Genomic DNA, 72,089 nt, shown 5'->3' with positions numbered 1-72,089 from the left:
TGACCTCTTCCTTGTATACTTCATTTTTTAGATAGCCCCAAAAAAAGAAGTCAAGAGCACTCAAATCCGGAGAACGAGCTGGCCATTGAATAATGGGGCTGTGGGTTCCAAACCAGTTGTTCCCATATATTTTATTTAAATATTTTCGTACAGAAAACGTATTATGTGCTGGTGCACCATCTTGCTGCCAAATCAATTTCAAACGATGTTGAAGCGGAATATTTTCCAACAGGATCGGTAAATCGTTTTTCAAAAAATCAAGATATTTATTGCCATTAAGATTTCCATCAAAGAAATATGGATCAATCAAATACTCATCAGTAATTCCACGCCAAACATGTATAGGTACCCCAACGAACTTGTCTATTGGTTTCATTCATCCAGTGGGGATTTAAATCACTCCAATAGTGATTGTTGTGGTGGTTCACTTGTCCATTATTATGGAATTTTGCCTCATCAGTCCAAAGAACCCTCTTTAAAAATTCAGTATCATCGTCTATTTTTACCTGTTCAAGCCGCCGCCTTTTCCTCGAACCGGTCCGCGTGAGCGCGTGGCGGACGAGGAATATTCGAGAACTTTGCCCTATCGCTCGTTGTCACGCATTGTTCGTTAATCGTTATCACCGGCCGGCTTTTGCTGGTTATACCTGTGTTCGTGACGAGTCTGTCTGCCGTAAGCTGTTGTGGTTTCTATAGTTTTTGTGTCGCGCGTCGTACTACGTCGCTGAAACCCATAACAGCACTACGAAACCACATGTTTCTTTTACACGGCGCGTTCGGTCGGGTTGACGTTGCATCCGTCGCCGGACGCATCATACCGTTGTGGTGAATTACACATTTCTACGATCCGTATTACTCGAGTACGCGAGTGATACCTATTCCAAGTAGTCTGCGTTGGATCCGTCGCGCTCGAACGTGGGTGGTTTGGCAGTCCATAGTTTTGTGTGCGTCGTCGTGTGCGATTTTTGTGAGCGGTTCGTCGGGTGCGACTAGGTGCGTACGTGAGTTGGAGGTGTGCATACGCCAGCGTCCACACCGCCACGCTCCGTCGTTACATTCGCCATTTTCGGCACCGCTACTCTCCGCCAGTGAATAGGCCGTCGTCGTACCGCCACGCTCCGCCGTTGCATTCGCCGTCTTCGGCACCGCTACTCTCCGCCAGTGCATAGGCCGTCGTTGCACCGCCACTCTCCGCCAGTGATAAGGTCATCGTCGACACCACCACCCTACGTTGCCACCAGGATCACTCGTTGCCGCATCGGACGTCGTACTCGTTTATAAATACGGCGAATATAGGTCAACGGCCGCTCCGTCAGCTGTCCACGAGGGGTTGCCGTGTTTACTTCGAACATTAAAAGTTACGACCTTCTGCTACACCGAATTTCTATTATCATACAATTATTACGAATATCAGCTGCTACGAATAAACACATTCCACGATTTAATGTTACATCGAATTTATAAAATAATGAAATTTATGAACTATTACCACGATATGTGAATACCACTATATCATTTTACTACGTGAACAAATTCACTTTAGCTACCAAGCTTTTTTTTTTACATTTTTTATTTAAAACATGTATTTCAACAAGTTAAAAACGATAGTGCAAAAACAAATTTGCGGAAATCATTATTTTGGAATTTATTTTGGAGGCTACGATTTTAAACTTACCAACTTCAAGATCATGAATAATGTAGGCTTATAACATCTCAATCAAGTATCCACAAGTTCAGTAAAATAATTCCTTTTAGACGTTATTAACATGTAAAGAGGAATTTGTGGAGTCCAATGTCCAAATTAATAAACCATTCACACCTCATCGTGAAGGCGTGAAACGTGATAATTTATAATTTGTCTTTTCGTCTTTTTTTTTCGGTAGGAACTAAATTCAATTTGAACCACTAACAGTAACCTACTGGCTACTATGAAGTATGAACATACTGAACACAGTACACACTATACACGCTCATGGCCCAGGGGGTAGTAGGAACCATGACTAAATAAATTTAGTTAGTCATGGTAGGAACTAGGATTGAGATTGAACCAATTGAACTCAACTATGTGGTATCCGCGGTATAAATAAGGAATAACTAATGGTTAACCATTAGTTAACTACATGGTTCAACCACAGAATATATGAAATTTAATATAAATTTAAATTTAATTTTAATATAAAATTTAATCTATTCTGTGGTTCAACCAACCACAGTTCTAGAATATTTCACGGTGAGCCGATTTTGTAATAGGTAAACGGTATACCTATTACCTAACCATAAATCTTAATTTATTAAAACTAGTAAACATTGATTTGCATAATGTAACAATATTTTTATGATTGTCTATTTATTTTTATTTTTTTGAGATTTTACTTTGTAAATGCTTATTTAGAGTTAAAATTAATTGTTGGTTTTTACATAAGTACCTACAAAACAAAAACCTTTGAATGAATAAAAAAAAATGAATTTTTTTTACATTTTCTCAAACAAAAACATTGACACAAGAATTTTATTAAATTAACGACTAAATAATTAGTATTTTAGGTATGTATTATATTTAATATGTTTTTGAACCTCTGGTATGAGGTTTCTTTGTAAGTTCAAAACTGCCTAATATGTTTAAGATGATGAACTACCAGAACTACTGATAAATCATTAATCATTATGTCCATTTTCTATTAAAAATGGTGTTGAAATTATTAGTCATCTATGTACTAAGCATAAATAAAATATCTACCTACTAAGATAAGTATAATTTGCTAAATTTCTGTATTAAAGAAAAGTTAATGATAAATTATAAAAAATATAATTATTCATAAATAGGTTTTTGTCAGGAAATCTGTCTTAAAATTAATAAACTAAAATTGTAATATTCCAGTTTTATTTGATCGTAAATTTTTTCTACATTTTTATATTTATTCATATACTTATTTTATTTTATAATACTTAAATATTGAATACTTATATAATACTTATATATACTAATACTAAATATTATATTATACCTACTTATTTTTATATTGTTGACCAAATTACCATCACACTAATAAATATAGGTATTTTAAAATAGTAAACGAAAAGTAATGATTTTAGTTAGAGAATAATGTTTATTATAAAAAAAAAAAAAAAACTACTAATAGGTAAATGGCTCAATGAAGTCGAAAAAAAATACAAACTTATATATTATTATAAATTGATCAGCAATCAGCTTATGAACATTTGTGCAACACCATCCACAGTATCATCACATACTTCACAATTGTATGGAAGTGAGATTGTACAATCCATGCACCTCCATCCATGTCCACAATATAGGTACACATACCTTGAGCCATTTTGGGCGTCCCTATAAGCCCTCCCACAACAAATGCAGTTACTGCCTGTCGGGTCTAAAAGGCTGTTAATGTTGCGTATCCATGAGTCTATTGCAAAAAGTAAATATATTTTTATATTAACCGTTAAAAGTCAAAACATACCAATATATACCGTTATTAAAACTTGTCAACATAATATTTATATTTAGGGTTCTTGGATATTCTGCCCTGCAGACGGGACATTTGGACAATCGCCGAGCACACACATCACAACACCACCCGTGTCCACATGGCAGAACAATATTTATACCTACAACGACAGCTCTGCGTTGCCAACAAACAAAACAACGATCATATTCCTCGCCTGCTTAAGTATAAAATAAGTTATAGTTAATGTAATATTTTTATTTTTTATATTATTACTTAATTAGTATTAATAATAGTTAATAATATTTTGTTTAAACTAATAACAATTTTTACATTAGGAATATAATGTACATAAGACGTGTAACCTAGTATTTGTGGTAATGTCTGATCCTCCAAATTGATGATGTTCAATTCTTCAGCATCTGTTCCAACCACCACGATCTCAAAATTTTCATCCTCTTAGAATACAAGTATTTTCATATTAATATTGATTTAAACAATAAATATTTTGTCTTACCTAAATGTTCATTTTCAGCTGTAAGTGCTTCAACTACTTCAAAATGCACAACTACAGAAAAAGATAAATATTAAATCTGCTTCATTATAATTTATATTATTTGTAAACATTAATATAATTTGTACCTTCGATTTCTGGTTCCGGTAGAACTTCCATTATGTTGTCTATAAACAAATTTAACATTTTAAACATATCTATAAAATTGTTTAATTTATCTTAAAATTTCAGCCATACAAACCTTCCATTGCTTCTTCATTTAATCTCTGATGAGGAGGGAGCCTTCTGCTAGTATTGGGACGTCCTCGGCGTCTCTGGCCTCTTGCTGCATGTAAAACAGGGGGTCGAACAGCAGATTGTACCCGGGCTTGATGTTTGCCCCTTCCAGCACCACGCATTATACGTCCTGACTGGCATTGTGGTGGTTGAAGAGGTCTAAGTACCAATGCATTTGGTGGTTGAAGAGGTCTAAGTACCAATGCATTTGGTGGTTGATCATTTAATTGCTCATCTATTTTTTATTATTTATAATTGTTTAGTAAAAATTAAATTAATAAAAACAAGATAAATTTACCCGTTGGTAAATGGCCAATTTGTTGATCCCAGTAACCACTTGCAGAGTGAGCAACTCGTCGAAGGAATGCTGAAATGTCGTATCGGCCATTTCTGACATTTTGAAGTGCAGCAGTTAGTAATTGGTTATTGGTGTCTCTACTTGTTAATATTGCTCTCCGAACCTACAATAACATTGGAAATAACTACATTGGTAGTCTTAGTAAGTAGTATCCTAAAGAACTATAATGCTTAAAACAACTAAGAATTAAGTTTTGTTTTTATTCTTTTCAATATAAACAAAAGTAACTTAACGTATAGTATATTAGATATTTTATCATAAATAAACAATATTATTATTATTTTTAAAACTATAATAATTATAATATAATTTTGGTATGTATTGTGTGTGCAATTATACTTTAAAAATAGCAGCAAGAATGCAAATTGTAATTATTTATTAAAATAACATCCATCTTATGACTAAATAGATTTATATCTACTTAGTTATGATGTAACTTTTGTTATTTTATTGAGTAAAAAAATAAACATCAATTTATATTTTATATTATAATCAAATATAATTTATAAAGCACAACAACTATATATATTATAAATACATAATATTTGCTTAAAGATGTTCCTTTTTTAAATTTTCCATTGAGTAAAATAATCATTTTAAATTCTTTTATTTTGCTTTATACACTTTATTAAATAATAAAAAATATACTTAATTTTCATTATAATATAATAATTTGGAAAAAAAATATGGAAATAGTTCCTATTTTTTTAATGACGTAAATTAAAATCTGTTATGTAATTTGACAGAAAAAATGCATCTTTTATGTAGGTATATTAAATATTTATTACCTAGTGTTTATATTTATATTTACCTGGTGGCCATTTATAATCTGCTGTGTTTCTCTCCTTACTCTCCTTTCTACCAATCGTAATCGATCTATAAGTAATGAATTCAGAATTGTTAACCTAATATTTTATACATAAATTAATTAACTAATTATGTTGCAATTTCTATATACATTGACGATTTTTAAACATGTGTAGGAACTAACAAGTTCAAATGGTAGTATAGGTGCTTATTTATTCAAACGTTCGATAGCGTTAATAGTATACTATAATTGTACACTGTAGTAGTGTAGTTAATAATAATTAAATATTATTATAACCAATATAACCAGAAATATTATTAGGTATATAATACAAATATATAATAATATTATTTTAAATATATATAATATTTAATATTATATTTTTCACGGCCCGCTTGTGGGCCGCGGCCCAAAGGTTGGGAACCGCTGGGCCCTATACTATATATAACCACAAATTTGAAACGGCTATTAGTTCTAAAATAATGGTTTCTGTAAAACGGTTTTCATACCATCGTTTTAAGCATAAAAACAAATCGTTTTATAAAAAATAAAAAATCGTGAGCTGTACGGGAGAGTACATTTTTAAATTTTAGTTAAACTTCTTCAAACTATTCTACAACATAACATATAAATATTAATAGAATATTGACTTCTTCACTTCAATTATATTAACACAAAACTATTTAATTTTTACTTTTATTAAACATAATTTATTTCAATGATTTCCATATATTATATTCTGTACATTTGTAAGTACAGTTTTTTTTTTAAACTTTTTTTACTTACAATCTATACATACGTACGTGGGGTGACATAAAATAACATTAATTACGGAATAGGAAGGCTCCCAGCAGGGCCACCTGATCAGAAGTAAAATACAGTTAAACAAAAAAATATAAAAATATAAAACTAATTGTTTTAAACAATGATAATAGGTGCCTATATAGGTATAAAAATTAATATTAATAACAAAAGGCCAAAAGGGTTATATAATAAGGATTTAATACAAATTATTATAGTTTAAGCTAAACAGTTAAATAATACACAAATGTTGTATTGTTGTTTCATGCATAGAAATTCAAACATATGTAACACGTCACGTAGGTATATATAGGTAACTAGTGTATACACTATACCTATCAATCAAAATAACATAATACTAGTGCAATATCTATTATAAATATTATATTATTATAACCTTATAAAATATAAAGGTAGGAAGGTATAAAAAAAAAATGAAATAAACAGAATAATAAATTAATAACTAATAAAATGGTTTTTCAGAAATCTTTCGTGAAGTGAAATCTAGAATTTTTATCCACCCACCCACCAAAACTTTACAGCCATCGAATATGGTTTAAAAACACACACAACTTTTTTTGTTAATATTATTTTATTTGAGTTTCTACATGATTCTCACTTATACCCACCCATTAAGAATTGAAGCGATCGCTTCACATGATATATGAGTTCGGTGCCACTGATTCAAGTAATTGTATCAAGTAATACTATCATTGATTATAAATTAGTATTTAAACTAGTATTTATAATCAATGATACTATTTAAGAAATGTCCTGTGGTAATACAGACTTCTGTTTTTAAAATGAAAACTGTGTAAACCCCCCCCCTTTTACTGTAAATTATTTAGTGGATATTTTTTTTAGGTACCTATACCAAATTAAAAATTCGAATGAGTAGTTTCTGAGTGGTTATTAAAATATTTGTACTGAGGATAATAATATAGTCCTAAATCAAAGTCACCAGGTTTTTATCTTACCTATAAAAATAATTTTATTCGACTAAACGGTTTAAATGATAATTACCCACACAGACTATTTTTTTTTTTTTTTTATCAAAATAATTACCTTCGCCCAAACGACCACCGCCAAATAATATTGGGCTTACATAGCCCGTAAATAAATAATCAATAATAATTTTATAAATAATAATAATATAATCTAAGATTTATTCTAGGCCATAGGTACGTTACATACCAATTATTTATTTATTCACCTAATACAGGTTAACTTCAATAATTAACATATTATGTTTATTTAAAATTGCATATTCTTAGGACTTAAGAGCAACTAAACTTAGGTAGGTACTAAACTGCTAAATAATAAAATATGTTAATAGTCAATAAATTTAATGTTAATATAACGTAAGTACCTATATGTTCAAGAATAAAAAAATAATCAAATTTAAAATAAACAGTAAAGTAGGTACTTATGGCTATTTTAGAAGAAACAAGAAAACACTTAAAATATATTATGTAAATAGGTTATGACGTTATGCGTATGAAAATTGATAATATATATTATTATCATGGATGTATATTGTATATCCATAGGTGCCATTTCTTTTTTTGACTTTGAGGTGCTTTACATATTTAAATGAATCAGACCATTGGGGGGGGGGGGGGGGGGGCTCTGTCGCTGTTCAAATGGGGAATGGTAAACTCCTACAAATGTAGTGTTAACTCCTACAAAAGATAGTGTTAACTACTACAAAATACAGTGTTAACTCCTACAAAAAATTAATACCGCTCGTATTGCTAAAAAAATAACATTCAGGTAGGTATGGTACATATTATTGTTATTATATTATATTATTTATATTAGAATTGTAACCGTCGAACTGCAAATTTATAAAAAAATCACTATTGTGTATTGGCTATATTATTGTAAAAAAATTTAAATATTATCAGTAGCCAGTAGGTTACCTGGTTACCTAATGTATTGTGATTAGTAGGCAATTCATAATTTGTAAAACTATATTACTATTATTAAACCTACTTTATGCTTGGTGGCCTGTGAGTGAATCCGATATCTAATCACGTGAATAATGAATCATTGTTTTAACTTAAGAAAATAATTTCTAAAAAATCGTTTTTTGGATTATGCAGATTAGATACCTAACTAATGAAGGATTTAATACTTCAATAATCAATTCAAATACAAGTTTTGGAGAGGCTAAGGCCCTCCAAGTCACCCCCCAAATTGCGCCTATGTGCATATCTAAAACCGTGGTTATTATTTCGTAGTTGTATATTTTCGGAACAACTGATATTCGTAGCAATATTTTCGGAGTAATATCATTATCGGAATTATGATTGTTCGTGGTATCATCATTTTCAGCAGCCATATTCGGAGTAACTGATATTCGTAGTAATTTATTCGGAGTAGTACTATATTCGGAGTAATCACTTTTCGTGGCTATGGTGTTAGCCCGTCCACGAGCACGTTCCGGTACAATTGGGCGCAGTGATAAGTCCTATATTCTTCATTATTTGTCGTATGTTATATTATTATATTTTTGAATATTTTGTATTACCATTTGATTATTATTAGCAGGAGACGTCCTCATAAATTTTATTTTGTATTATTATTATTATTAGCACGACCAATAGTCGTGTTGTGCAGCAACAATCACGTATAATATTAATGTTCTTGTTTATTTATTAATATTATTAATGGTAATAACCATTGTACGGTGCGAGTTGTCGGGTCAACTACTCGCAAGAGCTCGACAGCGTAACATTACCATACAATGAGCAATAAAATTAAGCCGCCTTTCATAATCATTTGCTTGAAGTTGCTGAACAGGATGGGCCAGGTATGCGTGATATTTGTGTTTTTTAGCAATTTTCTGAACTGCAGAATATGTCATATTTAATTCATCTGGAATTTTAAACTCAGAATAAACTTTAATTTTTAATTTTTATTTATTAGGAATACCTGCTACAGTTCTTAAAGATATTTGTGGATTTTCAATCAATTTGGCCAATACGGAAAAAGAATTGCTGCCATTCGTTACAATTGAAACTCTAATTTTTGGTTTTGTAAAGCTCTCAAGTTCTTCAAGATTTTTATATAAATAATAAAATATTGAATGTGCTGGACAAGAACGATCAGGATACCGATTTTTGTATAATCTATATTTTATATAACATTAGATGTATACAATTATTCGTATTTATTAGTTTTTTTGGTATCAGTACATCTTATTTGTTTTTTGTAGATCACTTTGAGTGTTATCTTTTTCTTCACTAAGATATATGTATAATATGCATTTTTATTATTTACAAAATAATTTCAAACCTTTCTGCAGCTCTAGTAATCATTATCATTTTAGTATAGCATTTTACCATATCAATTTTTTCTTTATTTGAGTACATATTTAAAAATGTTAGATAGATAAAACTAAACAAAATCTAGTTTAGTTGAATAACTAAACAACTTTCACAATATTACAATGGATAGGTATTTAAAATAATACACAAACTTTAAAAAAAAAAGTTGTGTATAAAGAATAAAAACAATTAAAAATAAAAAATAAATTGTATTATTAATAACATAAGTACATTCAACTATGTATACAAGTATATGTATTTGTACAGAGAAAAAAAATGTTAACATTTATGAAAATAGTGAACTTAGATAAAATTTGGGTTTTTCCTAACCATGATTAAAATGGTATATTTTACAACATTACATTTTACAACATTCATCTTATGCTCATCAGTCTACTGTCTGTTGTTCAGTATACCTTATATTATTTGAAAATTTTATTTTATTATTTGAAAATTATTTAAAAATGAACAACTATCCAAAATCTTTGGAAACCCTACAACTCAAATATGAGACAATTCACACAGAGGGTGAACATTTAAAACAAAAAGATGTTGAATTGGTAAGATAAACATAACTAAGTCTAAAATATTAAAACTAATAGTAATAATACAACAAATATTTTACAACAGAAAAAGGACAAAGAAGAAATGGTAACTATAAACCAAATTGATGAACTGTTGAACACAAAACTGGCAAAACTGGAAAATAATATTTTAAAACAACTTGAATCCCATGTTTCTGTGTCTAAGAAGTTTCCCGAGGTAAATTCAACAAACCTCGTAAATGACGAAAAAATCCAGTGATCGTCCAAAAACCAACGGAAAAAACATTTAAAGTTGAATGTATGGAGTTAGTCAAACAGGTAAATTGTTTACATTAAATAAATATTAAAACACAATTATTACACTGTTCTGTAAGTTGTCCTTAGCCTATTAAAAAAAAAAAATAATTAATACCTATGTAGTAAAAATTTATTATTTAAAAAGCATACTTACATAATATTTTACTACAGTGCACAGAATGGTGGTGTCCAGTCCACTCTGATTTTAAGGCATTGGTAAAATTAGCTAAATCAACATCATACGAAGATGATTTAATTATTAAGCGGGCAAAATCAAGATTTGCCTACTGGCCAAGAGGAAACACAGCAATATTAGTTGGAGTATATTTTTAAACTCAATATTAAACATACATTTATTGAATAATTTTCCATAACAGGTTCGATGTTGTACTTCTGAGCCCCAAAAATGTTTGATTTACCATCATGCTGGCCCACATCCATGCCTGGAGACATACAAAAATTGACGGATAATTTTAATAATTTAAATTGTTAACTATTATACGTCATACATACTTAGTAATAAAACCTATAATATAATATACTTACTTGATATATACACGGTATCTCATATACACGGTAGGTACCTTTTTAAAAACTAAATTCACAGTTGTCTCTAATAATTCAATATTATCTATTGGCAATGCCTTGATGTTATTAATTTGTATTAATACCAACTCATTACAAACAGTAGTTTCCAAATGTTTACTTATCAAATATAAAAAACTTGGCCATTGCGATACTATTAGGTATTATATCGTTGTAAGGTACACCGTTTTCGTGCTGTTCGACAGGATATGTCAGTAACATTAATTGGTTATATTTGGTTAAATGCGCATTGTTTGATATTACGTAATATTATCTATTGGCAATGCCTTGAAACGGTGAGTTTAGTGAAGACAAATTATCAGGTGATATACGATGTTATTAATTTGTATTAATACCAATTCATTGGGTTTGAATTTTGTGTAGTTTCTCATACTCATGTGGTTTAAACTAGGTAGGGTAAAACAGTGGATTATGGCTCATGGCGATCACCACTTAAAAAAAAACGCACCATGTGCAATGGCCCCTTGGGCGGTGTAGAACGATTGCAAAAATCTTGTTATGGTTATAAGGTAAAAGTCAATAGTCCGATAGTGATACTTACCTTTACTTGTTCTTATTACAGTGGTGCTGAAGTCGAGCTGTTGGTGGTGCAGGATTACACTTATATTGAAGACGTCTTAATTGAAGCTCAATAAGCTTATCAATTATCAGCGTCCCCGTTACATCTTATACATTTTTCGTTAAAACTATTATTCCTGCTTCGCATGTTTGTGGTAATTTATCCGAATTTCTTAATAATGAAATTTCGCAAGACTGATTTTATGATTGTATTGTATAGGTTGAAATTCTGGACAAATTGTAAATATTTCTGTTTCTGTGCAGTGAAGTAATTGTGTTTCGGTGAACGTTGTGTATTGTCTACGGTTTTTAGTTATGCCTACGTTTTGGTATTCTGGTTTTAAGATAACACTATGTTTGTTGCCTATAGATCCATTTTTTCTTGTTCTGACCTGATGTGGTATAGGTAAAATTTTATATAAAGTTAATTCTAATTCTGTAATTAATGGAATTCTTATTAAAAATACGATTTGGTTTCCACTATAAAATACGGCCATTTTTGTAATTTTTTTTAATTCATATATTTCGCTTGAGTTGGTTGTAAATTTAAATTTATTGGTAATTTTAGTTTAATTTGTGTTCAATGTTTTGCGAGTTCGCGCGGCGTGAGTATGCTCGAGTGGATTCCTCCCCCCCCCCCCCCTTTGCGGCTTCGATAATCGTAATTAATGAACTGGTTTCGAAAGCAAACTGACTTAAAAGTGCTGTAAAAATGTTATGTACCCTGTTTGATAAGTTTAAGGTTTCTATTGTGTATGTGTTATTAGCTAGCTCTTTTTAGCGTGTCGCAAATATTTCTTTGTCGGTGGCGGCACCGTCTATACTTTGTACTGCCGTTTTTACTACTGCCCAAGTAACACCAATTGTTCTAGTATTAATCCTTAAATGTTCCATTCCTTCTTTGATTATTCTGGATGTTCAAAAGGTAATTTATTCTGAAGAGTTTTTATTATTTCATGAATATTCTTAATAATTTATTATAATCACAATCAATTAAAAAATAATATCAATCCATTCTTATTATATTCTTATGAAATATTATATTTATACATTATATTATATTAAGAATATTCAATTCATAATATCAACGATTATTCCATATGAATAATCTTTTATTGACATATTATTGTGATTACCTACTTAATATTATCAACAACTATTTATAAACTAATAATAATTTATATGCCACCGCGCGCGACTATAGATGACCACAGTCATTACGTAATTCCATTTTCCAGTCATAACCAACCGGCTATTGAGTATTGACTTTAACCTTAAAATTAAGTGATTTGCAATTTACAAATATTTTGAAATCAAAGTATCAAACGTGTTTTCAATAATTAGACATATATTATGCACTTTTCCTTCTGTACCAAACATATTAATTAGTACCAATAGGTACATGAATATAATAATATATAATACTGCAGTATTCAAACGTGAAACGGTTTTGTACTTCGATACCATAATATAGTAAGTACCTATTTAATATGTTAAATGTATACACATGAATATACTTATATAAGTGAATAAAATGAGTACCTATGTAAAAATTATATAAGTATATAATAGGTATATGTAACCTGTAACTACAATTAATACAACATGAATAAGAAACTAGGAACTAAATGGAAACTTAATAGGGCCATTCAAAATTAATTGAATAATTTAACAATATTAAGAACTAGTAATAATAATGCTACTAATTATAATTCTAATTTAGCAAATAATAATAATATAGTTGTTAATAACATTACACAGCCAGTTAATCCCGAACTAGAAAACTTAAACCATACTGTAGAACTTCCATGTGAACCAACTGAATTAAACACTATATATTATGATAATTTTATTAATAAAACTACAACAGAGCATCAAAATACATAAACTAACTTTATTAATACAGAAAATAATGACGAGCCTAGAAATAAATTATTTGACAATTTGTCATTAACTGAACAAGTTATACAGCACCTTAAACTTTGGGCTGTAAAAAACAGAATCACCCATTTAGCACTAAAATAATTGCTACAAATTATATGTTTGGTGCCTGAATTAAAAAATATTCCCAAGGATCCTAGAACATTTTAAAACACACCGCGAACAACGATTACGCGTCATGTTAATCCTGGGTCATATTTTCATTTGGGGATAACGAATGGTTTGAATAGTATGTTTAAACATATTGATTTAATAAATATTCCTAATATTATTGAAGTAAGTATAAACATTGATGGTTTACCACTTTTCAAATCTTCCTCTAGCCAGTTTTACCCTATTTTGTGTATAGTTAAAAATGTGAAAATTCAACCCAACATTTTTCCAATTGGTATTTATCATGGTTCAGAAAAACCTAACGATTTCAATGATATGTTAAGTGATTTTGTCAATGAATCTTTAAAATTAACCACTGATGGTTTAATTATTAAAAATAAACATACAAAGCTTAAAATTACTATGTTTTTATTTGATGCTGTGGCAAAGGCTAGTATTCTTTTTATCAAAGGACATTCTGGATACTCCTCATGTACTAAATGTTCCCAAGAAGGGGAATATTTTTGTGGCAGAGTATGTTTTCCTGAACTAAATTTTACTAAAAAAACTGATTTTCTAGCAAAAATTCACTCTAATCATCACACAGGTACATCCATTTTAGAAAAAATTCCTGGTTTTCGTCTAGTTACTGATGTATCTTTGGACTACATGCATTTAATATGTCTTGGAGTTGTGAAGATATTTGTAGTTAACACTTGGTGTTTTGGTCGGCCCCCTCATAAGCTTGCTGCAAGAGAAATTAACATAATGAGTGATACATTAATTTCATTTACTAAGTTTGTACCTGTAGAATTTGCAAGGGTTCCAAGATCGTTAAAAGAAAGCAAACGCTGGAAAGCAACTGAATTTCGACAATTCCTTCTCTATACCGGGCCAATTGTGCTAAAAAGAGTTCTGCATAACACTAAATATGATCACTTTATAAGTTTGCATATAGCTTCTATTATATTACTATCTGAAAAATACCAACTTTACACTGATTATGCAGAAGAATTATTAACCCACTTTGTACTATCTACCAAGCATTTATATGGTCCAGAATTTCTAACACATAATATTCATAACTTGTTGCATATAACTTCGGATGTAAAAGAATTTGGAAATATGAATTTGTTTAGTAATTTCCCTGCAGAAAACTACATACAAAAGTTAAAAAAGTTGGTTAGAAATTGACATCATGTTTTACCGCAAGTCATAAGAAGGTTATCAGAAGAAAACGCTCAACAAACATATTTAATTAATGATAACGAGCAGACATTAAATAGTTATAAGTTAGTAACAGAAAATATAAACAATGATGGTATACTAATCTCTGGTACAAATAATCCTCAATTTAAGATGGCAATATTTTCAAATTTTAAGTTAACACTAAACAAAAAAAATTCGTGTTGCAAGTTATTTTGTAATTAATCGTAGAAATTTACAATTTTGCATTCAGTCCTTTTCTAAATAAAAATGTAATAATTGGAAAATAATATAATATTGCAGTTGACTTTTATGAAAAGCCATGTAAAATATCATTGTTTGGTATTTATTATGTAGATAATTTAAATGATGAATTTACTTATTGGCCTATGTAGTGATAAAAAACTTAAGCAAAGTTAAAATTTCTTGTAATTGGATAGCTTATTGGGCTATTCCTAGGCGTCAGAGGATATTCGATTATGTCGATTGCTCTAGGTGCGGTGGCTAAGCTTTGGTTTTCTTCATTTTGGTCGATGTCGTCCGTGCTCGTTTTTTTTGTAGAATTGTAATTTTTTACATTTTGATAAGTATATTATTACAATTGCCATAAAAATAATACTCGTAATTACGTAAAGTACGTAATCATTTAGTTGTTGTGTATTTTTTAGTTCGTCGATCTTGTAGTCGACCTTGCGTTGTTTTTCAAGTTGTTTCTTCGAACCTGACACTGTATGTAGGTCGTCCATGTTGTTTGTTTTAACATGGTAATCTTCCATTAAGTTGTTATTGTCGGTGTACGGCATATCCATGACTCGTTCTATGGTTGACTTTGGGTTGAAATCCATGTAGTCGGATTTGTAGTCAACTTTCCCAGGTATGAGTACGTCTCTGCTGGCGTATCCTTTGCAAGTTTCGTTGAGGCGTAAAATGCCTACTCCCTTTAGTGTGTGTTTGGTTGATTCTTTGTCTTCGTCACATGTAATAAATACTACGTCGTAGTTAGTAACGTATATCCATTCGTTCTTGAATCGTTTTTTATGGAAGATGGAGGTTCCGATTTGAACGTGCATGATCTCGCAGCTTGTTGGAACTTTCATTGGTTCTTGTAGAAGTTGTACTTCACATATTGGTCTACTCGTACGTGGATGTAAAGGATTACCTTCAGGACATAAAAGGAAGTCTCTAGCGTGCTTACAATGGGTATAGTAAAATTCATCATACATGGCGTAGTGCTCGTTATTTTTACTTATAGCTAAATACTTATTACTAGGTTTTGTATAAACACAATCGTTTTCGGTGCACACTGGCACAGGTATTAAATTATATAAGATAAAATTATTTTGATAAATTAACGGTAAAGAAATTATAAACACTAAGTTGTCATTTGCATAAAATATAGTAAGGTCTGAGAGCTTTACTAATTCATAAATGTTTTGTTGTCTAAGTCCGTATTATATAAATAACCCATTCCTATGTATATAAGATAAATAATAATAATAATAATCTTGTCCCCATTAATAATAAAAAGAAATACGAATAATCAACCCGATTAATATATATATAATAATAATAATAATATTAATAATAATTATAATGTAATAATAACCCGTCTCCAAAATAAAATGAATATAATTGTATGACTTAATGTATCCTACAAATAAATGAAATTGTACTATTTTTTTTTTTATTTGCTGTCGTTATCGTCGTAATAACGTTTTACGTTATTTTTATGTATACGATACTCGCGATTTCCTTTTTGGATTGTAATATTTTCGTTATCGTGTACTAATAGTACCTCAAAAGGTCCTTGCCAATTTAAGCTAAGCGCATTTTTCTTATTGTGCTCTCTAATGAGTACTTTATCTCCTACGTGTAATTTGACGACATTTAAAGTGCGGTCATAGTAAGTTTTATTAGATTCTTTTTTCTTGATTAGGTTATCCCTCGCTATTCTGTGTGCTTCCTGCATAAGGCGTTTAAGGTCGAAAACATAGTTATCATAATTATACTGTGGTTCGGGATTTTTGTTAAACGCGGAAGGAATGTTCGGTTTTCTTCCGAATACTAGTTCATAGGGTGTAAAATTAGTCGAGGTATGAACTGTGGTGTTATAACAGAAAGTTGCGAAGCATAATAGTTTATCCCAATTACTGTCTTTGTCAACAAAACTCCGTAAATAGGTTTTTAATGTTTTGTGCGAACGTTCTAGAAAAGCATTTCCTTGTGGATGCCAAGGCGTAGTTTTCGATTTCTTTATGTCTAAAAGTTTGCAAATGCTTTTGAATACGTCGGATAGAAAATTTGTTCCGCAATCCGTCAAAATCGATTCGGGGATACCGTATATACACACGAAACATTCTACGAAAGCTTGTGCTACCGTTTGCGCGTCCGTGGCGGATAACGCTACGGCTAGTGAAAAACGACTTAATTCGTCTTGCAAGGTGAGTATATACATGTTCCCTGCTAATGTTTTTGGTAAAGGTCCTACTATATCTAGGCAGACTCTTTCGAAAGGTTTTACTACTGTGCTAGTAATTAACATAGGTTGTTTGGTTTTAACATGTGATTTGTTTTTCTGACATAATTCGCAATGTTTAATATAATGTTTGACGTCTTTTTTCATGAGGCGCCAATTATAATTAAGTTTTAATCTTTTTACCGTGCGCGATACACCTGCATGTCCCCCTAACGGTGAGTTATGGTGCTCGTAAATTATTAATTTCTTTTCGTCTTCGGTTAATTGCTGACCCGTGTAAATTTTTACTACAATGTCGGTTGCTTTAAAAATATGCCGAAACATTGTTCGAATACGTAAGTAACTGGTGAGTGAGGTAGGCCCGTCTAATTTATTTGTAGAAAACGAGTTAATTTTATTTGTTATGCAAAAGGTTTTTAAATTGTTTGTGGCTTGGTAAATGACCTCGGCTTCGAGTGGTGTTGTATACGTAGGCTTAAAGCCATAAATTATTAATAAATTCGGGTCTCTTTGGATAGTATAAAACTTGTTTTCATCGGAAAACTGTATTTGACCTACGTCAATGTTTTTTATTACTTCACGCACTGCCGGGTTGGTTATGATTTTGTCTTCCGAAACTAGTATTATAACGTTCTCTGTCTCTACGGCCCTGATTAAATCATTGTCGATTTCGATAATTTTTGAATTGAAGATGGGTTTGCTTTCCGCGGATTTGAATTCATTGAACCCGTTAATTGCGTTGGCCGGACCGGTTTGTATCATTCGAATTCGTGATAAACAGTCGGCGTTCGAGTGCTCGGGACCGGCCCGGTACGTAATGTCATAATCGTAATCGGCCAGTTGTAATCGCCAGCGCATTAACTGCGATGACGCGTCTTTAATGCCGAATAAATATGTTAAAGGTCGATGGTCGGTTATAATGTTGAAATGACGACCGTATAAATATGGTCTGAAATATTTCACGGCCCAGACGATGGCTAATAATTCCTTTTGAATAACGCTATAGTTACACTCTGCTTTATTTAATGTTCTACTGGAGTACGCGATAGGTTGGTCTTTAGGGACTTCCCCCTGAGATAAAACGGCTCCTATTGCATACTGACTTGCGTCTGTCATCAAATTGAATTTTCCCGCTTCCCAGTCGGGATAGACTAGTAACGGTGGGTTCATTAAAGCTTTTTTGAGTTCTTCAAAACTATGTTCGCAATTATCGGTCCAAACGAATGGTACGTCTTTTTTAAGTAAATAAGTTAATGGCTTTGCTATTTTTGCAAAATTATCGACGAAACGTCTATAGTAATTTAGTAGTCCTAAAAATGACTTAATATCCTTTGCATTTTTCGGTTTAGGATATTCCCGAATGCATTTTAATTTGTTCGGGTCCGGGGAAACTCCGGTTTCGTTTATTACGTGCCCTAAATACAATACTTCTTTCCGTAAGAAAGAACATTTATTAGGTTGTAATTTAAGTTTGTGTACGCGCAGCTTATTGAATACTTGTTCTAATTTTTTTCTGGTGGTCCATTAGACTAGATCCGTGTACTACAATATCATCTAGGTATGCAGTGCACATTTCTTCAAGTCCCATGAGTACAGATTTCATTGCGCGCGTAAAAGTGGCTGGAGCTGAGCTCAGTCCGAAAGGCATGCGTAAAAATTCGTAGTGACCGGATTTTGTAGAAAAAGCTGTTTTATGTGTGTCGGCAGGGTCTATATGCAGCTGATGATAACCTGCCGCCAAATCCAAAGTACTGAAGTATTTGGATGATCCTAGGGATTCTAATATCTCTAGTAAGTTTGGGAGGCCATAAGCTTCATTCTCGGTTACTTCGTTAAGTTTTCTGAAATCTACGCACACTCGCAGTTTGGGTTTCCCTGCCGGATCTAAATTTTTCTTTTTCACTACCACGAGTGGAAAATTGAAAGGTGATTTAGAATCACGTATGATATTGTTATGTTTCATTTCTTTAATTTGTTTTTCGATTTCTTCTTGGTATGCCCAAGGTAAACGATACGGGCGTATGTTAATTGGTTTTGTGCAACGCGGTGTGTTTATTGTGTGAGTTACGATTTCCGTAGCGCTAAGATAGTCACCTGGTAAATAAAACAGGTCCGCGTAATTACAACAGAGTTCTAAAATGTTTTCCCGTTCTTCTTTATTTAAATCGTCGATTTTAATTTCGCGTTTGATCTGTGTTAGACGATCGGTTTGTTTGTCATCTATAAAAGATGCGTTAATATGGTTTCATTATATGGCTCCCACTCGATATGTTGTGTGGTAAGCTCGTCTATCACGAAAGGTTCTTCTGAAATATTTATTATATTACTAATAATGTTATTTTTGTTAACCGGACTGATACTGTTCGCGATTATTACGTTTTCGTTCACGTCTTGTTTTTTTATAGTTATATTCTCGTGACCTATGTTTTCGTCGTTTTTTATGAGAAGTACGCAATTGCTACGCGGCGGTAATATAATTTCTTTAAAACCAGTTTCTTCTGGTATTGTTAATAGATTTTGGCTATAGTCCATGATAACATTGTTTTGTTTTAAGAAGTTACGACCGATGATGCCCGACTCGTTTATTGGAAAATCGCCAAAAACGACGTCGAATTTGATGAGCACATCGACGTTGTTAATTTGCATAGTGGTTACCATAGTGCCTACGGTAAATATCGGAATTTCGTTAATGCCTTTTATCGTACGTTTCTCGGATTCGTCTATGACAACTTGTCCTTCTAGCGCGGTTATTTTAATGAGATTCATCTCCGCGCCGGAGTCGACTAATAATTTAATATTATGAGGTTGGAAATTATTTGATCCACACATTATGTGTTCTTCTTCGAAATTGGCTACAACTCTTACATGATTTTGGTTGATTTCGTTTACGGTACGGCTAGTGCTAGGACTTTCGGTTTCCTTACTAGTGGTTTTTTTACTTTCATTGTAAATGCGTTTCCTACAATCTTTTATATTGTGATTTGTTTTCTTACAGTACGCGCAGAACCTGACCTGCCCTTGATACTCGTGTTTTACTATACTGGTTTTATCGTCGCGACTGTTAATGGGATTCCTAAAATTCGCGCTGTATGAAGTACCTGTATTACTACGGCACTCGTTTGCATAGTGGCCCATCTTACTGCATTTATTGCATTTAATATTCTTTTTATTCGCGTTATTTTTCCCGTAATTTTTGTTAGTGTTAAAACGGCGATTAATGTGTTGTAAATCCTGTTCTTCTTCGGTTGCTATAGAAACGGCTTTTTCGAAAGAGGATACGTCGCGTGCTTTTAATAATGCTCTGATTTCGGGTCGCGTCCCGTTAACAAATGCGGTAAGCGCTCCCGTTTTATAAGATGCAGCTACTGCTGTGGCTGATGCTGGCTCTAGTCCTACAGTTAGTGCTCCTACTAATTCATGAAAATATTTTTCCGTACGCCCGGCGAAGCTACGTATGTCTTCGTCGGAACGTTGTTTAATATTGCTCATTTGCGATTGTAAATAACTAATGGAATGCGGTGTTCCAAAAACAGCTCGAAGGTGGGCTTTAAGTTCGGCCCAGTCTGCAAAATTTCGGTATCGGGCAGACTGGAAAGCGGTCCCCTTTAATTTAGCTACTATATTGTTAAAAACTACCGTTTTAAGGTTTTCGTGAATATTGTTCATTACATAGTCACATTCGATTATGTATGAGGCTAAATCTGCCTCAGTGCCCCCGCTAAATTTAGGTATGCCGCGCAAGGCGGAGTTAATTCCTAATGTTACGCTCATAATTGTCGTGTGTAAAGTTTGCGGGTTATATCTAACTACTGACCAACACCTATTTGGACTCTCAGACATATACTATATAATTGCTTAAATAACAACTTACAGTGCGAAATTCATTGCTCTTTTGTCCGGTCCTAAATGGTTGCGTGCTGACGGTTCTGCTGACTCGTCGCTGATGCTCTGCTTGGCTAGTTGAGTGAAGGCGAAATGTTGAATGCAGTTGAACTGTTGATTGCAGTCGAAAATGTTGAATGTAGTTGAACTGTTGATTGCAGTTGCAAATGTTGAATGTAGTTGAACTGTTGATTGCAGTCGCAAATGTTGAATGTAGTTGAACTGTTGATTGCAGTCGAAAATGTTGAATGTAGTTGATGGCTTGGCTCGGTCCTCCTATTGTCAGCAACGTGGTTGAACTCGAGGTCCGCTGATGTACTCGATTCTAGGTTGGATACTAGAATTCTTCCTTCAGGTGACCCCACACCTGACACCAAAAGACGTGTAGTGATCCCTCACTAACGCTTATATTTTTGAGTTGTGACGACATTGCTGTATGTGGTAGGATTTGTATTGACAGAGGTTCAAGTCACAGGTTTCAACAATTAGTTATAATAGTTTATTTAATAAGATAAAGTAATTTGTTACAATAAATGTTATAGAAATTTGTGGACAGCACGTTAAGTTACTGCCCGAGAACTAGTTAAATCTACGTAAGATTACTGGAAATGTACTTAGTCTGGCGGCGGTGTAGAGTGCGCGGACTCTACGACCAGGTAAGTACTACATGTAGGCTATGAGACTAATTCTAATTCTGCTATGGATGGAGACTCGTATATATACCAAGTCTCCCTTAACGATTAGGTACACGGTATCGACTTAGGAGGTGGATCGGAAGAGCACCGGCGAAGGAGTAACGAGTACCGACGCAGGTGTGAATGTTGTTGCCAAATCCTTGAGTTGAATAGGTACCGGATTATTTGTGATTCTCAGAATCTGGAGACTTGCAACAACAACCAGGCGTGGTACGAGGTTTAATTTATAGTGAAGTGACTGTCGTCGGTTTACTACACTATTATAGCTGTGGGTATTAATACATCCCTAATATTGTTGAATTGCACTATTTTGTGACTAGGTAAAACAACTTGTTGTTTTCACCTTTGCTCTATGTTTCCTGTTATTTAGGATTATATTAAATACCTACGTTTCTACTCATAAATTATACTATGTATAATTTATTATTTTACTTATTTTATTTAAAATAATATAATGGCTTTTGGGTTTACTACACTTACTTTTCCTCTTGGGTTTTTTTTGGCAGGAGAAACATCTACGACATCCATGTTGTACTGTATTAAAAAACAATTAAGTGCTTAAACACGAAAAAACTGTAAAAGTTGTGTTTACGCAAAAACGAAAATGTTGTGTATGTACACAAACACGTAAAATTATGCAAACACTATAGTACGCGCTGTATACAAACACTGTCACAGTGTCAAGGTCGGCGGCGGCGAAGGTGGCGGCGATGGTGGCGGCGGCCAGAGTTGACGGCGGCCAGCGTTCGGGAATGTTTAGTGGTGGAAATGCGCGAGATCGGACGAATTTTGGTCGCCGCCCAGCAGATCGATTCTGTAACTCGATAATATAGTATCGAATTATAACGATAAATATTCGTTATCCAGTATTCCATTATGTATCGAAAACCGATATCAGAGTTGCGATTCTATAAAACACTCTATCGATAAAACATCGTTACATAATTGGTTATCGAATATTCGATATGAATTTGTCAGCCACCGTTGAAGCAATGGGAGATTATATAATCTAGCCAATGAAAGCAGCCCGTCATTATCATTTTGAAATTATATTAATTATTATCATTAAAGTGTTATCATAATTATTGTAATTTGAATTTTTATTACACAATTACACATTCCGACATTCTTTATAGCAGTTATAAACTTATAAGTATAAGTTATAACTTACATTTTCCACAGTATTTTGACTTAACTATCTCATATACGTATTTAAAATGGAAAATTCCCAAAGCAGGTAACTATTGTAATTATTATTTATTAATTTAATTTATGTATTTATTTAATTGTTTAAAATTATTTATTTATGTATGTTGTAGCAGTAACCAGAATCAAGACAAGTTCATAATAAAGTCACGACAAGGACGTAGAAATGACAAGCAATCTTTGTTTTTAATTGACTATATGGTGCAACATCCACATGTAGCTAGTGGCAAATTTAATTGCATAAATGGTAAAGATAAATTAAATGGTTCATGGGAAGAGTTAGTGAAACAACTAAATAATTTCAGAAACCCGGGCATTAAAGAAAAGGATGTAAAATCGTGGAAAGAGGTTAGTATTGAATAAAACAAAAACAACTTTTTTTCAATTTAAAACAGTTTTACAAGAAATAAAATAAAGAAAAACTATAAACAAAAATAATGATTTTGTATGATATACAAAAACAAAAACATAACATACGCTTCATGTTTCAAAAAAATCTTTAAGTGAAAAGCTGCCCCTCATTAAATAATAGTGTAGCTTTTAACCATCCTTCTTAATATTTATAATATAATATGTTTTTGGAAATGATTACCCTTTATGAGTACCTACATGTGTATTTTTTCTTGTAGTCATGGAGAGACCTAAAAACAAAAGTCTCCAAACAAGCATCAGCCCTGCGGAATGCTAGAAGGCAGACAGGAAATAAAAAAATTAATATCCAAGAGTTGACTGACTCAGATAAAAAAGTTTTAAGTGTTATGGGCTATGACTATGTAGAAGGGACATTATGTCCAGATTCTTGGCCTGAAGAACAAGTATTAAAATATATTTAATTTATGAAACTAAAAAATTTTAATGTAACACAAAATACTATATTATGCACATTTACTATATTATTTAGTCTGAAGATGTAGAACTGATGGCTGTAGGAGATATTACCATTTTAGATGCAGTACCTATTAGGTTAACCATGAGACCGGATATTGATCACGACAGTAATTATTTACTCGTTCTTAGAAAACAATATTCTTTAAGGACAATTAATTTCTAAGATATGTATCATTTAATGTAGGTCATGATGATAACTTCTTGCTTAGTGAGGAAAACCTAATCAATGTTGAGCAGGAATGCATTGATTTTGATGAAAATATTAATGTCGAAGAAACACCATTCATTGCACCTATAAGTAGTACACTTCTGACTCCTAACTTCAGTATACCTTCCTCATCTAATTTAAAAAGAAAATTATCGCCAGTATTCAAAACACCCAAAAGAAAATTGTCTCAAAATGAAAATAACATGGGTAGTAGTAATTGTTTTTTTTTATTTTAATTTTATACTGCAATTATTACTATAATAATTTTGATTTAGTTCGCAAAAATTTGAGAACACAATTAAGTGATGCAAGAGATACGTTTACAAAGTTGGCTGAAACCAATGCACAAAATACAGAAGTATATAATAAATAAATATGTATAAAAGTGGCTCAAAAAATTAAGTTTTCTTTTGCTCTGGTATTAATTTGTTTTTAATAAAATGTGCATCGATACTAGACACTAATATTTGTACAGTATGCATTTATTTGCATTAATTTTAATTTCTTAACTACACCCTTGTCCCTCATTTTACATAAAAAAACAAATTAATTTTCAAGTACTAGATAATAAATATTTTAATATTATTTTAGTAGAACATAGGTATAAAATATTATTTAATACTTAGGAGTATTTGTAAACTTTACAGAACCTATCACAATCCATAACCCAACTTGCGAGTGCAATGGCACGAATGGCAGACAATGACGAAAGGAGAATAACAAATGATGAAAATTTGATTATTATAATGAAGCAATTGATTGAAATAATAAGTAAAAAATAAATCAATAAATAACAAGAATTGAATTTCAACTCATGAAAATATGTTAGTAATTTTTTTTTTTATGTCACTAGACTTATTATAATTATTTATATAAAAGTTTTAAGTATCAATTTCTTTTTTTTTTCAATTGCAAAAGTAGTTTTGTTCAAGTTTTTTGTTTATTAATTAATATGTTTAAAGTCAACTATTACTATTGAATGTTACTTAGGATAGTTTTTTGTTTATCAGTTTACTTATTAGAGTGATAAATATTATTTATATAAAAATGTTAATAGTTAATTTGTTTAATGTGTAAAATCTATAAAAAGTACTTATTTATATAAAAGTTTTAAGTATCAATTTCTTTTTTTTTTTCAATTGCAAAAGTTGTTTTGTTCAAGTTTTTTGTTTATTAATTAATATGTTTAAAGTCAACTATTACTATTGAATGTTACTTAGGATAGTTTTTTGTTTATCAGTTTACTTATTAGAGTGATAAATATTATTTATGTAAAAATGTTAATAGTTAATTTGTTTAATGTGTAAAATCTAAAAAAAGTTATGTCATAAGTACTAAGTCAAGGGAATAGACTGATTGTATATGTATATATTTACCAAATAAATAATTTTTATAGTGGTTTCAAATAACTTTTATTAATTATTTATTGAACACCTATAAGTATATTTATGAATATAGTTTTAAAATTCTTTTTTTAATTAAGTACAATTTATTGGTCTCCATCGATATAATCTGGAAACCAGCTTGCCATCAATTGTGTTTGAATTCTCATCGCAACTATTCTCGGTCCTCTTCTTTCAATTATTTCATTATGTCTTTCAATATTTTCATATTGCTGTTCTTGTTCAATATAGCCTTCAATTTGTTGAATAGGTAGACGATACTGAATTCGCATGTTGTATATAACAGCACATGCATTTACTATTTTTCCTGCCATTTCAGGTGTATACATCAGCACACGTTGGTATGACAAGCATCTCCACATGCTCTTAAAAACACCAAAAAATCTCTCAACAACGTTTCTTGCTTTGCAATGCTTTCTAGTATACATATATTGTCTTGTTCCTTCAGGAGTTAAAAGCCAAGGCTCTAGAGCATAACCAGCATCTCCTTCAAAATTAAATCAACCATAACATAATTTAAAATGTAATATAATTTAATAATACCAAGTACAATTCATATTATTTTAGTTTTATTACCAATCAACCATGTCTGTCTTTCCCCAAGATTATAATGGTATTCCATTGCCCTGCGAATTGGAGAAGTACTCCATATGTATGAATCATTCCTTGCCCCAGGGAATCTGGCATTAATATTTAATATTTTCAAACCAGGATCAACAATCTAAATTTAAAATAAATTAGCTGTTTGATTTACACAATTAATAATATTTTAAACAAACCGCTTGGACATTCAGGGAATGGTTACCATGATGATTCATGTATGCTTCCTCATGTTCATTTGGGGTAATAATATTAATATGCGTGCAGTCAATAGCACCAATAGCACCTTCAAAGGCATTTACAAATTTTTGACGAGCATTTTGTCTTTCAACTGCAGTCATGGGAAAACGTACACATCTCCTCAAAAGTGTATTGTTTATAGCATCTGTTACACTGTGAATGCACCTGCTGACTGAGGGCTGACTCACATTCACCACAAAATTATCTCCCGTTGCTCGCTGATAACCACCTTTTGCGTAGAAATTTATAACTACTAATACCTAAATGAAACAAAACAATTTTTAAACATTTTAAATATACCTATTGTAGTAACACTTAAACAGTGGTGGTGCTAGGGGTTTCCACACCCCCTAAAGATTTTTTTGGCATAAGACAATTGTTTCAAAATTGTTATAGAAGAAAACTTTAAGGCCTTGCCTCAATCACCGAGAGTTAATATTTGAAATCAATGAAGTGATTGATGAATTAGTTATAGTAAAAAAGAAAACTTTATTTTATTTTATAATTGTATTATGTACCTACATATGGATCATTTAATAATCTTTTCACCCCTTTAAACATAAGTAGAAAATACGCCACTGCACTTAAATACATTTTGTACACATTATAATTGAATCGAAAAAGTATTATATTATACTGCATTACAATGTAAGAAGTTTATATTTATCCAAAAATATAGTTACTTGAATTTCCTCTGGAAGTCCTGTACTGCGTTCTCGTTGAAGTTGGTCACGAATTTCATTAGTTAAGTCCATAGCTAATTCTGGACTAACTCGAAACATATTCAAAAACTCATTTCTTGGAAGATCATAAGGATTTTGCGAGTCCCTTAAAATTCTTCTCTCTATACGCCTTTCCAATATATGTACCCTTTCCTCCAATGCCAACAAATCCCAACCAAGATAAAATAAAGCCATATTAATTACTATTACCTATTAGCTTACAGTAAAAAACTACGAGACACAAGTTAAAAAATTTTTATTAAATAATTAATATCATGTTTAAACAAAATTAAATATATGATAACGATTCGATAATGCTAACGGCCATTCCTAATCACCCGATACGATATCGAATATTTTCGCTATCATTTCGATACTTTAACGATAAAATTCGTTACAAAACTGTTACAGAATCACTATATTGATAACTTTTCTATAGTAATCGTTTCGTTAGCTTAACGAACCGAAAGTTGTCGATAACAGGTCTTATCGAGTTACAGAATCGATCTGCAGTAGCGTTCTTAGAATGGACGGACTATAGTATAACATCATAACTTATGATCATTAAAAATTAATAATTGTATGTGCACTAATAATGTATGGTGTGCATTTAATTGTTCTTTAATATAATAAATTATTTATGATTTTTCTCCTATATTTTATAATGAATATTTTTTATAGAAGAAACTCTAGAAGAAATAAACACTTCAATAATTTCTATGCAAAAAGTAAATCCAAATGAAAATTTGAAGGGTAATATTCGGTCTCTTCTTTATTCCTTATAATATATGAATAAATTATATAATAAAATATAAACTACAATATAAATTAACTAATATTATTATATTGCCAAAATCTAGAGTTTCAAAATCAAGTATTAAGACAACTTGTGACATTGAATGCTCGATGTAAAGAATATGCTGAGTACTTGCACGTCTTAGGCCCGGTTGCATAAATAGCAGTCTGTACATTTGTTACCGGCTCTGTAATTTACCGGACCTGTAAGGTTTTAATGATTGTGTAAACTGTAGCTAGTGTTGCATAAAGAAATATTAAATTATTGATAACCGTGGTTACCAAATAAATTAAACCATTATTTTTGATAACAACATCAAATAAAAAAATCCTTATCATAATTCATAAAAGTAATAAAATTAATAAAAATTATTATTTATTTCATTAACATATTTGAATTTCGAATATTTGTTATTGTTTCATAATTCATAGACCATTAGCCCCTGATTGCCTACAATAATTTAGTTTAAAATGCCATATCCATATGTTGAAAATGAAGTAAAAAAGAATTCGCGAACAAAAAATTTTACTAATGAAGAAAAAAAAATGCTAGTTGAACTAATCGAACCCTACAAACACATAATTGAAAACATAAAGGTATGTATGACAAATTTAGTTAAATAAACAAGACAATGATATTAATGTAGGCACCTACTTATAATATTGATGTATTAATTTGTTTTACACCTATTCAAATTTGTTTTAGACTGATGCTTTTAACGTAAAACATAAAAACAAAACTTGGGAAATTATTGTCTCAGATTACAATAGCCAACAAACATCTGGGATTAGAACATGTAAGCAATTAAAAACCGCGTATGACATGGCCAAAAGGCAAGCAAAAAAATCAATGAGTGATGATAAAGTAAGTTAAAAGTAAGCCTTGTGGTTGTCAGGTAGCCTGACATAGTTATGTATACATAGTTATGATAAAACTATAATATAATTTACTGTTTTAATTAAATTAAAAATATAAGAAAACATTGTTTTTAAAATAGGTGTTAATGTATAAACTTACAAAACAATTCACGGATGAAGAACAGTCCATGGTTCTGGACTTGGTCAAAACTCATTGTTTCATCTATTGTAAGTTGTCTGTAGTCTTGTAAATTATATAGACACTAGATAAAAAAAAGGAAGCTCATATATTTGATAAAATTGTTTGTTTATTAACATAGCTAAGTGGGCATCAATTTGAAAAGGATGAAGCATGGTCAAATATTGTTGAAACTTTTAATTTTCACCAAACATCAGGTACAAGAACATTAGATGAAATCAAATATTTATTTGAACATTTAAGTAAAACGGCCAAAAGTGAAAATAAAAATGATAAAGTAAGACCCAATATTACTTTATTAATTATCCTATCTCCCTCAAAATAACAATTGGTGATACACTGATATGTAATATGTAAACCAGACTGCAGAGTATTCATAAAATAACAATTGGCTTTTGACACTCAGTGAAAGTTTCGATTTTCAAATACGCGCCATTAATTACAAATTTAATATTTCTGTCAACCCAAATTACTGTTAGGCAGACTATGCAGCATGAATTACTGACCTAGACGTAAAGTGTATTACAACTATGTTTATATTTGGATTACAGATTGAAAGATTTAAAACTGGCGGAGGACAGTACAAAAAAAGTATGAACCACTTAAGCGAGCAAGTAATTGCAGTAATTGAAGACCGAATTACTCCATTATTCAATGCACATGATGATGATTATGGCTATGCTGGTAGGTCTGAGTAACTAATATTTAAATTATATAATGCAAATAAAAATTAAGTGGGTTAGACTCTGATTCTGAGCAAAGACCTATAAGCCAATATTAGTGAATAGTAAATAAATGATAATATGTTATATTTATTTATATTGCTGTATTAAAGTAATTTTATCATTTACAGAAATTCTAAAATTAAAGGATTGTAGTAATTCAGAAACAGAATCAAAAACTATGAATACATACTATATTACTATTGTATTAATTCCAAAATGGTTTAATAATTGATATGAGTTTTTTTACATTTAAGATCCAATGAACGCTGATAGATGTATTCAGAATGTACAAGATGATGTGGAAATTGTTGAATTTGTGGATGGAGTTGAAGAAATCGATATCACAGCAGATAACTCACTTCCTCCTTCTCGTGAATTCAATTGGGGTAAATTTATTTAATTTATGTTTTACTACTGGGATTTACCTATAGTCTATACCAAATAAGAGCGCACCGGGCGGCGCACAAAAACCGGTCATATCACGCGCATGTCAGAGAGCGCTACCGTCGTGCTTTCCAGCGCCACCAGGGTCAACCGCTTATACAGAGTGTGTTATATTGTCACACCATTTTAACGGTCTTTAGCGGTAACACGTATTTTTGTTTTTTGTGCGCATTCGCTGTTTATTGAATTTTTCTTGTTGTTTAAAAAAAAAAACAAAAAAAAGGTCTATTATTTTACTATGTAATACGCGGTGGCGCAATGTAATACGTGATAGCGCATTGTTACTACAATTTTGATGCGTACCTATTGGGTGCCGCGTGGGTGAGGTGATGCTGAGATAAAAGGTTAACACGACAAAAAAAAAAGAAACACAGATTTTGCAATGTGAGGGTCAACTTTATTTCACGGATGAACCACAAAAAAAAAACAACGCGATTGTGGCCAGGGTTATTTGCCCTGTCGGTCACTGAACAAAAAAAAATCAAAAGGAAAAAAAAAGAAAGAAAGACGATTGGCACGTCTGTGTGTCCGTCTCGTGCGGGTCGTCGATCATAAACTAGTAACTTTACAATCCGGTTCACCCAACGGCCGGCTGACGGTTCACAGCGCGGGTGTCGCGCGCCGGCGTCGTCGGTCGTCGATTGGCGGTTTGTTTGAGAAGCGTAGCGCGGCTTTCCGCGTAAAAGGCTATTTGAATTCAAACAGCTATTACGCGGGACCGCGTTAATTTCCTGTATGTACGGCGGCGTCGACCATAGCTAATAGACCCGTCCAGGGGGGTCCGGACGTCGCTCCGCGATTCATTTGTATGCGCCAGCGCGGTGCGCTCTTATTTGGTACAGACTATATGTGAAGATCTTATATATTTATAAATGTATTAACTTGCCTATCATTTGTTTAAGCTATGTTTAATATAGAAACTGAAACATCAACATTACCAAATAACAGTTACCAGTCAACAGCTATAAATGAGTTAAATCAAATAAAAACAACCAAAGATACTGCGGTTAAAAAAGGTTCATTACAAAAATCTGTCTGTGATGGTCTACAAGAATTTGCCAAAAAAAAAATTAATAAAGTATGTGCTCAACAAAAATTTTCACTAGATATCCAAGATATAAAAAATAAAAAAGCAAAGAACACTGAACTTACTTTCAAAAAAATAGAATTTAATTCAAAAATAAGGCAACTAGAATATTACAAGAGGACATTTTAAATTTGCAAAAACAAAAGCTATCAACAAGTTAGTTTTTAGTGAGTCTGTTGTTATTATTTAAACCTAAATAAAATATGTTTATAATACTCTAGAATACTACTAAATTTTATTCATACTCAAAAAGGAATTATGTTTTTTTTATTATTAAATATATAGCATTGTTATTATTTAAACCTAAATAAATTATGTTTATAATACTCTAGAATACTACTACATTTTATTCATACTCAAAAAGGAATTATGTTTTTTTTATTATTAAATATATAGCATTGTTATTATTTAAACCTAAAGGAATATGTTTATAACACTATATTTATATTATATACTATATTCATACTCGAAAAGGAATCATGTTTTTGTTATAATAAAATTATCAGTATTTGTTATTAATTATTTATTTAATTAATTAAAGCTAGATGAGCTAATAATAAACTATTTATGATTTATTTATGTTTTATGTCTATTATTTTCTGTTGTTTAATTAATCAATTAATTTTGTTAGTTCTTAGTTATTTATTTATGATATTGTCACCCCTCTAGGTTCTGATTGATGGTCGCCCTTGGAAGGAACATATAATAATGAGTCTCTTGTGGCATAGATTAAATCATTTATTAAAAATCACATACACATTGTCAGTGGTTGTATTTAATTAAATATAGTATCAATTAATTTTCGGCGTGCTATATTTCCAGTTTGTTGAACAGGGTAAACTGGAACTTGTTGAAGCACATTTTCATTAAGCAGAGTGTCATCTATAGGTGACACTCTGCTTAAGATTCTGCCATCGCAAGAGCGCGCGGTAGTCTTTGTGTGTGACGGTGTGGTAACGGGCCACGAGAGTGCGCCACCTAAATGGACACTCCGTTTTATCCCGTTACATCTTACTTCGTTAAAAGCTTGAGGAATTGGTTTCGTTGGATTTAGTGTAACAATATCCTGTTGTGTAAAAACAAAAATATTCTTAGTTTTTTTAATTTTGTGAAATACTTAAAAAAATTGATTTCTAAGTCCATGTCTTAAAATTAATTTTAAAATCGATTTTAAATTTTGTAAAATATAACTAATTGAAGTAGTTATGAGCTATGAAAATTTACTGCATGTAGGTAATTGCTTATAAAAATATGAATATGCTTTATATGAGAATATTTAATACAATTATTATTACCTTTAATTTATTTCGGAAACCACGTTTTGCCAATTAAAGACCATGTGGTCCGTTATTATGTGTTTTAGACATAACTACGACGTTTGAATGGGAGCGCGTAAAATAGCCGAAAATATTTCAGCCGACCCGTATTTTGGCCGAAAAATATTTCAGCCGAAAAATAATTGATTGGACAAGTATATTAGCAGAACCGTATTTTAGCCGACAAATATTTCAGCCGACAGTATTTTATCCGACAAATATTACTGCCGACCGTAATTTAGCCGACAGTATTTTATCAGACAAATATTTTGGCCGAACCGTATTTCAGCCGACAGTATTTTATCCGACAAATATTACCGCCGACCGTATTTAATTAAATTAATTATTGTGAACAAATAGCATGACGTCAGAACGTCACACATCGTATCTTGATAAGACTGACGGTTCAAGTTCAAAATTCTAATCAAACTGTTATCACGGCTATTTCAATAATTCAATATTTCATAAGAAATACAATGAACTATTATAGGTAGAAAACAATGTTAGAAAAAGATAAATTTTTTTGGTGTTTGTGTGTTTTTTTTTCTGTAAGCACTAACTTTTAATACGTGTTCTTTACAAGTTTATACATATACACCGACCAAAAATATGAATCTAAACCCTTTTTTTCGTCGATACAAATAATTTATAGTATTTTGGACCATACTCATTATACACAAATCATTCAGTTAAGTATTAAATATTAATAATATCTACTATTTTACTAATATATTATACTATTGCAATTCATAGTATTCACTGTTTGTCCTCCAATTTATGCTGGTGTACACAATTTTTATAATTATTAACCATACCTACTAATGAATATTTATTTATTGTGTTTTTCTTTTTGAGCCATCTTTTTGTACGTGTTACAGGGACGTTTGCTTTTGTCATCTGCGTGTCAACGGTGATCAATGGTAATCAATGGTTCTCAATGGTTTAATAGTCCATTCAACAAAATGTGTTTCAATATCTAATAAAACATGTTTGCCAGAGTGTGTTAAACTAGAAAATGTGAGGAAATTAAAATACCTTGGTTTAATTCTTTGCTATAAACTCAAATGGGATAGCCATATACATTTTTTAAATACTACTTTGTGAAAATTCTTCTTCATATTTAAAAAAGTTAAATATATAATTAATAATGAACAAAAAAGAATTATTTATTTATCCTTGGTACAATCTATTTATACTTATGGTATTTGAATTTGGGGAGGAACTTTCAATAATCATCTATCCACATTAATAGTAACTATAAACTGCATAATTAAATATCTACATAATTTATCAATTCATACAAGTACCACATTAATTTATAAAGAACTAAAAGTAAATGATTTTAGGTTTTTAATTAAGTTGAACTATAGAAAAATAAACATTTTATACCTATTCATAATAGAGTTTTGGGTCAAATGAGTGTTATATAATATAATGGTCTTAAATTATGTATTCTAATAATATTGTATTGATAAGAATTGCTCCCCCAGCACAAGCTTTGCTTATATGGGGTGCTGCAATCTAATTTATACTATATTTTTCTATACAATGTATCACTGTTTATTTTGCAAAATATATATTTTATTATTATTACTTATAATTGTTTTATCACAAATAAATGTGTAGTGTAGAATTGGGTTAGAATAAAGCTTTTCAGCTCGATAAGTAAATGAATGAATAAGGAAACATAATTATATGATACTTGCATATTTGTATTGTTAATTTACAATTATATTGGTATTAAAAACTAAAATTTTACTTCTGTTTTAAGGCGTAAAAAAGTAAAAAATACATAATTTTCACAGGAAAATGAAATATTATTGAAACAGAAACAAATATTAAAACATCCAAAACCAGTGTAACTCATCAAGCAGAAATGTATTTAATTCAAAAAGAAATTGAAGATTTAAAAAAAGAAGAATCCTTCCTAAGAAATCATCCTTTCGGTTACCATTCTCTTGAATCTCATAACATATTGTTTGAATTCTACTATTAGTACTTAAATTAAGTATTAGTACTTAAATCTATGTTTGATACAATTATTGATTTATGTTCAAAAATTAATTTTAGTTATTTTTATAGCTGGAAAGTTGAAAAATTCTGTCTTAAAGACCAAATTCTCATGTTTTTAATACAATTAAGATTGAATTTAGCTTAGCCAGATTTAAAACTAGTGAATCCATTGTTGGTAGTACTATTTTAACATTAATTAGTGTTATTCATGACATTTTTTATGTTAACTTCAACCAAAATTATTGCTTGCCAGAAGGTTTCAATAATTTTAAAAATTGTAGAATAACATTAGACTGTACTGAAATTTCATTCAATATTCCTAAACTACTACTGGACTCTTTTGGAGGGCCCAGTAAAAGGAGGTTTTACTGTATTACTACTAGGTCAATATAAGTATATTAATATGTACATTATTATATATTTTTTGGATATTATATACAATTTAAATATAATACAAGGAGAAATTGCCTTCATTACAAATTGTACAGCAGTAGGACTGAGATCCTAAATAGAAGTGAATACTACTGTATATTATCATAATATTAAGTTGTAATTTGAACCAATACTAGAATTTCAAAGGTTTCAAGAATATAGTACTTTTTTTGAAGGATTTGGTTTTTCAAAAATCGTAATTTATCGAGCAAACCTAAAAACTTCAATATTGATTGTATCGTCTTGTTATCTTCGAGGCTCAATGCAGTGACACCTCTAGATCAAATTTATGTTCTCAAAAAAACTGTGTATCGTGTTTAAGTTTGAGAAATTAGAAAAACAAAATTTCTCGCCAATTTTTTTTTTTGAATAATTCAAATATTGAACACTTTATTTACCTACTTAATAATTGAGATAAAAAAACTATTACTGGCTGGCGAATGATCTAGGTACGCTTCTGCTTCGATCCTTGAAGGTTTCATAACGATAGGACTTTTATTGAAGGATTTATGTTTTTAGATAGGTTTTTAAATTTCGTATTATATCGAAAACCTAAATCATTCAATATAAGTTCTATCGTTATGAAACCTTCAAGGATCGAAGCAGAAGTGTACCTAGATCATTTGATAGCCAGTAATAGTTTTTTTATCTCAATTATTAATTAGGTAAATTACGTGTTCAAAATTTGAATTATTCAAAATAAAAATTGGCGGGAAATATTGTTTTGCTAATTTCTCAAACTTAAATACGATACACGGTTTTTTTGAGAACATAAATTTGATCTAGAGGGGTCGATGCATTGAGCCTCAAAGATTACAAGACGATACAACCCATATTGAAGGTACTAGTACTTCAAAATGTATATCCAATGTTGTGTTGTTTGCTCAAATATATATATTAGAGTGAATTGATCTATTATTTTATAGGTTTTAATTTGTTATTCTTATATACCTATCGATTTATAATAATAAATAATGAGCTACACGCCTACTAAAATAAATGCGAAAAAAAGTTCAAAATATTTATTACTTAAAATGTTATACAGACGTATACTATAAGAAAACGTCTGGTTATACGAATAATCACTTAATGTATTTTTCAACTTTTTGCTACTCCGATTACGGGCGAAAAAATGATCGCACGTATTTCGACCATAGACCATTTTAGTAATCACTGTATCTTATGAAAAAACCAGTCTGTTTTTGTTCATGTACAAAATGTATCTGAACCACTCAGAACCCCCTGCAAAAAAGTTCTAATGCTGTGCCTGATAGTTATTAACATAGCATAGTGTTTACTGAAATAATTCAGATTTGTTTGTTTAATTAATATAGGTAGTATTAAAACAATTTTGTTAATTTAACACAAGAAATCGATAATATTTTTAATAAAATTAACTTAAACTATAAACTCAGTGGTTTATTTTATTATGATTGCTTCTAACAGTAATTCAAGAAAGATAATGTGTTTAGTGGTGAAAATGTATGTCTTCTTGCCAATTATATAATATTAGGTTGCTGAGTAGGTATAATATTACATATAAATAATAATGTTTATTTTAGTAGCAGTAAAAAATCTGTAGGAGGGATACATTTCCAATTTGTTCTACACTTGTGGGCTGTGTCATTATAACTCAATATTTTTGTGATATTAAAAATATTTTTAAGTACGGCCTGCAAATGAGTGTGGTGGTAGTGTAGTGGTAATAGTAATCTATGCATAATAAGCCGTCTAAAAACACAAATATCACAAATTTGATACAATCAGAATTCAATTAAAAGTTTAAAATTAAATGTCATACCGGAAACACGTATTATAAGATGTTACAACCAATAGGTATTAGGTAGGTACGTCGGTAGTATACAACTTATGCAATTATTATATTAATTTATTTATTTTTAAGTTAGTATTGCTAACTTGTAGTTATAATTTATAAGCAGTAGTTAGGTTTTTAGATATTTTATATTAAGATTTTTGTATTTGTATGTTGAAAACGCTGTTATTTAATTTTTAAATATTCGAGAAATTTATGTCTCTCTGTTATCAAAATCTGTAATTCTGTTCCAGCCACAACCCGACAACCGTGGTATATACATAGATAATAAAGATATCTTTATTATCTATGGGTATATAGCACGATTTAAGATAATATTATACAGTATATATAGTATATTATCTTAAATCGTGGTATATAGTTTAAATAAAATATAATTATTATCAAATAATATAATAATTATCATTCAGTGGAACAATGATGAAACCTCACATACAAAAATATAATTTTAAGAAATTAATTGTTGGCCACACATTTTATGCCGCCGTCTTTCACCCAGGTCTTTACCATTTTATATTTTCAACTATAATATCTTATCACGAATATTTGTCGGCTAAAATATGGTTCTGCGTAAATATTTGTCGGCTAAAATACGGTTCGGGGTAAATAATTGTCGGCTAAAATACGGTTCGGTGCAAATATTTTTCGGCCGTAATATTTGTCGGCTAAAATACTGTCGGCCGTAATATTTGTCGGCTAAAATACTGTCGGCCGTAATATTTGTCGGCTAAAATACTGTCAGCTGTAATATTTGTCGGCTAAAATACTGTCGGTTGTAATATTTGTCGGCTAAAATACTGTCGGTCGTAATATTTGTTGGCTAAAATACTGTCGGATTTAATATTTTCGGCTAAAATATAGCCCCTCGTTTGAATGTCTTAATATTGCACGGCCGCCGCAATTATCCACACATTTATAATATTCGTTGTCTTCACGTATCCCGTCTATTATGTGTAAATATTTGTCCACTACAAGTAAGTCCTGATTTTTTTCCGACTTGAATTTAAACCATTCCATAAAGGTGAAAAAAAATTAAATATGTAGGAAAGATTTTTTTGCAGTACCTACCTCACTCAAACTACAAACTAAAATCATAATCATTATTTGAAAACCACAGTGGACTTGTATGTATATTGTATATTTATAATATATTGATAGATGTCAATTATCATGTGATAGGTACCTATAATACTATCTTATACTCACCATTAAATAAGTTTACAGATATCATAACTTAGCCGATATAGATATATACAGGGTGATTTTTTTATCGTGAACCAGTTAATATCTCGGGAAGTATAAGGAATTTTAAAACAATTTTTTTTAAACTTTCTATATTTTACTATTATACACTGTGTTACAATTTTGATAATTTTAACTCCCTCCCTTATTTGATAAAACACTATCAACTTTCGATATTCAAATGGCAATACCTATTTTCGATAACGAAAAATCTATAAACATGCTGAAAAATTAATTTTGACGTTTACAGAATTTAATTTGAGGAATCCGTTTGCGACTTATTAATGCCTAAATATTCGTTAAATTTACTGCTACTGGGCAATTTAACAAACACAACAGTAAAAACCGGTCAAAGCGAAATTTTATTTCAATTTAACAATACCCATAACGGTCATAATCGATAATAACAAGATATATCATAGATAAACAATACTATTAAAAAAAAATTTCTTATCATCACTCCCACCAGAACACCGAGTGTCAGTGAACGACTGTATCAGCTATAAACAAGGACTAAGATATAATGGACTGGAAACCGGTTTCGCAGGGGTTTTTTTTATAAAAAAAAGTATTTATATCCTGTGCACACAACTATGTATATACATACTAAATATTAATACCTACGTATCTTATATTAAATCTAAATTGGTACAAAACTATAAAATATATTGGTAGGGAGCTAATGTAACCCGTAGGTACAGATAAACAGTAACTAAATAGTAAAATACTGTATTATAGACATTTCAAATTTGATATATTTAGGGACGATTGTGTGCTGGGTGTATGATATTTGTTGTACAAAATAGCGTACACAAATGCAGTGAAAATCATTTAAAAGAAGATACGGCTGCAGGAAGTATGTTTAAAATACTAGTTGGTTAAATTTAATTGAGACATAAATTAAACTGGTATGTCAACAACGGTACAATTTTAGGATCAGTTCACCCACCCCTACTTTTGCCCATCCTAAATTAACCACTTTTTTGGTGTGCACAGGCACATAACTGGTGTTTTGACTTTGTGCCATTATATTTCTGATGAGTATCAAAAAGTTGTTGACTCACCTATTTAACTTGTAGATACAATTTTTATATAAATTAACACAAACAATTACAATATTTCATTTTATAATATTTATGTATTTTCAAGTAGAAGTAAACAAGTATAAGTTGATAAAGTCAAAGGATGATGAACCAAACATAAATAATAGTTTAAAAACGGTTAATAAGAAACTACCAAAAAATACAAATTCTTTAGAAATTAGTAATATTTTTTTTAATACTAATAGTATAATAGTATGATAGTACTGTAAAAACAATATGTTTAGGTGATTTTAATGATGTGTCGGCTGAGAACTATAAAAAGTCTGAAGAAGAAGGTGTTGCTAAAATTGATATGCCAAAACTCATTGAATTAATTGAACCATGTGCACCGCTTTGGAACTTCAAATTGTCACTGAGTGAAGGATCTGATACGATCAAGAGTAATCTGTGGAATAGTATATATGTAAATTTTAATGGTAAACCTAAAAGCAATTAGACAATTTATAAAATCCAATTACTATTATAATCGACTTATTTAAAAAGGAAAATATTCAATTCCTGCATTAAAAAAAAGTTGGGAGTACTTAAAAGAAAAGTACACTAGGGAGAAAAAAATTGCACCATCTGGCAGTGCATCTATAAAAAGAGAGTGGCCTCATTTAAAAAGTTTACAGTTTTTAGATGACGTAGTATTATGTCAAAAGCGGTAAATATCAATTTATTAAAAATAAAATATAATAATTTTATTTTTAATACTAGCGAAGAATTTGATATAGATGAACCTTCAAAACGGAAAAAAAGTATGTATTATATGTTATAAAGATTATTATTTATGTAGTAAGCAAGCTACTACTTAATAGTAAAACAAATCCCACGGGTACATAATCATACTATACTATAATTTGACGCGGTACGCAGCGGCCACCAGTACAAAGTACAGGTACCGCAGCGACCAGTCTACACTTTTCGTCAACCGCCACTACGGGCTACAGCGCGACAACGCCAACTCCCCCACCGCGCCACAAAGGCACAAGGTGGGACGGGAAGGCGAGTCGGGTAGAACGAGTACCGGCCGTCGTAAACTCGTCAGTTAGAGAAAAACCGTTCGTCTCTAAAAACCACACACACACGTTGTGAGCACGTACCACGACCACAACCAGAGATATATATATATTTTCATATAGCCCGCCGTCATTTGTTCTTTTTTTTTGATATATTTCTTTGTTACATATATTTATATATCTACGTGTACCCGGTACGGGGTAAAATAAACCCAATCTTCGATACCCGAAATTGTGTTTGTTTTTTTACGCTCGAGTGTGCCACCCAATATACCACACCAACGACCGGCTCTCCGCGGACCATCCACCACCACCGTCGTAGCCGCGTCAAATTTAGATACTGTAATTCGGCATATATCGGATAATAGAAACGGAAATAAGGGTTCCTTCTGTTTATTAAATAATATTACATTTTAATGTCTTGTTTGGGAAACGGATATTGGGAACTCATTGAACCATATAATTGCTCTGTATACCACAATGTTCAAAGTATAAAAATGTGGAACAGTAGAATGATTATTTTGATTACAACACTGTACGCAACGATAGTCATTATAAAAAATATTAAAATTATATTAAAAATGATTATATCAAATCGAATACACAGAATTATACTGGAAGTTATAAAATGCGTGGGCCGGAACGATGGTCACACACATCACATCCGTGAGTCGAGATACAGTAGCTATAGGCAAGGGGTACGGGGAACTTCATATATAAGGGAGCCCGAATCGGCCTGTTTTCAGACGTGTACTACCACCCATTAGTGCAAGCACCTTCACGCCACTCTGTACGAGCATATTTTGGACTTAGAAAAATTATCAACAATATAATAAAATTCACAATAAAACAACAATTGTCTTTTATTTATTATCAACCACGACTACAACATCAAACAAATTGTCTGCGACCTGCAACTATAATATCTCGGCAGCCACTTATCTACTATCAGTACTACGATAGTAGGTACCAAGCTACCGAGAATATTACACTGGCGCAGTCGAAAAAGGAGGTTCAAGGAGTTTCAAGACGAGGCGAGCAGTCGAAGCGGTGGATTTAAATTTCCAAAGGCGAGTCTAGCAGTCAAGGCGGCTATATTCAACTTCGGAGATCCAGTACCGGCGCAACGGCTACACCACGTCAGCAGCTCCACGGAGGTAACAGTTGAGGTCTGATCAACCAAGGCGACTCCAGAATCAACGAACAATTCAAGACGGGCCAGCAGACAATCAAGGAAAATGAACACAGCAGTGGCAACAACGTTGTTGTGAGTATATTAATTAAGTGAAGATAGATAATTAAAATTAAAATTGTATAGCTTGAAGTGCACGTCTCACGTTGATACATATATATCAGCGTTTATTTTATACTTGGTGGTGGTGTAAAATATTAGGGAAAAATATTCGAATAAAAATAAATAAAGAAAAAAAAATAGGAAACAAGCTTGGGAAGAACTATATACGTATTTTATGATAGACAGCTGTAGACTGATCTAGGATTTTTATGGTAAATAGACGGTAAGGACCGATCTAAGATTTTTTTGTGATAGACAGCTGTAGACTGATCTAGGATTTTTATGATAAATAGACGGCAAGGACCGATCTGAGATTTTTTGTGGTAGGCAGCAGGGACTGACCTAAGTATTTTATGGTATTTTGTGATAGGCAGCAGGGACTGACCTAAGTATTATATGATATTTTGTGATAGACAGCGGGGACTGATCTAATAAATTAAAGTAGACGGCGATAGGCTGATCTAGGAAATTGATGCACGCGCGTAGCATTTTTGAATTATATATGAGAATAATTGATTAAAGTGAAATATTGAATTTTGAATTGAAATATAATTGTTGAAAGAATTTAAGTGATATATATTGAAAAAAAAGAGATTTTGAATTAAAAGGCAGTAGATGACCTTGTTAAAGTAATTGACGTCAAATTTTGAAAAGTTTTGGAAAAAAAAAAGAGAGATTATATATAGGGGCGCCCTAGGATAAGAAATAGTATAACGTTACTAAGAATAAGTTAATAGAATAATTATTAGAAATCAAAAAAATTGTTAGTGTTTAGAAGATTAAATGGTAAAGCGCGTAAATTAGGAAATTAAATCATTTAGGAAAAATTAGTAATAGGACTTTTATAGTTTATAGTCTACAAAAATAAGGGATAGGAAGTCGAATATTATTAGAGGGATTTACGGAGTAATTAACCGGGGATTTTTTGTTATAATATTACTTTTAATTAAAAACATTGTACAGTCATTTAAATTAAATAATATAATATTATATTATTATATTATGTGACATTAACACTATTATCATTATTACTATTATCGCTATTATTATTACTATTACTATTATCACTATTATTATTACTATTACTTTTATCATTATTATTATTATTATTACTTTTCCACTCATGTTAGAGGTTATGTTTAATATTCGTAGTTGTTGTTGTCGTGTGCGAACGTGGGACGCACGTCGTTCCTAACTTACTGAATTATTATGTATGTGTATTGAAGTTATTGAAAGTAATAAATTGTTGTAAACGAAAGTATTAGTTATTTCTTACATCAGAAGTGGGATAAAGAACGAATGTTAATTATGGATGGTCAGATGAATGCGGATAAAGAACGAATGTTAATTATGGATGGTCAGATGAATGCGGATAAAAATGTCGACGGCGAGACGCAGTACTCTACTGATGAAGTGAATCGTGTGATCTTCGGCCAGAGTACTCGGAACACTCAGAGCCATGTAAAGGAAGACGGGAACGCGATTTTGATGCAGACATTACTCAAACAGAATGAATTACTAATGAGAATGTTAGCGATAAAGGAGAAACCGCCAGAGGAGGTATACGCTCCACCGGCCTTGTCAAAAATACTACCAACGTTTGATGGTAAGTGTAAGCCCCACGAAGCGGCGGATTGGTTGAGCACGCTCTGTGGAGTGGCGTCATTACATCGTTGGTCGGATGCACTCAAGTTGGAGGCGGCGAGAGTAAACGTGGATGGTCCAGCCCGCCAATGGTATATTGGGCGAAGATTCAATTCATGGGCAGAATTTGAACAGCAGTTTAAAGCAACGTTCTTCAGAAAGGTTAACACGGGCAGTCGATGGAAGGCATTGGCAGCGCGGGTGCAAGGTAAAAACGAAAGTATTCTAGACTACTTCCACGAAAAGGTTCGACTTTGTCGAGATTTGGAATTAGATTTGTTTGATACCAAGGAACAGTTATTAGACGGTATCCAGTCGAAAGAATTATTTCAATATTTGTTAAGCCGTACTCATAATGACTAAAATGAGTTACTATTTGACATTATGGACTACATGCGGTTAGTGGAGCACAGAAATGTTCGATTTCAAAATAAAATAGTTTTGTCCAATTCAAATGAGAAGCAGTGGCCCAGAGGAGAAAGTCCTAAGCCCAAAGCAGAAAGTTCGAGTAGGAGTCAGAAGGGTGTTGAGTCAGCAACAAGCCGGATATGTTACAACTATCGATCCAGAACACACATTGCGCCAAGTTGTCCCAGTCCAGTAAGACCAAAAGGAGCATGCTACAGTTGCGGTTCAACAGCACATCATCGATCAGCGTGTCCGGAACGTGATCAGAAAAATAGGAATGACACAAATGAAGAATCTCGGCGACAGAACGAGCGGCAACATAGTGGATCAGCAGGAGAGATCAGACTGTTGGAGCCAGCATATAATGTAAGGGTAAGTATAATATTATGTAAGGAGACTGTTACTGTTAATGCATTGGTAGATAGTGGTAGCCCAATTTCTTTGATTAAGTCTCATCTTATCCGGACTAGTGAACGAAAACCGTTTAATAATGATATTTTTATTTCGGGTATCAACGGGTCTCAATTGAGTATTGAAGATGTTACTGATGCTACGGTTTTATTAGTTGATTATGATTTAAATAAGAAACAAATATTTTATGTGGTAGATGATCAGACTATGTTATCCGAATGTTTATTGGGTAGAGATTTTATTAAGGGGATGAATATTTGGTTTGGTGAAGATGGTAGGATTATGGTAAATTCGAAGCAAGAACAGTGTAATGGTAATGACTTCTTGGTTGACTTAGGGTTAATAGAGTATGAGTTGGGAGATGAGGTGGAGTTGAACATAGGTGAGGTGTCATTTAGTGATAGATGTAAGTTAAAAAAAATATATGATAACTGTTACTCAAAGGTGTTAAAGCCAGAGACTCCTGAGATAAACTACGAAGTTAATATAAGTTTGAAAGACCACACTCCTTTTAATTACCAACCTCGACGATTATCATATGTAGAGAGGAACGCAGTGAAGGATATAATTTGTGAGTTATAAAGGTATTATAAAGGAAAGTAAATCTGAATTTTGTTCGCCCATAGTATTAGTCAAAAAGAAAGATAATACATATCGAATGTGTGCGGATTTGAGAGAATTAAATAAAAGAGTTGTGAAAGAACATTACCCGATTCCACATATAGATGATCTATTAGATAATTTAAGAGGGAAGATCTTCTTCACAAAGTTAGATTTAAAGAATGCCTATTTCCATGTGAAAGTATCGGAACAGTCGTCCAGATATCTCTCTTTTTCAACATTTTTGGGGCAATATGAGTATGTCCGATTGCCTTTTGGGTACTGCAATAGTCCCTCAGCATTCATGAGATATATTGAAACAGTATTTAGGGAATTAATAAGGTCTGGAAAGTTATTAGTTTATTTAGATGATTTGTTGATAGCCACAGAAACTATAGCAGAAAATTTGGAAATAATAGAATCGGTATTAATAGCATGTTATAATAACTTGCTTGAATTGAGGGAAGATAAATGTTTTTTTCTGCAGTCGAGGATAACATATTTGGGTTATGTGGTGGATAAGGATGGAGTTAGACCGGATCCGGCTAATGTAGCAGCAGTGACACAATTCCCAATACCTAAATCAATAGCCAATGTACACAGCTTTGTAGGACTAGTCAGTTATTTTAGGAGATTTATTGAAAACTTTTCCATTTTGGCAGCACCACTGTATGCGCTGTTAAGGAAGGGAGCTCAATTTAAGTTTGGGGAGAAGGAGTCACAGGCCTTTGAGTTGTTAAAGAATATGTTGGTGCAAATGCCGATTTTGGCATTATATTCTCCGTCAGCTGAAACCGAGGTGCATTGTGATGCTAGTGCATTGGGTTATGGAGTGATCCTATTACAGAAACAGAAAGACGGTCTAATGCATCCAGTATTTTATTATAGTAAGAGAACCACTGAGGTAGAAGCTAAATATCATAGTTATGAATTGGAGTGTTTGGCGTTAGTGTATGCAGTGAAGCGTTTTCATGTTTATCTCAATGGTATTAAGTTCAAAGTGTTCACTGATTGTGAAAGTTTCAAGTTGACTATGAACAAGAAAGATATGAACCCTCGGATTGCAAGATGGGCGTTATTATTTCAGAATTATGATTTCAGTATTGAACATCGTGCAGGAAGTAAAATGAAACACGTTGACGCATTAAGTCGGAATACCAATATGTTAATGTTGTATGAAAATACTTTCGAGCAAACGTTGTCGATTAAACAGATTGAAGATACAGATATTAACAAGTTAAAAGAGCGGTTGAAGAAATGTGAGGATAAGTACTTTGAAATGAGAAATGGTTTAGTATATAGTGTAACAATTATCGTCATCGACATCGTACATTACTCCCTACGTTGAGCACGGCTAATATGCTGAGTGTTAGTAATAACAAATGTATGTATATATATGTATGAAATATATATTATGCTGACGCGATGTTTAGCTCACATCGTGTAAATACCGACCTGGACGCCTGGCGGGAGTCAGTTATGATAGAGTCGACAGTGAGGTAGTCGATAGAATAGAGTCGGCGGTTGATGGTTGGATGGTCAAGAATGAAGAGTCGACAGTGAGGTGGTCGATAGTGGAACTCGAGGGCTGACAACGACCTGAAGAGGACCTGCGGACGACCAGCTCAACCCACATTTGGACATCGGCACCCACGACACACCATGGCCCGATCGGTAGCCCGGAGTTATAATTTATAAGTATACTTTCAATATTGTAACTTGTAGTAAATAATAATAATACATCAATAACAGATATATATATATATATATATACATTACGTTGAGTACTTGCTTCACATAAGGTAACCCTGATCCCTAGTAATAATATCACACACCGAGGTCGAGTCTCCGAGACCTCGTTAATAAAAACAGAACGACACCGGAACGGGTAAGAGCCCAGGTGAAGAGGAGACGTTACAGTATTTAACTACTAAATAACTTGTACATTTTCGAGAGTAAAACCTTGTATAACTCATTTAATATTGTACCTGGATATACCATATTTACTTTATACTAATTTAGTAAAATAAATAAATGGTAAGATAGCTGATCAGGCGCGTACTCCTATATTAGATGTTAAGCACGCGCGCGCTCGTGTGTGTGTGTGTGTGTGTGTGTGTGTGTGTGTGACTATTGCAAATAACAATCAGTTATTCAGTTGACCATCTAATGAGTTATTTTCAGATTTTTATAATCACTTTATAGTTAATTATACGTATTATTTGTTATAAAACTTAAATAAAAGAATTTCTGTATCGTTCAAGTGTGGTTTTGCTCGATAGTTGATGTGGTTGCTCTTTCAAGTTTGAGTTGCGTTCTAAAACGGTACCGTTGTCTGTCATCTTTGCAGGATCAATTTTGAAAGGTAAGAATAAAGTATAAACCATGCAAGTAGTCTAAGAATTTTTTTTACATAGATATATTCGCACTAGTTAAATTAATACTATACCTACTTTATTACACGTATAATTCAAGTATTATACCTACATAATTATGTGGATATTATGATGATCACCACGGTTGGACTTGCCTATGTATATTATAGTGTATATATAATAATTATAAACGCGTACCTATCTGATTATAATTTTAAGGTATTTTATAGCCAGTCCGACCTTGATGTTCACAATTACGTGTATTATAAGAGCTAGTTTTTAAATAATGATGATCATTTGAGAAATGTACCAACCAAAAATAATTCTACTTTGAAGAAAAACAGTTTGGTACACAATTTCAATCTTACAATTATAATAAATAACCTAGGATATAAGAATAATATTTTTATTATAGCCTATTTTAGGAAAGTATTTTGGTAAGAAAATTACTTTATAGTTTATTGAGTAACTTGACTTACACTATATAAATATGACACCATTTATTCAAGTCTTTTCATATTAATATGTAGTCCTTTTATTATTTATAGATGAATGCACTAATAATGATCTTGCAAAAGTATTTAATAACAGTGACTTATTTTTTGTTTTAAATGATGACAAAATATCAATGCAACCCATATCAAACTGTAGTAATAATGCACCAATTAATGGTATAAACTTATATATACCTACTTAAAACTCGATAATATTATCTAATAATCATTAATTTGTTTACAATAATATACCATGTATCCTCAAAAGTAGGGTACACTGTATAATTAAATTGGCCATATTATTCAGTACTCTATACATATTTTTGAATTCTGTTTTCGGGAAATGAAACTAAACTAACAGTTCATCAATATCCCGCAGACAGAATTCTAAAATATGTATGGTGTACTGAGTAATGTAGGTAATTGAGTTATAAAGTTTACCCAGTTTTCACGGACATACAGTATTTTATAAGCACATTTTTTTAACTACATAATTATTAACGTTCTAAATGTTATTAATGTAATGTATTTAACAGAAAGTTTTATTGGAATTGACGACCATAATAATACAGTAAATATTTTGGACAATGATATTGCATGTATTATTGAAAATGCAATAAAAAAAGCAACTAAACCTATTCTTACCCAAGTGACAATTCTACAAAAAACTTTGGATAAGGTATCTATAATTATTATGATTTTGTAAATTTTGTTTTATATATTTTTGATTTTTGGACATAAAATAAATGTTTAAAGTGTGTATTAGACATTAGTAGTGTACCTGTTTTTCTGCCTTGTATAGGTGATTGCCAATCAACAAATAACCGACCAAAAAATAAGTTTATTATGTGCTAGCAATAAGAAAATGAGGCCAATATCATGTCCAATACAAAAATTGCCATCATCATTAGAAGGCACTTTTCCGTTGCAGAATAATGTGCGAATAGCAATATTAAAAAGTTTTTTGGATTCCGACAAAAATTCAGAAATGGATATTGTAAGAAATTAATTTAATTTTAGATAATAATTATGTATTTGTTATTTTTATGTTTTGTATCTTGTTGTAGATAAATTATTTAAGGCATCAAATTATGGTAAAAAATCCAAGCGTGGAAAAAGTGACGAGTTGCAGGGCCACAGTTTCATGCTTAGAAGCACTCATCAGCAAACAATTGACAATGCAATATACATTTAAAGGAAAAGGCAGGAGGCTAAATTTCCATAATACTCCATTTTACTATTTAACTAAACGTTAGTTTTTATAATGATACATTTTATAACACTCAATGATACTATTTCTTCCTATTATTTATTTACAAAAAATACATTAATATAAATATCAATATTAATTTTATTTCAGAAGCTATATCTGGGTTTCGCACTACAGATGAAGAGGAAATAAAGTTTGAATGCACCGTGGAAAACTTGTGAAACACGCCAAGAGGGATGTTGAAAAAGAGAAAGAAAAAGCAAAAATAAATAACGAAGAAAATGCTAATAATAATTAATATGATTTTTAACAATTGTTTTTTCAAATTAAACAATACCTTTTCATCTTAATAATATTTTTTTTTTTAAATGCAGATTTTATTATATTTGAAGTAATGCATTTCTGATTTATGTCTCAATCCCATACTCAAACATTTATAAAATATAATTTAATCTTAACTATTTGTTCACATTCAAACATCTTATTTTATTAATTTAAATGAAATTAGCTAGAAATTCAGGAACCAATCTGGAGACATATTTATTTATTATAGATTATTATTATAATATTATATTTCAATACCAATAAGTTTTTTCCTTTTATTTTTAATTTAGTCATATAAATAAGAACTATATTAGGTATAAATGAAGTCAATTAAATAATTGTAAAATTAACTAAAAATACAGATTTTACTAACTTTGATAATAATAATAAAAAAAAAAAAAACCAAAGATGCGTAAATAATTAAACAATATTTTGATAATTTAAAATCTAATCTTCTTTCTTTTTATGAAGCAAACATATTAATTATTACTTTAGAATCAATATGTATATCAGCTGTGAATATTCATCAGTACTAAATCATTTAGTCTTGTCTTTCCTGTAGAGTTCCTTAAATACGGCTTTATTCTTTTTAAAGTAGAAGAAATTCTTTCGACTGATGCAGTTAATACTGGTAATAAAGATAGTATTTTTAAAAAAACATTTATATTTGGAAACAATTCTTCTGGACACTTTGGTATTATAATCAAGGGACTTTTTGGAATACAATTTTTTCATTGGACCATTTTTGATTACAAAATTCAATTCCATTCTCAAGTAATTTGTAATTTTCTATAACCAAATCTTATTCATAAAAAGTAATTGCTGGTTTTAAGTCATTTCAAAAAAAAAAAAAAAATGAATAGTGAATATAGAGAGTACTACAATCATGGTAGAATGTAGATACAAGAAATGAGTAACGATTCATGCCAGCAACAGGCAAATATTAAATTTCCAATTTAATATTTCAGGGGGGGCTTAAGCCCTTAAGCCCCCCCCCCGCGAGCTACGGCACTGCTACCTAAGTAAAAATACGATCATGAGGCTATTTCAAAACGCCCCCCCCCCACATGCCTCTTTTATACGTCCCTAAATCTGGTGCCGCATAGTTACAAAATAGTGTAGGCACTATATTAAGCCTGAATAAATGGTGCCTATAGATAAGTAATCCATTAGAGCACTTTTCTGGAACGTGCCATTTAAGAGTTTTGGACGGTCCTGCAATGTTAATATTCAGTATTCAAAATTGCCATGGGACCAGTGGAGGCACTATAGTCCGTCACCATAATATAGGAACGGTCCTAGACCATTTTGATCAGTTTTGGCACTTTTCTGATACCTAAATTGTTACCCGGGTATGTAGGTAGGTAAGGCGTTGGTGCGGATGACCCGGGAGCCGTGGTTTCTATGCCGGCCTCCGGGATCGATTTTAATTAGCGGCGGCCATGTAAATTCGGAAATTTTTTTTTCGCGTTTTTTTTTTTTGTTAGGTTTACCTTTCGCTATCACTTCCGCCTTATCAAAATATATTCGTATTTAACGAACATTTTACGTTTTTTTTTTTCAAAATTCGAGACGTCGGACCTCCCCGTTGATGACTTATTCGCGTTCCCCGCTAAATTTATTGACCGCCTGCGGCCGTACTTCGAAGCGTTCGATTTTATATTTTACAGACTTTTGCCTACTCGGTCTCGGTGATGCCGTGAGCTACTCGTATCGGTATTTATATATTTGATACATGATATACCCACAGAAGGTAGGTAAATAATAATTCAAAAAATATATTAACATAAATCTAAAATGTCTACTCCTAAAATTAATGAAATAAAATTACCTGTATAGGTTTCTAGCCTATATGTAACAACTTATATTATAAATTTTATTATGCAACATATATTTTGGTGTTTTTAAACTAGGCATTGTTTAAGAAACTTAAATTTTAACAATCAATAACTTAATTATAATATATTATTGGTTAAGTTAGGTATTTTGTTTCATCATAAAAATATATGTTAGTATTCGTAATTTTACAATCTAGGTCTGCTTCTGTGTCTTATATTCGATTTAATTTTAGAAATAATTAAAGCAATTTATATATAAATTTAAAATTATAACAAAAAACTATACACATAATCAATTGTCAATTGCTACCACCTAAGTTAACTATAGGTATATAGGTACCTAGTACTTCCGACGTTTTTGTAAAGTTTGATACCTACATTATAAGTTACCTAATATTATTTAAAACTTGTATGAGCAGAGTGGAAAACTATTCATATAGGTAGGTAGAACAAAAGTTTAGTCAAATTTAAATTATGTATTTATATACCTACTTTAGATAATAGATTTATTTTATGATTAAATACAAACCAGAAACCTATTTTGATGTTTTGATAAAATTATATTTATTTTTTGTAGTTCAAAGACGTTCCTGTATATATTAAAAATAACTAAAATGAATGTGTTATATTTTAATAGTTACGTGCCTAAATATATAATAGGTAATTAATAGTTTATATTTTAACTTAATGGCCACGTCCGTGTGGTTTTGCGTTTGGCAGATTTTTATTTATGTTACTCCCTAGATTTCCATTTCTTTTTTTTTTTTATTTTCTACATTAGCTGGACGCCCTACAGGAAATCGTTTGCTACCTCGAGTTAAAGTTATAGATCGTCTAGCAATTGAAGTAGGCTGTACTTTGTTGGCTGATCATTTACGTAATGGTACAGATGATGATCCAGCAGTGTGTAAGAAAGTCTCCCATGCTCCCTCACTATTAATTTTTTACTGTTGTAACCCTGATACAGATGAGCCATATTTATTGTTTAAATTATTCATTAAAGTTACTATACTTTCCATTGATACACTTATAGGTTCTTGTGTGATAACTTCACTAACTTCAGTCCAAGGTAATTGATCTTCTTTGGATGCGTTATCATTTTTAGTATCATGTAAGTTTTCAAAATCATTATTGCAGCTAAGTTTATTTTGTGATGTACTGGGAATAAGAGGATCAAAAAATGTTAATGGAAGTGAGTCATCACCATCAGCTAAAATAGAAATTGAATGCTTATCTGTCGGTGTCACTGGAGGGAAATTTACTGACACCGCATCAAAATGCATATAAATTGCACATTGATGAATACAAAATGAACCGTATTTTCTTTTCTGACATGAACAAATACCAATTTTTGTGTTTACTTCATATGATTCATCACTAGACATTTGTATTATATATTCAGTCTCAGAAAGTTGACTAATATTTTCTGGTTTAATATCATTTGCTTTTTTTGACTGTGCTCGAAGAAATAACCTAGCTTTAGATGTTCTGGAATTTGCAAACTCCCTAAATCTTCGGCGGTAATAATCATTTAATACTGTACAAACAAAATCTATTAAAGCTATTACGTTGTAAGCTTTGACTCTTAAAAGTACAACGTCTTTGAAAACCCTGACGGTTATTTCTGAATAGTTATTTGTTTGATGACCTCTAACCGTTTCATCTCTCCATGTAAGACACCATTTAAATCTAAAATCCCAATATAAGTCTAAATTAAATTACTTTAATAATTATTAGTATTTTTCAAAGATACAACCCCGTTTGTATGAATCACATATTATAGTATTATATTATATATTTTTACAAAAGATTAATTAATTAAAGTAGTTAAGTAATTTATTATTTAGTAATTTAAAAGTAATTAATTTATATTTAGTAATTTAAAAGTAGGTACTAAATAGTTTGGCACTCTTACCTTTACAAAACTATCAGTTTTTCTTGTCCACGGTGTGTCTAATTTTATTGTACATAATATATATGCTGGACATTGAGTGTTTTTGGAATTTCCTTTTATATTTTTTTCAGTTGGCACTTTATTAAATTCACTGTGGTGACAAACAAACTTTTTCCTAATGAATTTTAAAAGGTGTATTTCCCTGGCACCCCCACCTCAGAATTTTGGATTCAAACCAAGGGCTTTCGTTTGTGCTACGTTTGTGCCGGATTGTGCTCGAATTTCATCGTTTGTGCTGCAACCCTTCTAAGGTTATAAGGGATAATGATTGGGGGTGCCAGCGAAACGACTGCACCCCCACCTCAGAATTTCGGATTCAAACCAAGGGCTTTCGTTTGTGCTGGATTGTGCTCGAATTTAATCGTTTGTGCTGCAACCCTTCTAAAGTTATAAGGGATAATGATTGGGGGTGCCAGCGAAACGACTGCACCCCCACCTCAGAATTTCAGATTCAAACCAAGGGCTTTCGTTTGTGCTGGATTGTGCTCGAATTTAATCGTTTGTGCTGCAACCCTTCTAAAGTTATAAGGAATAATGATTGGGGGTGCCAGCGAAACGACTGCACCCCCACCTCAGAGTTTTCAAATATAAATTATGCCATTCGTTTGTGCTACGTTTGTGCTGGTTTGTGCTCGAGTTTTATCGTTTGTGCTGCAAACCCTAATGAGCTAGAATGGATCTTTAGTGGGGGTGCCAGCGAAACGGCTGCACCCCCACCTCCAAATTTTTGAATTTAAATTATGCCATTCGTTTGTGCTACGTTTGTGCTGGATTGTGCTCGAGTTTCATCGTTTGTGATACAACCCCTAATGAACTACAGGGGATCATTAGTAGGAGGGGGTGGTATGGAGCCATAATGCAACCCCAATTCAAAATATTGGTTCTCCAAATATGAGCCAATCTTTAGTAGTTTGCTACTGATATCCTGTACCATACAGTACTCTACTACTTCCGGAGTTATCCTTATAAATTTAATTAGGGGGTTGTAAAGACGAGCCGACACCCCCCATATTGAATGTTTGGTCCAAATCAGTCCCATTGGTTTTGACTAAGTTAGTGCTTATTTATTTTGTACTCTTTGTCTCCTTCGTTATTATTTCTTTGCTCATTAAAAAAATTATAAGTCTTTCTTACGAGGAGATGCTCTGGAATTCCTAAAACGAGGACAGCCCCTAGAGTTTTATCGGAAATCACTTGTGGTCGGAAGGTAAAAATGATCTATAGCCCATAGGTGTGCATTAATTATTTCTCGTAGTTTTTGAGTTCAAATAACTTAATTGTAGGAGTTTAATTTTAAAATACACGTAATTGTAATAAATTGTGAATATACTTGAGACAGGGGAAGCGTTTGTAGTTTCATTTTTCAACCCATATAGTAAGTTGTCTCATATCATAAACATTTTGTTTTGGCTCACGACAATTTAATATTATTTTTAATATAATAATAGCAATATCATTTTAGATTCTGAGTGAAACGATGAATGTATTGATTTTACAATGATGTGTGTTTTTTTTTATTTTTGTGTCTGTGTACACGATAAGTAGTCGAAATAATGCTTCGATTTTCGACTTCAGTATCATATTCGATGGGAAAGTGAATATCGTTGGTGCATTGGGGAGGTCAAAATCAGAAGTTAAATTTCCAGGTAGTTTTCAAAAGCGACGTGAAAAACAAAAGAAAAATAAAGAAAAAACGGGAATTTTTACGCAAAATCGATTTTGGTTTTTGGTGTAACTCTAAAGCAAATTACCATAGATGCATGCAATTTTCACTGGTTGTTTATATTTGCATTTTCTATACACGATAAAATTTTGAAAATAATTTGACTTTTTTGAACGGTTTACGGACATTGTCAGTTTTCAATTTTTTTAGTTTTTTTTTCTATAAATATCAATAAAATTTTATTTGTTGGGTAAAAAAGCGTGAAAATTTAATGCAAGGCTCCTGTTATATTGTTACAATAGCAGTTGAAAAGTATTAAAAATACATAGGCACAATTTTTTTTTATATGCATTTTAAGTTCAAATTTGGACAACATTTATCAAATTTAAAATTTAATAATTATTTTGTAGTTAATCATTTATAAAATGTTCAACTTTTATAGGTAAGGATTGAAAATTTAAAACAAGCTTCCACGTAAGTAGTTAATTATGTTACCAAAAAATCTAAAAAATACATAAACACAGTTTATTTTTATAGTCATTTTAAGTTCAAATTTGGACGAATTACAAATTAAAAAACCTAGAATATTCTTTTTAGTTATTTTGTTGTGATTGTACAATATTATTCTTGGGTACTTGAAACTTCTAAAGTAAACTATTATATATCTGTGATAGTATCACGGTTTGTTATTGATGTATAATGCGTTATAAGTACCTAATGGATATTGTGATATGATTAATTTGGAATTTATTATACTTGAATTATTTTTTTAATACCATAGATAAGTATATAATATGTCTTAAACCTAGACTGACATACCGTCGTATCTACTCAGAATCGTTTTTCTTATACAATGATATTATATCATTGAATTCAAATTTTGAGTTAAGTATTTCTCGGCCAGGTTTCAACTTAAGGGGACTGTTTCTTCACCAAACGTTTTGGTTTAGGACCCTCTAAAATTTACTCCCACAGTCGGGGGTCCTCGAATCCTCCCCCATGTGTATTTTGGAAAACGTTTAGTTTTTGTACCAAGTTTCTGAAACTCGATATTTGGGTAGATTGGAAGTTGATGATCAAATTCGGTATCATGTGTCGTGACCGTAGGAAACGTTTTTCCTCTTCTTTAGGGCATCGAAAGTTCTAAATTGCCGATTTTTTTGGCACGGTTACTTAGATTTTGGGCGCGGCGAACCGTTTTAGTAGTCGATGTTATAGAAGTCTTTGCCCCGGATCGATGGGTACCCAGATCAAGGTTATCCGACTTTTGGTTCGGGAGCTATGATTTTTCGTATGTCTTTGTACTTGGAAAATTACGTAGTTACGTGGTTTTTGGATTTTGAGTTTTCGTTTGATCATTACGAAACTCAAGATTCCGGTATTATGGCATACAACGATTTAAAAAGGGTTTATGGTCGAAGTGCGTACGACCATTATTTCGCCCGTAATCAGGGTAGAAAAAAGTTGAAAACGCATTAACTGATTTTTCGTATACCCATACGTTTTCTTATGTTATACGTCCAACTAATGTTTTGAGTAATAATTATTTTGAACTTTTCGTATTTATTTATTTAATGTTTTACCCTTAGGTCCGCGCTGTTAGTGTGTTTGATTTTTTAGTCCCAAGTCGTTTTTAAAGTGTGAACATTTTGAAAACAAGCTCATAGTTCATGTTTTTTTTTTTATTATTTTTTTTCGTTTGTTTTCGGTTTTTGGTCGACTAGTGCCCCTTTTCGACTTAGAGGTCTGGTTTTTTCACCTGTGGATAGTTAATTTAGCCACCTTTCTGTAGATACTAGAACAACAGCTTTTTTTTTATAAGTTGTTCAAACGGCTAGCTCAGTCTGCAGAGCACGAGACTCTTAATCTCGAGGTTGTGGGTTCGAGCCCCACGTTGGGCACCAGTGCACCACTTTGTGATATCAGTATATCACCCGTATAGAGAGTGACATACCTATGGTAAAACATAATTATTGACTATAAATTAAATTCTTAAAGTGGTACATTAGTCTATTTTAGATACTTTTTCTTTTGATTCCTTTTCATTAAATATTTCAATAAATTCAGCAATCATCCATGTTCGAAAAATCACTTTGTTTTAATTCTTATTTGATTATCAACCTACTTAATAGTTAATAGTATAATATCACAGAACAATATTGAATGTAATATTGATGAGTGATTAAGTACCTATTGACAATACATTCATACCCCCCTCCTTAATGCATCTAAGCCCCCTCACACCAATATGTACTCTTATATTAAAATATAATGTATTAATAATTTAATGTGGCTTTCGGCTGTACATAATATCGTGAATATAAACTTTTTTTTTTACATTTTAAATACAAAATTAATTAATTTATGAAAATAAATAAGTAATTTTGATTTTTGATAACCTAATTTAAATCATTGGGAATATAAATATTTGTCTAAGAATTTATAATAAGATTCATAATAGACATGTTATGGTATAAAGGTATGATAGTATCTATTATGTCTATATACAGGTAATGGGGTTTTCCAGTGATTATCAAGCATAATGTTGCTGTTATATACGTACGTTTTTGATTATTTTATTATTAGTTCATGATTATTAGAAATTAGTGATTAGCATTAGTTATTAGTTGATTACCGTCCTGGCAGTTTTCATTTACAAAAATGTGCCCATAACAAATATAGTTTGTACCATAGAAAATTATGTTAGGTATATGTCTGTACGCACTATTGTAATATTTTATATTATTTATCAGTCTTCAGTATGACAGTTGTTACTGTATATAACAGTGCTAGTGTTAATGTTAAAAACGTTTGCTATAAACTAATCAATAAATTCACCTAATATTAAAAACAATTTAAATTATGGACAACAAATCAGTATTTAGCGTTTTTAATATTAAAAAAGTGTATACAAATTAACAAGTACCTACTCATAGGTACTGAAAAAGACATCAAAAAAGGCAATTATGGCATTCTACAGTCATCACCCTGAGTTGTAAGTAGTATTTTTAAATTTGAATTAACATTTCACATTATTAAAGATTGATCATCTGGATCAGGATGCGTTACAACATTAATAGATGAAAATGAAAATGTACTATTAAACTCCTACAAGGATCCAAAAATTAATAGTTTTCAGTCAAATACCTACCAGGGTAAATGATTTAGCTGATATCGATTTAGGTCCTGCTAAACCTATATTACAAGTAAGTTGTACAATTTAATTAATACCTACCTAGTTATTATTTTGATAATAAATTGTGCAGTACAAAAATTAGATATTTTATTTTAAAATATTTAAATAGGTAATAAATATAATAGTATATTATCATAAAATATGTATACAATATACATTATAGTGTTTCTAATATATTTTTATCTTTCAAGAAGGCTTTTTGTAGCTTAAGTTCTAAAACTAGTCAGTAATTAATAATAATCAATAATTTTATTCTTCTGTATAGAAATACCCTCAGACACAATTTGGTTCACAAAATAGAGGTTTTTCTTCTACAGTTGATAATCGTTTCAATTGGATAGAGTATAATGTTGTTGAGAATGCTGTATTTTGCTATCCTTGTAGAATGTTTGGAACTAGAACTGTAGCTAACATCATTACTAGTATTTATAATCAGTGTTACATGAAATTTTTAAATAAAGGATTTAGAAATTGGGAAAAAGTAATTGTTAGATGACTATTTTTGAGTTATTCTGATATGTTTATATTATATTCATGTTTGTGGGTTATTTATTTATTTGAACATACTTAATATTAATTTTGTCGAATTTGGCTCTAGAAGATTATGACCAAAATACACTAATTCAAAGCTGGAGTTACATACTAGTTGTCTGTACCATTTGACTTGAATGACAAAGTGGCATGCAGTGCCGCAACTTGGTACATATTGGTGGGTGTGCGACCAACTATAAAGGGCCCATGTACAGAGGCACAACAATGTGGTGAAGAGGGGGGGGGAAAGCCCCCCCCCCCTCGAATACGATTCCGACCCCTCCAAAAAATATTCCTTATTTATTTAGATATAAGCCGCTTATAGGTTATTTTAAAATAATAGTTTTGTTATGTGGGCTATACAGCCCCCCCCCCAGAAATTTAACCCTAGTTAAGACCATCTTCTTGCACCAATAGGTCATTACATATTGCTTGTTGTTTTTAGCTATATACATTATGTTATGTGGTTAATATAATATTTACTGCTATACTGCTTACAGATAGGTGAAGAGCACTTAGCGGCACTTAAAAACATTTATTTTCTTTCTTTGATTGAAATGTTTATTGCATTTAAATTGGGAATCAGCCGTCACAACATAGCAAAATTAAGAAATTCGAGAATATTAAATTATTATTTTCATTATTTTGTTATAAATTTAGTTAGGACTTTGTTTTATATCATAATAAATAATTATTATTATTATTCCAATGTATTCATTAGTTTCTATTTTTTGATAAAATAATAAGATAGTAAGAACCACTTTGTGAATACCTTAGTAATACAATATATTAAACACTATCTTCATGAAAACACATATATTAACACATAATATATAATTTATAAAATAATAAATAATAAAAAAATAACAATAAAATTGATTTCATTAAATATGGGTAATTTTTAATACTATGTTTACTTTAAAAAGTTTTTTTTCCTTGCTTTTTGATTTGCAAAAGTATCAATTATGTGATCAATATTCAATTCATCTGTTCGTGCTTTTTCAATGTTTAAAATGCTTATATTTGTTAGTCGTTCCTGAGAAATTGAATTTCGTAAATAATTTTTAATTAACTTAAGTTTCGAAAAAGAGCGTTCTGCCGATGCAACAGTTACAGGTAGAGACAAAAAAATTATGCAGGCAGTAAGTATTTCACTAAAAAGTGATGAAATATCATTTTCTATAATATATAAAGACAATTCTTTTATTGTTTTCATTTCAGTTTTTCCTAGAAAATCTCTTAATGATAAAACTTGCCTGGTCAAATCAGACGAAACATCAGTACTATAAAATGAAATGAAGTCATAAGATGACTTAATTATATTCTCTTCACTGTACTTAATTAAATTCAGTGGTTGTAAAAAGTCAAAATTTCTTGAAACTGTTTCAAGTCCTTTGAAACGCTCTTGTAATTGAAATATAGCAGTATCAGTGAGGGGCAAAAAAACAGAAACGCGAAAGTTTTCTTCAATTGTGTATAATCGTTTATCATTATCAATACTATCATACTGCCTCTTTGCAAATTTCTTGCGTTTTTTTTCTTGTATTATAGATATTCCCCATTTTGAACATAATTCTGTTGCTGAAGAAACTAGTTCTTCATAACCATTCCTCATTTTTTGAATTGCTTCAATACATACTTGTAAATATTCTACAGCTTGATGTAAACTAGTTTGTGGACTCTGTAAAATTTTAGAAACTACAGACAATGGTTTCAAAACTTTTTCCCAAATTGTCATTAAAATTACAAATTCAAAAGATTCCATTTTTTTCTTTAGTGATACTGCAGTATTTTTTTCATCATTTTTATTACTAGTTAAAATTATATTAGTTAAAGATTTTAAAACTTGTATGTAATTCACTTTAAGTGCATATACAGCAGTATGCCTTGCTTCCCAACGGGTGTTACAAACTTTTTTTAAAACTTTATTTCTTATATTTGAAGCAACTTCGTCACCAAATGCCAAAGAAGCCCACCTTGGAGCACTTTTACTAAAAAACAAAAATATTGTTTGGACAACATCAAAAAAATTTGACATTTTTAATGAGCTTTTTGCAACATCTGAAATTACTAAATTCAAGTTATGAGCAGTGCAATGGACATATGAAGCATTAGGAACTATATCGGATATGCGTTTCTGAACACCAGAGAATACACCGCTCATAACTGCAGCACCGTCGTAGCCTTGTCCTCGACATTTTTTTATGTCTAAATTACATTTATTTAGTACATCATATATTAAATTGACATGGTCTTCAGCACCATGTTTTGTCAATTTATAAAATCCTAAAAACGATTCTTTGACATCTATTGTATGTTTATCATAATTGACTACAAGATATCTAAAAATAAAACTCACTTGATCAACTTTTGTTATGTCTTGTGTGCTGTCCATAATAATTGTGAAACAATGAGCATTTCTAATTTCTTCGCATAAAATCTTCATTGTTTCTGAAGCTAATAATTCAATGACTTCATTCTGAATTTTCCAACTCAAGTATTTCACTTTTGATTCTTCAGTATACAAAAGCTTACTTAACACAGGATCAAATTGTGCTAAAAGCTTCACTGTACGTAAAAAGTTACCTTCTGAACTATTATTTACTTTACCTTCATTTCCTCTGAGAGCTGTATTACCTGCAGTGAGGAATAATATAATTTGAATATGCCTTCTTAAAACATCTCTCCAGAATTGAGCTTCTGCACATATTTGTAGTTCTAATTTGTTATCAATTGTATTATTCTTTGACCAAAGTGACCGTAATTTCATTGCCTCTACATGTTGTTTAGATACTTCGTGTTTTATAATTTTTTGAGTTAAATGTTGCCAATCATCTATACCGTTAATCCAGTTAGTTTTAAACATAATGCCTCTTCTATCAGCAAACAACCAACAAGTTTCACAATACGTTTTTTCTAAAACAACAGAATAACATAGCCAAACCCTGGGTATTTTACTCCCCATTTTAGTTAATGCGTAATAGAAGTCACTAGAAAAATGTCGTGGATTACTCTTCCCATCAGTAACCATTGATTTTGAGCAGAATACATATTTATCTGAAGGTTTACATGGGCCATACAAAATAATTTGTTTTTTTAAACTGGAACTGGTTAATGTCTCTGGAAAATTCCCTCGATCAGTTGGAAAATCTAAATTCAAATCCAATCCTGTGAAAATATTAGTACTTTGTTTTTAATTTAGTACAGATGGTTCCTTATAATATAAGAGTTAACTATTTTAACATTGTTACAATAACGATTAAACATTTTACTAACTTTGAAGATAAAAAAGTCCCCAAATTGTAGAATTGTATAATAGTATAATACTATTTAATATTTATAGTATTTAAACAATATTCTATTATTCAATGAAATAAATAAATAGTAGTAATACAATTTTACATACCACCATCTACTTCATTTGACAAGATTTCATTGCAATCCACCTCTGCTGCTAATCTATCATGATTTAATAAAGTAGTGACTTCAATCTCCTACACCAAAATATATTAATATTAATATTTTACCTACACAACATTAAAATGTATTTATGGAAACAAATTACAAGGACAAATTTGTATATAAACTAGTTAAGTTAATAGTTAGGTACCTGAGTTCATAATTATTATGTTTGATACATTTTCAATTCATTAGTTAAAACGTATTAAAAGTTCATCGACTAATAAAAAAAAAACTATTAATAAAAATAAACATCTATAAACAACTTAAATACAATTAGTTATTTATCTTCAAATATAAGTTACTTTTAACTTTTATTAGTTATAATAATATTATTATTATTTACTTATTTAATTAATATACATACTGAAATTGTTGTTGACTCCAATGTTAATTCACAGTCTTGTTCTGGTAGACTTAACTCACATTTTGCCGAAGTCGAAGGGGGCACTTTTGGATCAATTGCTGTAATACTATCATGAGCATTGTCTGAGTTTGTTTTAATCTATTTTTTTACAAATAAACCACAATATTAATATACCTATTGTATTCAACGATCATAATAACATTTTATAAATTAATATTAATTATAATCTTGCACCATAAAACAATTTTATAAATTGTCTTATATTATGTAGAATTGTATAGGACAGAACGGGAAATATATACACTTACTTCAACTTCATCACTGATTTTTACAAATGACCATAGTTTTTTCTGCTTCGGATTAGTTCCTGCTTTTTCAAATAATTCTTTTTCTTTTAAACGCCGCTTTTCAGCGCCGCTTTTAACTTTCGAGCTCATTATAGATTTTTTTAATTATTAGTAAAAAAAACAAGTTAATCGATGGTAAATAAATAAATATTACTGATATAATAATAATTTTATATTGTCATTTGTCACAGTGTACGCAGCGTAGAATATGCTAAGGCAGTTCGGCTGGTTGTGATTATAGTGATTATATTATTATGGGAAATTGGGATTTATCAATAATATTTTGTAATTTCCTATAAATCTATAAATAGGAAAAATATGTTTTGTACAGTCGTTGCCAGATATATTGAGCAGGCGGCGGCGGCGGTATTTTTCGGTGTATCCCAAACTATAAAAAAAAAAATAGTCGCGGTGTGTTTTGACCGCGCGGCGCACCACAATTGCGTACCCCTGGGCTCTGGTCTTTCGTTATCGCGCCGCCGCCGCCGATGCCTGCTCAATTTATCCGGCAACGACTGTAACCATTATTTTTCTGTGCATGTATAAATTGTTCTTGGAAATGTCACCTATATAATACACTAAATAAGACGTCTTGTATGGCGTGTCTTGGCGATGCGGGTTGCGATAACTGTTAAACATACTCATAAGTTAATAATATTTTATTACTTTCTATTTTTAAATAAAAAATAAATATTTTAAAAGAAAAAAAGTTCCAAATAGTTCGGCCACTGGCCCCGGGGCCCATTGTTATGATTTACAGGGAGCCCGGGGGTTCTTTGCACCCCTAGCACCCCCGGTTGTTGCGGCACTGGTGGCATGCACATATCCAATCTAAAACTACTGGTTCTGTTCATACATTATATAATTATAAATGTACACCGTGATCAAATATTAGAAAAAATAGATTACATGCTAGCATTAGATACTATATTATTATTTTTGACACATCAAGGAATAGCATTTAGAGGTCATATTGAGAATGAAACATCTTTGAACCAAGGCGAGTTAGGTGAATTCAGTGCCATATAATTTATTTATTTCTATAATTAACTAATATAAATTATTTATATACCTATTTATATTTTATATTATTTATCATGTTTATTGTAGGTAACTTAAAAGAAGTATGCGAACTAATGGCAAGTATAATTCAACTTTGCTTTAAATTATGCAGAATCAACAAATCATTCTAATTGGTTAATACAAAATTAAATTATTGAGATATGCGTTAAGCATGTAAGGAATACTATTGTTGAAGATATAATAAACGCTGGAATGTATAGCATTTTGTGGGACGAAGCACGGTAATTTCTTAATACTATATTGTTTAATCTTAACAACCTTACATTTTGATAATAGTTTTATATAAAAAAAACTCAACTCTAGTTAACTCTATAAAAAAATAGTTACCCAACTTCGTTCGGGAACGCATACAGTACGGTCCACGAAAACGTGTGGGTGACCGCTGCGCGCCTCATGGCAATTTTGCGTCGGTGGTTGGTAAACTATTTCCCGCTAAATTTTGAAATTAATCGTGTACACACATAAATGTATATTGTACAATGCGTATATTTTTTTTATAAAATGTATATAATTGTACTCAATTAAAAAAAAATTACCGTACATAAATTTGAAAACTGTTCCTACATATAAAACATTTGGTTGCCTCACCGGTATTGCAGCCGGCATGCCGCGCCAGCTGCAACACTGGCAGTCGGCACGGATCATATGTTGAGGTACACTGGCTTTCAGAGAAATCGCCACGAGGCGCGCAGCGGTCACCCGCACGTTTTCGTGGACCGTACTTTTTTTTTTTGTAGTTAACTCCGTACTAGCGTTCGGTAACGCCGAGTTGTTATACTCCGGGTTAACTCTTTAACCCCAAAAAAATATATGATTACGTATTTTCATTACACTTGTGACAAATATTTTATACCTAATCCTAACCAAGTAACCTTTTAAAGTTTTAACTTTTAATTGCTAACTGCTAATTATTAGCGACTAGCGTATACGTATAACGACATAATATGTTTACGTTTTTACGTCGGCTTTATCATAAAAATCACCGTAGAGTATAGAGGCCAAGATCGTGAAGTATTCATGCCGGATGAGTTATATAACTATTTAAAAACAGGTAACTACGAATTTTAATATTACTGTATGTATTAGGTATATCATTTGCCATGCATTAAGAGGACGCTACACATAAAGTGAAACGTATAGAACGGCCGAGAGAACGCGCTGTTAAGTGTTTTCGCGATCCGCAAGCACGCGACGTTTCAACCATGCCCACTACTCGAAGGCGGCGGCGGCCCGCAGACGATTTTGCTTATTTGAGAGCGATGTTTATTATTGTCTGAACCTTCGTCTATGACAGATCGCGTAAAATTCATATACGTTTTAATGCCGCCGTTATGTTTTATAATATCCTCGCGTAGGTACCTATGCAATTTGTATTTATTGCATTATTAGATACTATTACTTAATAAAAAAAGGTATATAATATATAGTCTATTCCAAATAAGATCGGGAGTCGGCGGCCGAGTTATGCGCAGGGGCGTGGCTTCACTACGAGCACGGTCTCGAACGCGGCGCGACGACAGAGCGACGCAATTAGTCTATCATAGACCTGTGTCTAGAACACATAACTTAAATTGCATTGTATACTCTGATACAGATGGAGTGCGGATCGGTACGTCGTGATATATTTTCCGGTACCGTCACTCGCACAGTCGCGCGCCACATAATCTCATACGTTAACCATTTTTTTATACGTCAGTGCACGCTATCGGTACAACACCAATTTCTTTTGTTCAATTTTTAATCCCTATTTTTTTATTACCTAATGTTATAGGTGCGTAAAAACAAATTTCTGTAATTTAATTATTAAAACTAAAATATATTAAAAAACAAAAACAAAATGTAATTATTAAAAATTTATTATAATAAAAAACAAAAACAAAATAAAAATATTATAAAACATAAAGCATAATAAAAAATATAAATTGATTACTCCGAAAAATCGGTTGATGTTGTTTCTCCTGTTATAGTCATAATACATGGTTCTATCGCATCTATCATATCGTCCATGAATCGTCCGCTTTCCATATTGTGTCCTCTTCTTCAATTACGTGCTTTATAAAATTTTTCCAGTTGAGGGGTGTAACCCTTTCAATTGCTGTATTCAGCAGTTGGCGAACATCGTCGATTTTGAAAGTGGTATTGTTCTGCTTTACGTATCCTTTTACCATCGCCCATGCCAATTCAATGGGATTGAATTCGCAATGGTACGGTGGCAATCGAAGAACGGTGTGTCCGTTGTCCTTGGCCAAGTTGTCGATTATATAAGATTTACATTGTGGTCGCAATTCTTTTGCTATCGCCAGAAGTTCGGGTTTCAACAATGCCGACAACGGTCGTTCGCAAACAACATCTTTGGAAATGAGCCACTCCTAGATAGCTGCTTTTTTCCAATTGGTAGTTTTATATTTATCTGTTTCTACCGAATGGTACGGTGCATTGTCCATGACGATGATGGAATTTGGATCGAGTACTGGGATAATGGACTCAAACCACTCTTTGAAGTTAGCCCCATTCATTTCGTCATGATAATCTCCGGTATTTTTTTTGGAAACGAAACACAGTAGACCACCTGGCAGAAAACCATTCTCCGACCCGATGTGTAGTACTATGAGTCGTTTACCTTTACCTGTTGGGTTTGGTATACCGGTTGTGAGGCCTTTGTTGAAAGCGTCGTGTTTGGAGAGAACCGTATTGTCCTTCCAAACACGATCGACACAATCACCGGTATTTAACCAAGTATCATCCAGATAATATATAGTTCGACCTTCAGCTCTATATTTCCGGACGTCGTATAAATACCGACGACGCCAAACGATTAGATCTTCCCTCTCGGTCAGCACACTGCACCTTTTCCTTTTTGTAAAGACAAAATCCAATTTTTTGATAACACAATACAGAGAGGTCCTTTTAAAATTTGGAAGAGACGGATCCGCGTTGACATCTAATAAAATTCGGTCGATGGTAGGTAGTTCGCAATTTAACCAAACAGAATGAATTTTGCGACGTATTCCTGTACGATCCAGATCATCAATTTTTTGAAACAGTGAAGTCTTTAATCTTTTTCTGTTGGGAGAAGATACTGTTTTCGTCGTTTTGTACTCGCTGATGGTTTTCTGTATGGTGTTTTTTTCCAAACCAGTTAACTCTCTAATACGGTTGATAACGTCTACATATTTTTTGTCCGGTGTATCAGAAATGATATCTTTATAGATATTGACGATCATAACCCTTTGACGACTGGACACATACTGTAAAAAACATAAATAATAAGATATTATACGTTATACAAATTGAAATATCAAATATTAAATAATTAAATATTTGAATATTTGAATATTAAGCTATTGTATAGTTTTTATCGAAAATATTTTTCGTAACGAAAAAGCGTGACCGTTATTACCATGGCAACAACCGATTAAAAATGTATTGTTTGTAAAAAAATAAAAAATAAAAAACTAAGTGGCACTCGGGATCTGCCCCGACAAAGCTATTGCATATTAAATAAATAAGATGTTAATATAATTTGAATAATGATCCACAAGAATCTACTACAGAATATGGTTATATTGTTATATTCACTGGGTAAAAAACGTTATTATAATTACTTACTTTTCCATTTTTATTTTTTGTTCTTGGAGAAATAGTACTGACTTCTTCAGGCTGCAGAGGCATACAACCTTCGACTTCAGGGATTTGACCATCAATTTCTTCGATATTATCTCCCATTATTATAATACGCAAATAACAATGACAAAAAACACAGCGATAATAACAAAACAATCGGTTATAACGGACGGGCGCGTAATTAAACGGTTAGCAACGGTCGCGCGACGTGGCGTTATGATATAGACACGTTACACACACATACACACATTCCGTCGAATATCGGCTGCTGTCGGTAGAGCTCGACCAGTCGAACAGCTGGTGAGTGGAGCATGCGCGCCGCCCGAGGTAAACTGGTCGCCGCCGACTCCCGATCTTATTTGGAATAGACTATAGTAATTAATACTTATTTAATTTATAACAACAACCTAAACTAATATTACCTAAATAAATAAATATTAGGTTTTTTGTAAGCAAAATAATATGTATTGCGTATTTCAGTATATTTACCTTATAATTTTGTATGACGTGTTCCTGTTACCACATATACTTTTTATATGACCATTTTTGTGTAAGCATGTATCATACACACTGTATGTGTACAGTCATACACATCTATTATTTCTAAGATCCTGCCTTTCTACCTGGTATTTATTTTATTTAATGTCTTAATCCTATTATACCTACGATTTACGAATTGCAAAGATAGGATTCACGCGTGCATCCAAAAATATATTTTATAATTAATAAATAATATTATAATGTGTAATAGTTGTAGAGGGTTATTATTCGAAATTTATGTTTCATAATATAATATAATAATATAATTTAACATTGTTAGGTATTTAGCTAACTTATAGGGTTAATTAATTATTTGATTTTTAACGAATAACGTTTTGTTTTATTTTTTCTTCCTGTGCTTTTAATATATGGAGTGGTTCTCGTATGTCTGCTATTTTTAACCGCCTTCCGTACAATGGGTCAACTATTTCTGGCAAAATACATTCCAAATAAAACCTAAAAAACACACATCAATATAATATATTATATATTATATCTATAGGTATCAATCGATAGAAAATTAACACTTTAAACCATCTTATATAATTCTTACGTTTTAAGTTTATTAACCATTTTAGTTTCCCGAAATTGACGATCATAAATAATTTTTTCTATATATGTCCAGTTGCTTGTATGAACTACAAAAAAACAAATATTCCTCCCGGTTATCCGTAACTGACCAATTATTTGATAAAAGTACGGATGCTCTTTTTTTAATTTAATGGTTCCGTCTTTATTTATAATACTGTATTGCAACTGCAGGTGTAACAAATAATATGTAAAAAATATGTTATAATTTATAGCTAATAAAAATAAAAATGTATTTAAAATATAATTATTTTCATAACATTTATTACTTACAAGTTTACTTTCAATTGCTTCTTTTGCATTATTTGTGTCTCTCGCCGTATACGGACATTTAATTTCAACAATCGCGTTGTCATCAATTAATCCGTCTGTAGCGAGCTGTGACTGTTTAACCATTTATCTAAAAATAAAACCTATTAGGCGGTAGATCAAAGTGTAGATCAAAGTAATCGTATATAGTAAGCGCCGCGTAATAATTACGTTAATAATAAAACTAGTTAGTACATTAGTAATAAAACTAGCAGATGCGCTGCGTGTGTAGTAGTACAAACGAATATCGATCGCGCGACCATGAACGGCGTGCGTCAATCAATATATGACTACTTATATAAATAACTCGCATAAAATGTCCATATAAATCGTGAGTGTTATGGAATAAAGCACCGCGCGTGTACAATAACAGCATATAAATATGTTCAACTTCCTGCCGGGTGCAAGCGCGTGACGAGGCCGCGAGATGACCATATACGGTTATCCAGAATAAGTAGGCACAGGGACAGACCCATCGAGGAGAGCTCATGGACAAGCGTTCATCAGACGAGCAACCGACGAGCTTTGAAACAGTCATCAGTAACTATTGTCACATCTCGCTAGCTTCATTCATATTTTTGGACTTAGAGTAATTTTGTTATAATCAGGCACAGTTGAATAAGTTGAATAAATCAAACATATTATACTAAAAACTCGAGATTTACATTTATTCCATCATCCTTCAATCCTATTGACTGGGGCACGTTACAAATTGGTGCTGTGGACAGGGTATCTCAATAGATACTTAGAGAACAGGAAAAAATAATTAAAAAAATTTTGAAAATTTTCGAAAAATTTTGAAAATTTTTTCTGCAATTTAAGTCCATTCAAGGAGGCAAATTCTTCATCGAATCACCGTTGGGAGATTGATCACCTACCAACAACTCCGAGAAAGGACCCTGTATAAAGTAACAACTACTAGTCAATACGTCGAAGCAATGGAATTGCCAGCGAGACAATCAACAATCATACCAGCTGCGTTGTTGTGAGTATCTAGTTAGGTTCCGTCATTGTTCGTCTCCTATGGTATAGCGTATGACCATAGTATATTATTAAAAAAAAAAAAAATAGTTGTGTTAATTAAGATTGTGGAACATGAATTTTCGATTTAATTAAATACATATTATAAAATTGTTCAACTTTTTAACTTAAATAAAATAATAATTTAGAATCAAACTGAATTAAATTAAATAGTAGTTCGAATATTTTAAAACAAATAATAATAATTTAATAATTTAATAAATAATTAAATAAAATAAAATTTACAAACATTGAATAAATTAAATAAATTTAATATTAAAATAAAACTTAGAGCAATTTAATAAAATTAAAATAATACTTTTAATTAAAAACATTTTACAGTCATTTAAATTAAATCAAATATTATTATAATATAATTAATATAATTAAATACATTTTTAAAATAAAGTAAAATAATTATCGTTTAAATAAAATAATACTTTTATTTTTTATTTTAAATAAATTTTGCAGTCCTTTAAATAAAATAAAGTATTATTATTATATTATTATTAATATAATTAAATAATTTTGAAATAAACTAAAATAATTTTTCAATCATTTAAATAAAATAAAATATTAATATTAAAACATTATTACTATAATTAAATAAATTTTAAAATAAACTAAAATAAATTTTCAGTCATTTAACTAAAATAAAATAATAAATTATTTTTGAATTCAATCATTTTAAATAAATAAATTAATAATTGTTTTAAATAAAATAAATAAATAATTATTCAGAACTTAAACTCATATAACTTAATAAATAATAATTTTTATTAATAAAAAATTACATCGCGTAAATAAATAAATAATTATTTTGAAATTAAAAATAAGTCATTGAAATAAAACAAAAATTGAATTAATTATTTTAGATTTTTAAATAAAACTTTTACGATTGATTAATAAATAAATAAAATTATTTAGGTTGAACAAAAATCCAGATTTTACGTAACAATTAATTGAATTAAACCGTGCTTATTATTTATAATAATTTTGAGAATTATTATTTGATATTTTAATTATTGAAAGGCAGTTAAGTCCTTATTGTTAAATATAGCCACAATCTATATAAAAAAAAAAATTAGGACTTTATTTTGAAACAATATTTTATTGAAGGCCGTGTAGTAAGTCCTTACGTTTTGTGAATTATTTTGGAACATTGTTGTCCATATTGGGGGAATTTATTTGAAGGCCGTGAAGTAAGTCCTTATGTTTTTGTGAATTTATTTGAGAATTTTATTTGAAGGTCGTGTAGTAAGTCCTTACGTTTTGTGAATTAATTTTGAACATAGTTGTCCATATTGGGGGAATTTATTAAGGCCGTGTAGTAAGTCCTTACATCGAGTTATATTGAATTTTGAATTTTTACGACAGTTGAAGTCGAGTTTTATTGAATTTTATAGGCCAAATTGTAAGTCCTGATATTTGTGAATTTATTTGAAGACAGTGAGTCTATATTTTGAGATTAATTTTATTAAGGCCGGGATAAGTCCTTAAGTGTTGAGTTGATTATAAAATTGAATTAATTTAATTAATACAATTGGTAGGAGTCACTATTTAAGTATAGATGTCCTAGGATTGATTAATTAAGTTAGAAAAAAAATTTAGTTAATTTAATTAATACAATTGGTAGGAGTCACTATTTAAGTATAGATGTTCTAGGATTGATTAATTAAGTTAGAAAAAAAAAAAATTTGAATAAAAAAAAAAAAAAAAGGGTTTTAATAGGGAATATAATAACGGTGTTATTATTTAATTGTCCATTCGTTAGTTATACGAATTTAATATTTTGTTTAGTATTTATTCACCGCTGCTATTAATTGTATATTTAATTATTATAAACGATTTAATTTATTTTACGCTAGTGTGTCACTTATATTTTGATTAAGTTTAAAAATTATTATAAATTATTATTATTATTTTAACTAGAATCCTATATTTATTTAATTAAATTATTATGACTATTAATTAATGAGTCAAAAAGAAATTAATGTTAACCTAACTGAAAGCGAAACCGAAAGTGTTCAATTAGTAGATCAGGTTAAAGTTTCCGTAAACACTGAAGTAACAAGTGATAGTGAATTAAATAAGGGAACTGACAAAGAAAAAGATACAACAAATAGCGATAATAAGGATTTATTAATCGATTTAAGTACAGACGAAGGGTATCAATTGTTACGGAATAAACGAAATAAAAGGGTTTTTATCAAAACCAACAAATACTACGAAAGGACAGGTTAAAACTGAACAAGTGACAGATGAAAACCGCACCAAATAAATGCAAACGGCAATACAATGGTGTGGTGTTCATCTGTATAACCAAACGCGCGGGCCAATCAGCGACTGACTAAGTTATCAGAAAGGGTATATATACCGGACGATCTCGATAACTTAGTCAGTCCATTTCATTCCTTCAAACTATCAACATCTACCAAACACGTTCAGATAGAAGTAGGACTAGGACCAGAAACACCAGCCACCGACGACAGACGAAGTTACCGCTCCACGGTCGCAAGAAGCATCCAGCCGACGAACACCTACGACCGCGCCACTCAACGGCAGCAAGCGACGCCCCGCCACAGAAGGCCGACTACAACGCTGCTACCCGACGGCAAGTGTCGTTTAGCCGCCGACCAGAGACG

General features: G+C 31.2%; 7 protein-coding genes and 1 non-coding gene across 8 annotated transcripts; 4 read left to right on the top strand and 4 right to left on the bottom strand.

The window, feature by feature from the left end:
• Window positions 1-2,716: 2,716 nt before the first annotated feature.
• Window positions 2,717-9,547, bottom strand: LOC132933397 (uncharacterized). The gene is made up of 11 exons (XM_060999690.1): window positions 9,519-9,547; window positions 9,156-9,352; window positions 8,967-9,098; window positions 5,421-5,485; window positions 4,550-4,712; window positions 4,217-4,486; window positions 4,104-4,142; window positions 3,979-4,029; window positions 3,827-3,919; window positions 3,487-3,678; window positions 2,717-3,422 (listed from the first exon to the last, which is right to left on the bottom strand). Exons 1-11 carry the CDS (start codon window positions 9,545-9,547, stop codon window positions 3,205-3,207), a joined length of 1,449 nt encoding a protein of 482 aa, XP_060855673.1. The 3' UTR covers window positions 2,717-3,204.
• Window positions 9,548-23,066: 13,519 nt separating this feature from the next.
• On the top strand, window positions 23,067-24,524 carry LOC132933396 (uncharacterized). The gene is made up of 6 exons (XM_060999689.1): window positions 23,067-23,086; window positions 23,169-23,403; window positions 23,685-23,870; window positions 23,957-24,050; window positions 24,128-24,364; window positions 24,427-24,524. The coding sequence occupies exons 1-6, from the start codon at window positions 23,067-23,069 to the stop codon at window positions 24,522-24,524; spliced, it is 870 nt and encodes a 289-aa protein (XP_060855672.1).
• Window positions 24,525-25,640: 1,116 nt separating this feature from the next.
• On the bottom strand, window positions 25,641-27,311 carry LOC132933395 (putative nuclease HARBI1). The gene is made up of 4 exons (XM_060999688.1): window positions 27,078-27,311; window positions 26,334-26,654; window positions 26,131-26,275; window positions 25,641-26,041 (listed from the first exon to the last, which is right to left on the bottom strand). The coding sequence occupies exons 1-4, from the start codon at window positions 27,309-27,311 to the stop codon at window positions 25,641-25,643; spliced, it is 1,101 nt and encodes a 366-aa protein (XP_060855671.1).
• Window positions 27,312-28,457: 1,146 nt separating this feature from the next.
• LOC132933661 (uncharacterized) lies at window positions 28,458-31,353 on the top strand. The gene is made up of 7 exons (XM_060999931.1): window positions 28,458-28,508; window positions 28,618-28,776; window positions 28,910-29,011; window positions 29,090-29,245; window positions 29,520-29,652; window positions 29,948-30,079; window positions 31,040-31,353. Exons 1-7 carry the CDS (start codon window positions 28,458-28,460, stop codon window positions 31,351-31,353), a joined length of 1,047 nt encoding a protein of 348 aa, XP_060855914.1.
• A 7,461-nt stretch (window positions 31,354-38,814) lies between these two features.
• Window positions 38,815-39,924, top strand: LOC132933394 (uncharacterized). Its single transcript, XM_060999687.1, has 5 exons — window positions 38,815-38,917; window positions 39,211-39,324; window positions 39,389-39,580; window positions 39,648-39,810; window positions 39,864-39,924. The coding sequence occupies exons 1-5, from the start codon at window positions 38,845-38,847 to the stop codon at window positions 39,922-39,924; spliced, it is 603 nt and encodes a 200-aa protein (XP_060855670.1). The 5' UTR covers window positions 38,815-38,844.
• Window positions 39,925-56,204: 16,280 nt separating this feature from the next.
• On the top strand, window positions 56,205-56,281 carry Trnak-cuu (transfer RNA lysine (anticodon CUU)). Its single transcript has one exon. It is a non-coding gene; the product is annotated as a tRNA-Lys (tRNA).
• A 2,739-nt stretch (window positions 56,282-59,020) lies between these two features.
• On the bottom strand, window positions 59,021-59,722 carry LOC132933722 (uncharacterized). Its single transcript, XM_061000006.1, has one exon. The coding sequence runs from the start codon at window positions 59,720-59,722 to the stop codon at window positions 59,021-59,023; it is 702 nt and encodes a 233-aa protein (XP_060855989.1).
• A 5,635-nt stretch (window positions 59,723-65,357) lies between these two features.
• On the bottom strand, window positions 65,358-68,511 carry LOC132933393 (uncharacterized). The gene is made up of 5 exons (XM_060999686.1): window positions 68,389-68,511; window positions 68,081-68,283; window positions 67,860-67,983; window positions 65,784-66,611; window positions 65,358-65,732 (listed from the first exon to the last, which is right to left on the bottom strand). Exons 1-5 carry the CDS (start codon window positions 68,509-68,511, stop codon window positions 65,358-65,360), a joined length of 1,653 nt encoding a protein of 550 aa, XP_060855669.1.
• Window positions 68,512-72,089: the final 3,578 nt, after the last annotated feature.

Source organism: Metopolophium dirhodum, chromosome 1 (assembly GCF_019925205.1).
Source record: "Metopolophium dirhodum isolate CAU chromosome 1, ASM1992520v1, whole genome shotgun sequence".
In the NCBI taxonomy this organism is placed as follows: domain Eukaryota; kingdom Metazoa; phylum Arthropoda; class Insecta; order Hemiptera; family Aphididae; genus Metopolophium; species Metopolophium dirhodum.
Note: the sequence above shows the minus strand (reverse complement) of the source record. Positions and strands in the feature narration are given on the sequence as shown.

Bases quoted from the DNA above. Each gene is read 5' to 3' on its own strand.
- LOC132933394 (XM_060999687.1), top strand. From the start codon at position 38,845: ATGATATTTGTTGTACAAAATAGCGTACACAAATGCAGTGAAAATCAT. The intron at 38,918-39,210 runs GTATGTTTAAAA...TGTATTTTCAAG, and splicing joins AGAAGATACGGCTGCAGGAA to TAGAAGTAAACAAGTATAAG. The intron at 39,811-39,863 runs GTAAATATCAAT...TTTTAATACTAG, and splicing joins GTAGTATTATGTCAAAAGCG to CGAAGAATTTGATATAGATG.
- LOC132933661 (XM_060999931.1), top strand. From the start codon at position 28,458: ATGCTAGTTGAACTAATCGAACCCTACAAACACATAATTGAAAACATA. The intron at 28,509-28,617 runs GTATGTATGACA...AATTTGTTTTAG, and splicing joins ACATAATTGAAAACATAAAG to ACTGATGCTTTTAACGTAAA. The intron at 29,246-29,519 runs GTAAGACCCAAT...TTTGGATTACAG, and splicing joins GTGAAAATAAAAATGATAAA to ATTGAAAGATTTAAAACTGG.
- LOC132933397 (XM_060999690.1), bottom strand. From the start codon at position 9,547: ATGATAATGATTACTAGAGCTGCAGAAAG. The intron at 9,353-9,518 runs GTTTGAAATTAT...TATAAAATATAG, and splicing joins ATTACTAGAGCTGCAGAAAG to ATTATACAAAAATCGGTATC. The intron at 3,679-3,826 runs GTTACACGTCTT...ATACTTAAGCAG, and splicing joins GACATTACCACAAATACTAG to GCGAGGAATATGATCGTTGT.
- LOC132933722 (XM_061000006.1), bottom strand. From the start codon at position 59,722: ATGAGGAATGGTTATGAAGAACTAGTTTCTTCAGCAACAGAATTATGT.
- LOC132933393 (XM_060999686.1), bottom strand. From the start codon at position 68,511: ATGGTTAAACAGTCACAGCTCGCTACAGACGGATTAATTGATGACAAC. The intron at 67,984-68,080 runs GTAAGAATTATA...TGTGTTTTTTAG, and splicing joins ATGGTTAATAAACTTAAAAC to GTTTTATTTGGAATGTATTT. The intron at 65,733-65,783 runs GTAGAAACAGAT...GCAGCTATCTAG, and splicing joins ACAATGCACCGTACCATTCG to GAGTGGCTCATTTCCAAAGA.
- LOC132933395 (XM_060999688.1), bottom strand. From the start codon at position 27,311: ATGGCTTTATTTTATCTTGGTTGGGATTTGTTGGCATTGGAGGAAAGG. The intron at 26,655-27,077 runs GTAACTATATTT...TGTTTCATTTAG, and splicing joins GACTTCCAGAGGAAATTCAA to GTATTAGTAGTTATAAATTT. The intron at 26,276-26,333 runs GTTTGTTTAAAA...TTTTAAATTTAG, and splicing joins ATTCCCTGAATGTCCAAGCG to ATTGTTGATCCTGGTTTGAA.
- LOC132933396 (XM_060999689.1), top strand. From the start codon at position 23,067: ATGGAAAATTCCCAAAGCAG. The intron at 23,087-23,168 runs GTAACTATTGTA...TGTATGTTGTAG, and splicing joins ATGGAAAATTCCCAAAGCAG to CAGTAACCAGAATCAAGACA. The intron at 23,404-23,684 runs GTTAGTATTGAA...TTTTTCTTGTAG, and splicing joins ATGTAAAATCGTGGAAAGAG to TCATGGAGAGACCTAAAAAC.